At 40.4% G+C, this 72,089-nt stretch overlaps 1 long non-coding RNA gene and 6 pseudogenes across 2 annotated transcripts; 5 read left to right on the top strand and 2 right to left on the bottom strand.

The window, feature by feature from the left end:
* Window positions 1-2,329: 2,329 nt before the first annotated feature.
* LOC146492605 (Ig kappa-b4 chain C region pseudogene) lies at window positions 2,330-2,763 on the top strand (annotated as a pseudogene).
* A 28,441-nt stretch (window positions 2,764-31,204) lies between these two features.
* LOC146492604 (Ig kappa-b4 chain C region pseudogene) lies at window positions 31,205-31,638 on the top strand (annotated as a pseudogene).
* A 6,921-nt stretch (window positions 31,639-38,559) lies between these two features.
* On the top strand, window positions 38,560-40,487 carry LOC146492603 (Ig kappa-b4 chain C region pseudogene; annotated as a pseudogene). The gene is made up of 3 exons (XR_014872083.1): window positions 38,560-38,616; window positions 38,919-39,000; window positions 40,006-40,487. The product of XR_014872083.1 is annotated as an Ig kappa-b4 chain C region pseudogene (transcript).
* A 4,741-nt stretch (window positions 40,488-45,228) lies between these two features.
* On the bottom strand, window positions 45,229-46,426 carry LOC146492602 (uncharacterized). Its single transcript, XR_014872102.1, has 3 exons — window positions 45,744-46,426; window positions 45,352-45,523; window positions 45,229-45,278 (listed from the first exon to the last, which is right to left on the bottom strand). It is a non-coding gene; the product is annotated as an uncharacterized LOC146492602 (long non-coding RNA).
* A 1,782-nt stretch (window positions 46,427-48,208) lies between these two features.
* On the top strand, window positions 48,209-48,642 carry LOC146492601 (Ig kappa-b4 chain C region pseudogene; annotated as a pseudogene).
* An 8,067-nt stretch (window positions 48,643-56,709) lies between these two features.
* Window positions 56,710-57,679, bottom strand: LOC146492600 (immunoglobulin kappa variable 4-1 pseudogene; annotated as a pseudogene).
* A 7,742-nt stretch (window positions 57,680-65,421) lies between these two features.
* LOC146492599 (Ig kappa-b4 chain C region pseudogene) lies at window positions 65,422-65,855 on the top strand (annotated as a pseudogene).
* The last annotated feature ends 6,234 nt before the right edge of the window (window positions 65,856-72,089 follow it).

The following is a 72,089-nucleotide window of genomic DNA, read 5'->3' as shown; positions in this document are numbered from 1 at the left end:
CTGCATGCCAAATATCCTTGGGCAAGATACTAACCCCATGTTTGCCTACTGGTGGTGGTCAGAGGGCCCGGTGGCGCCTGTGTCCGGCAGCCTCGCCTCTGTCAGTGCGCCCCAGGGCAGCTGTGGCTACAATGTAGCTTGCCATCGCCAGTGTGTGAATGTGAGTGTGAATGGGTGAATGACTGAATGTAGTGTAAAGCGCTTTGGGGTCCTTAAGGACTAGAAAAGCGCTATACAAATGCAGGCCATTTACCATTTACCATTTAAAAGTACAAAAAACAATATAATCAGAAAATAAGCACTAATAACATGTTGTAGCGGGTCAGGGCTGTTCGGGGTTCTGTTTTTACAGTTATGGTTTGTTTATGTTACCATAGTGACGGGTGATGCCCTCTGCAACGGTGTGTCCTTCCGGGGTCAGAGGGCGCCCTGTGTGTTGTTGTTGCTGCTGCGCTGTTGCCGCGTTGAGCAGTTAGCTAGCAGCAGTGTTCTTCTGGCAGATGTAAATAAATGGCTGTGCTCCCTGGCTAAGAGGGCGGGGGAGCAAGACCGAACGGAAATTCTGTCTCCTCCTTGTCTGAGCTCGCCACAATATATTTATTCTGCAACATGTCCAAACACGTCTTGTAAGGACACAAGGATGAAACAGTGACAAAGGGAGCTGTGTGAGGCTATTAAAGGCAATGGATCCCTCAGCAGCTGGATTAAAAAGAGCACAGGTAACAATAACGCCTGTAGTTGTTGTATAGCAGAGGTGCTCAAGTATAAAAACAATAATAAACACAATGCTTTGGTTCTATAACATTTTTCTATCATTACTTTATTTTGGATTAGGTGCATGAGCTTTTAAGTATGGATAATTAAATAATAGATTAATGAAATACCAGAGTGTGCCCTGTTCTGAGATGTACAGCAAGTGGAGAGTGACAGATGAGATGAGGAGATGGAAGAGTGACTCACAGGCAGAGCCGAGTTCATTTCCCACAGTTTTGTTGTTTAATGCTTCCGAGCGCTGTCACCAATCTTTGCATTTTATTATCATCTCATAACACTTCTTTAATCAGCTACCATCTCTGCTGTGGACTTTTTACTGTCTACAGTCTCAAAGCAACACAGACCTCCATCACTATCTGCAGCAGGAGCAGCAGCAACCCCTCAACAGCAACAGTGTTGTTGTTATTCAGCCTGGTTGTGTGCCCCTTTTTAACTTTGAGCACCCGTCCCTTCCAGCATCTCTGCACGGCCCTGCTCAGAATCATTCATCTGTTTTAGGTTTACATTTTATATGTTTTGTAGAATAACAGGACAAACTGTGAGACTGGAAAGACTTGAGTTTCATGCTCTGTTTTGTGACGTAGTGTGTAATGCTCAGCAGTATTATCATTTTAACTGGTTCTGTGCGCGATCTGAAGACACTAAGTGTTTGTGAGAGAACATAAAACTGTTTTGATGCATTTGTGAGGTTTTACCTGATGACTTTCAACTTTTGTGATTGTAGCTTGAAAATTAAATTTAATGTTTAGAGTTATGAGAAAGAAGGTGGAAGCATTAAAGTGATGTATTTGAACAGTTGTAAAATGTAAATGACCAAATTGGATTATTGGAATATAGTTTAATTGTGTTTCGTTGATTTTTATGTAAAAATTATAATATTAATATGTTATGAAATTATGATTTAAAGAATTCATATTGTTGAGTTTGTTTGTTTCAGAGTCAGAGAGCCGTGTCTCTCTACAGTCAGAGGTTTTTGTACGGCGCCTCAATGAGTTTGTATCACTGTGGTGGACTTTTGGTGGATGTTGGAAGTAAGTTTATACTGTTTTTAAAGAAACTTTATCTATTTAGCTTTACTACAATTATATCATGGAGGCTGACTCCATCAGCTTTGCTCAGATTTTATGTTGATATTTCTGACATAAAGACAATGTGATGTGTAAATAATATAAACTGTCATCAGCCTGTGATTATTTTCTTGGTTTACATCACCGTTAATGTTTCTAGGATGAATTAAATGTTACTGTCCTCAAGTTAAACTGCACAGAGTGAAGATAAATATCTCTGGTGTTCTTATTGTATTATATCATTTAAAACAATGTAAGCAATAAAACAAACACATAAGGTAAGTAGTGGTATTGAGTTTCTTATCCAGAACAAGCTGTTTATTATGAAGAACTGATGATGTTGAAGCTTAACATCTTTTAAAATTGTTGACACATCTTTGTTTTGTTTTTTTATTTCCAGTGTAGTTTGAACATATTTCAGCTCAAACTGTGTGATGATTCTCTCTGTGCTGATATGCATGAGAGGTTTCTTAAAGGGAAGTGAAACAATGTGTGAGTTAATGACTGGTGGAGCAGAAAAAACACCTGACAGAAACTTCTTAACAGAGAAAATCAAATTGTGGTTCGTGTCCTCTAAGCTGATTGGTGTTTCCTAGGTGATACCCGCCCCGCCCTGACGGTTCTGCCCCCCTCCAGTGAGGAGCTGAAACAGGGGAAGGCCACGCTCATGTGTCTGGCCAACAAGGGCTTCCCCTCAGACTGGAGTCTGTCCTGGAAGGTGGATGGCAGTGGCAGCATCAGCTGGGAGGAGAGCAGGAGCCCCGTGGTGCAGGAGAACGACGGCCTCTACAGCTGGAGCAGCACCCTGAGGCTCCCTGCAGACCACTGGATGAAGGTGGGCTCTGTGACCTGTGAGGCCACCCAGGGCTCCCACACTCTGGTCTCAGAGCCACTCAGGAGAGACCAGTGTTCCCAGTCCTGACCTGAATAACTGTGACTTTCATGCTGGTCTTACTTTCAGTCTGCACTCTGTAGCTTTAAAAAAAAATCGAATTTCTTCTGTCATTTTTCATTGCTTTGTTTAAAGTTTAAAGTTTGTTTAAAGTTTTAAAGAATAAAAAAATATCTACATTAAATAAGAATCGAGTGTTTGTCTTACTTTTGTGGTGATGTCAATTTTAAACTCTAAATAATGATTTCCAGGATTCTTATTGGAAACCAGTGTGCTATCTGTAGTCAGTATGAGTCAGTAGAATTAAATCACTTTCAATACATGAAGTTAAGCAAAGTTTATGTTAAAGAGTAAGTGCGAAGGGGAATTGAGAGACACTGCCATTACTAAGCAGGATATTAAAGACATTACATATATGCAAATTCATTGCATGCTGTGTAATGAAATGTTTCAGCATATTGCAGTTTGTTGTATAAAACACTGACTGCGCAGGTGGAGTAGAAAAGCGCTGTGTAAGAATCAGTCTATTCTCGTGATCAGTGTTGGGGTAGGTATTTTAAGAAGTCATTTAATATACAGAGTTTTTTTGTTAAAAGTATTCAGTACGTTATTTTGGTGTTTTTTTCTGTAAAACCACCTGAAACACAACATGTCATAACTGTCATTTAACAATATGAACTTGTAGGCTACAGTCTCTCACACCAACATAAATCCCTGTCCTAATGACGACACACATATTTTCTTTCTCTTGGCATTTAGATATATGAATACCTGTCAAGGGTCCTTGACATACAGGTCTCCGACTCAGAGGACACAAATTAATGTCCTGTGTCTTAGGAGGGCAGGATTGCTCTGCTTTTTCATTATACGATGCTTCGCAATATTGGTTTTGCCTAACAACCTGTTTCTGACTCCTAAATTGTCATTAATGCAACCGCTCTACATAACAGTGTAACTGATTATAAATCTTTTATTCATGAACCTACACATTACGGTTTATTTACTAGTTGTATGTATTTTAACAGAGCAAGAGGTGGACCACACGTCTGAAGAGCTGCTGGTCTTTATAACTGGGGCTGACTTACTTCCCCCACTGGGGTCCTGCAACATAGACTTTTATGATCAGGAGTCGGGGATGCGGCGCATCCCATACGCATCGATGTGCAGCTTATCCCTGTATCTTCCGAGACGTGTTGCATACGAGGATCAATTTAAAGATCTTATGAACGCTGCATTAAAAGGATCCCTGGGATTTGGAAAGCTGTAGCTGCATTTACATGAACTGATGCTGGAAAGCTGTGGTTAAAACCTGTGGCCTTTTGGGATGAAGTTGTGTTATTCTAAGTGTTATTAAATGGGATTGAACCTGGGCTTCTTCAAAATTGTACATTTTAAAAGTGTTTAGTATAAAATGTTTTTGTTTTTACAAATGTGAGGGTATATAGTTGTATTTATAGTCCCGTTAAGACAGTTGGGGTATGCATGCAACAAGCCATGCACCAAAAAGTGATGTTCAGAAAATGTTTCAAGTATTGGAAGGAAAATAACAAATCATCTAGAAATGTTCTTTTGAAAGGTTGTTGTGCATTCATGTTTAAGTATTCGGTTATAATATACTGCATAGTTTCTTGTTGCTGCGTTGTGTTTGTGTTGTTGTTGTTTTATTATTTTTTGTTTTAAATGTGCAATAGCTGCCTAACAAACTTTGAACTGAAAGACGCTGACTTTTGTAAAATCAAAGTATTGTAAGGTCAGTTCTCATGGTGTCTTGTCTCTTTACAAATTAAAGTTGAGGCTCACCTGTTACGATCAAATACTGGTGTTGGGATCCACTGACGAGGGCTGTTCAGTACACAGGTATGTGCTTAAGTCGAGGTAAATGGTTCAATAAATTTACCTTCATCTGGTCTCAAACTGAGAGCTCAAGATTCCATCTCAACTCAGTTTGTTCAACTGCTTTCAGGAACAAAGCAGTTTGAACTCCGAAGTTTAAAGTCAGAGTTGGTTAACTCTGAGATTGGCAGCTGACCTTTGACTATAACCTGTTTAAATATTAATAACTCAATTTGAGGAATGTGAACATGTGTCAGTGCTATTATTAGAACACATACTAATATACACAGAGGGTAATGAGGGAATACACCACAGAAGGCAGACACAGCTGAACCTAATCAGACATGACGAATACACTCACACAGAACGCAGAATCCAAATAAAACAGGAAACCAGAGAATAGCTCTGAGACACGGGTTGACAGAACATAAGGAACAGAGGGACGAAGAGATGCGACTGGAAAACAGAAAATAGATGAAACGAATCATATTAATAATGAAAAAACATAAATAGGAAGTCAACAGGTCTTTGGACCATGGCAGTGTTGAACAGCAAAAAAGAGAAAATCTAAAAACCTGAGAAAGAAAAGATGAAATTTGATTATTTGACTGATTTGGACTTGAAGTTTCTATTTGAAGTATTTGCTAAATTGTGCAGATAATTATGACTCACTGACTTTTGGTGAGTTCATTTAGTGTTAGATTGTTTTTCTTAAAGAAATATGATTTTTAATAATGATCGATATTTCGAAATTGAGATTTATTTGAGCTGGTATGAAGTCAAAGGTCATAAATGATTTGTTAAAAAAAATGATATATTTCAAAAAAAAAATTTCCTTTAGCAACAATGACATTTTCACCGTGTGTGTGTGTGTGTGTGTGTGTGTGTGTGTGTGTCCTCAGTGAACTGTATCAGTCTCTGCAGTATCTTCCAGCTGCAGCAGTCACTTCAGTTTCTGTTCAGTCTGACTGAGGGAGGTTTTTGTACGACTGTTTTTCACTGTGTGAACACAAGCTGACTGTTAGGGTAGTGACCACTCTGACAGTAATAAACTGCTGCATCTTCAGCCTGGACTCCACTGATGGTCAGAGTGAAGTCAGAGTTTGATCCACTGCCTGTAAAACGAGCTGGAATCCCTGAATATCGACTGCTAGCATAGTAAATGAGCAGTTTAGGAACTCCTCCATCTTTCTGTTGGTACCAGGCTAACCAATTACTATAAACATCCTGACTGGTCCTACACTTGATGTTCACAGTTGCTCCCACAGCAGAGCTCACTGCTCCAGGCTGAGTCACTGTATATTGTCCTCTGGACTCTGAGGACACAGAGACAAAAACATAAAGCAGCTTCATGGTTTTGTGGGCTTCATTTCAGAGGGACAGATGTTGATAGAGGAGAGGAGTTTGATTCTCTGGACTTTACCTGTGAAGCAGCAGCAGAGGAGAGTCCAGATGAGGACGCAGATCAAAGTCATGTTTTTGATGAGGAGGATTTCTGTGGCTTCTGTTGTGATGAAGGACAGCTGTCAGTCATCCAGTGTTCAACTCTCAGGACTATAAACTCTCCCAGAGCACTGGAGCATGGTGCTGCTGATGCAATTTGCCTCTATATGGAAATCATCTGACTGACAGAAACAGGTAAGTTAGCATAGAATAGAAAGCCTTTTTTTGTCACTATAAAGTTGTACAAACAGAGAAAATGAGACAAAGACACAAAGTTGCAGGGGGAGGGGAAGTGCCAGAAACACATTATATTAGATTAATATTTCAAACATGACAAAATGCTAATCTTACAGCAGCAAAATGATTGTATCTCTACAGTTTAAACATTTCTTATGCACAGAGTGGATAGTCAAAAAAAATTGAATCATCACAAATACATTATTTTATATGCATAAAATTTTTATATGCATGGTGTTATGAAGGAAGGACCCAAGATTCAGGCACAGGCTGTGATGCGAGTGAGCTTTTATTCCAACAGGTGAAAACACACAAAAAAAGTGAGGATGACAAGGACAGAACTAAGGCTGCGTTCACACTGCAGGCAAAAGCGCATCAAACTTTGACTTCTTTGACCCTATGCGACCCATATCCCATCATGGTGTGACAGTGTGAACGGCACAAATCCGATATTTTCAAATCCGATCTGGGTCACTTTCATATGTGGTTCTGAATCCAATACATATCTGATGTTTTAGAAAGCGACTGCTGTTTGACGGTCATGTTGCATTAAATCCGTCTTTTACGTCACTGACACAAGACAGACACCAATTATCAGCGCCGGAGAAGACATCGCGAACGCTTCCTGGCCATCCAGTGTAGATGTCAGTGAAACTGTTGGGAAGACAACGTTGGAGAAACGTGAAGATTCTATTTGTACTGTATAATCTGCAGATTCTGACAGAAATCTGCAACCATCCTTTGAAGCACCGCTCCTCTAAAACAGCAATAAGGATCCTTATTAGGTTATTTACATTATTATGTAAATAACAAAATAGCTTAAAGCAAAAATTTGGAAACGTGAAGTCCAAAGTCTTTATATTAACAATACCGCCTGTACCAGTTGTTGTATAGCAGAAATGCTCAAGTATAAAAAAAATAATGGTAAAATGGTAAATGGACTGGTTCTTATATAACGCTTTTCTACTCATGTGAGCACTCAAAGCACAACTTTACACAACTTGTGCATTCACCCATTCACACCCATTCGCACAAGCACATTTTTCTAAGTGTTTCATATGTAACACCCGTCCCACGTTCTATTGAGAGGGGCCCTGGGTTCCTGTTGCTACTTTCCTATTGATACTCCGTTTTTAATGCTTATGGTATAAAATATGCAACAAAACTACACTATATGGAAACAAACCCCACACAAGCAGGTCAATTATAAAGTTAACTCCACTTTAGTGAATGCTTAATTAACAACACAAAAGAAAATAAGTAAAATCAATAAAGTTTGTTAAACAATGGAAAGGTATCTACCTCAACAGAAACAAAATAATCAAATAATATTCCGGGCCCACACGCACTCTCACCAAACACACACACACGTCAAGTGCTACATACTTTCTGCTAGCAAACCCCTCGTTGCAGGCCTGAGTCGCGGCTCGGGTGCGTTGGGACCTAAAACAATATGGTCGCTTCACTTGTTGCCAAGCAGTAAAAAGAAAAAGCACATGCAAACAACAGCACTCACACCTCCAGGCAGTTCAAGGGGATAGCGGGGAAACTGGGTCACGGCTACCAGCAGGCCGCGGCAGCAGCACTCACAGTCGTCCTTTCCACGTGCTCCCACGTGAACACATAACTTCAGCACACCAGCAGAAGGGACCTCTCTGACACGCCAGCAAGACGTCCGTCTCCTCCTACTGAATCACACAACCCCGCTAAATGCCAGTTCACATGCGATAACATTCAATCTTAGCATTAATAAATAAAACAGAGCAGAACAAGAGCTTAGCGAATATGCTAGGCTACGCTAGCGGCTATGTTAGCAGTTATGCTAGCGGCTAATCGCGGTTAGCAGTTAGCCCGTTTTACACAATAACATTGGGTACAAGTGTCAGACAAAATTCACATTTACCTCACAGTAGGGTACAACAGTTCTCGACTCAGTTAACTATCCGTCAACCCGAAAATACGTCTGTCACCTTCTAGGAACTCTGCGTTCACTCGACACTGTTCAGCTCTCGTCTCTCTCGCTTCCTGCAGAGTGCACACGGCTCCCCACTTACTCCCACCCATCTACCTGAGACTACTTCAGGGTTCACTGGAGCTGTAGTACATATCAATACCATATCAAAAATAATGACATAAACCTCAAAATACAAATAAAATGTTGTGCATTTAACTGACACACATCACATACTTTGCAGGCATTTGTATACATTCTTGAACACATTAAACATTTGCAATTAACTATCAATATTAATGAACAAATTTAAATAATGAGCTACTTATATAGCCAGGGCTACACATAGCTAACATTCACACACATTCATACTTCAATGGATGCATTGGAGAGCAATTTGGGGTTAATATCTTGCCCAAGGATATTTGGCATGTAGACTAGTGGAAGCCAGGAATCGAACCACCAACTTTTCGATCAGTGGATGACCTGCTCTACCATAATAAACACAATGCTTTGGTTCTATAAAAGTTATGTTACTGCTTAGTTAATTTCATGTTTTAAATGTTAGTACAATTTTAACCTTTAAATCGATATTTTGTGACAGTAGAAGAAGAGTTAAACAGGAAGTGGATGTTTTCTTGCTATGCTGTTTCAAGATGGCCGCCCCACATTCATGTCCTTCTTTTGGGTGTTTGTTAAGCATTGTCTGTAAGTATTTAATGGTAAAAAGCAATGAGACACTTCAAGTGTTGTCTTTATGTGTGATGGACCACAGTTAACAAGTTTTCAATATGCTATTCATATGTAAATGAGATCGCCAGTTCATATGCTAATTAGCAGTGCTAATCGTCATGCTAGCTCCTCAAATGCATTGTTAGTTAATTGGTTTAAGGCACATGTTGTTGTTAACAGTACAGATGAGTAATGTACACTTCCACATATGCTTTATTGTTACAGTTTCACAAAATGAAAGAACCAGTAAACTTCATAAGCTCTCATCTATTGTCTGGAGTTCCTGGGTTCATGTTTAGCTGTTTGGATAGCTTGTCAGACTTCTAGCGAGGCCATTTACAGTGAAAAGACAGCACCACGGCAAGCATCATAGCTACAGAAGCCACCGCGTGGAGCTACGACCATCCTATAAAGCTAAGTAAAGTGTACGCACGGACGCAATCAGCAATACAACAAATCCAAAATGTCTGAAAGTAAATCCTTCAAAGCCGAGACAGAGTCAGTCCGTTCCCACAAACCACCATCAAGAGCAGGCTCGTCAGCTAGCATTGAATTGCTCAGAGCAAAAGCAAAGGCTGAAGCTGCTCAAGCAAGAGCCTCATATGCAAAGAGAGAAATAGAAATTAAAGTCGAGCAAGCACGCTTACAAGCTACTCTTGACGCACTGAGAGCAGTACAAGAGAAGGAAGCTGCCATAGCAGAAGCTAATTCTTTAGAAGCTGGTCTACTTGAATTAGGCTTCGAAACACGCAGTGTAGCTTATGGACCATCCCTATCTAAGAACAAAGAAAAACGCACTGCGCAGTATGTTTTGGAACAAACAGCTATCAATGCAGCAGAATCAACAGCCCCAGTAAAAACTGAATACAAAGACCCTCCACTCGCCTTTCAAGAAATTGCTGTAAAAGAAGGAAACAAAACAAACTGTGCTGCTACTCATAACGAACTGTACAAGCCCCTATCCACCAGCTACAAAGAGTTTACACCTCTTGTTCAGACACCATATAAATCCAGTTGTGCTCACAATGAACATGCCCCAAGCCAACCGACTTACGACCTTGCCAAATATCTAGCCCGCAGCCAGCTCATTACTACAGGCCTTACCAGCTTTGATGACCAACCCATGAGTTACTGGGCATGGAAATCATCTTTCAAAACCGCAATTGCAGGGTTAGACCTTTCACCAGGAGAAGAGCTGAATTTGCTGGTGCGCTACCTTGGTAAAGATTCAGCTAAACAAGCCAAACAAATGAGAGCTGTCAATATCAGATGCAGCTAAGCTGGATGGCTACTTACCTGGCTTGTCCTACTTGGACACATCAAGAGGGATCCAAGCGATAGTCGAAAAATTGCCGTACAATCTACAAGAAAGGTGGATGAATATTGGTTCAAGGTACAAGCACGATTATGGCGTCAGCTTTCCCCCCTTTACTGTGTTTGTCAACTTCATTCGCACTGAAGCCAGAACACGAACTGACCCTAGCTTCAGCGTTCACAGCCCTAACCAACCCATAACACCAGAACGAAAACACATGCACGAAAGGTTCCCCAAAGGGCCCATATCTGTTCACAAAACTCAAGTACAGGACAAGGCAGATGCAGAAAAATCCAAATGTGCTGTGAATCCAAATAAACAGTGCCCAATTCACAACAAGCCTCATCCTCTGAAAAGGTGCAGAGGGTTCAGAGAGAAACCCTTGGAAGAGCGCAAACAGATTCTCAAAAAATTAAACATCTGCTTTCGCTGCTGCTCATCTACTGACCATTTAGCCAAGAACTGTGAATCAGAAATCACGTGCACTGAGTGTGACAGCAAAAATCACATTTCTGCCCTCCACCCAGGTCCAGCACCACGGGAGTCTAAATCGCCCCCTTCCCCACAGCAAGGCGGGGAGAGTGACAAAGCAGACACCCAAGAAGTCACGTCTCGGTGTACTGAGGTGTGTGGTGAAGGAGTGAGTGCCAGAGAATGTTCAAAAATCACACTAGTGAATGTATATCCTGCTGGACACAGAGAGCAAACAAAGAAAATGTATGCAATCTTGGACGATCGGAGCAATCGATCGCTGGCACGTTCCCAGTTCTTTCATGTTTTTCGGATCCAAGGAGAGAGTCGCCCGTACATGTTAAAGACGTGTGCCGGACTCACAGGAGTATCAGGAAGAAGTGCTTCTGGCTTTATAGTAGAGTCAGTGAATGGTAAGGCAAGTCTTCCTCTGCCAACACTCCTCGAATGTAACGACATTCCAGATAACCGCTCTGAGATACCAACTCCAGAAGCTGCCAACCACCACGCCCATCTACGACAGATTGCTAACTTGATCCCGCCATTAGACCCAAATGCCGACATACTACTACTGGTGGGACGAGACATGCTTCGAGTCCACAAAGTCCGGGAGCAAATAAACGGCCCAGACGACGCCCCATTTGCTCAGAGACTCGACATGGGTTGGGTCGTGGTAGGTGACGTCTGTCTTGATGGAGTGCACAGACCCCCACACGTGAACAGCTATAAGACTTTCATACTGGAGAATGGCCGTGCAAGCCATTTTCAGCCATGCAACAGTCAAATAACTGTTAAAGAGACATTCACCAAAGCTCTTGAGCGCAGTCACAGCCCCTCAGGCCTTCATGTGTCAGGATGTAATGTGGACAGCATTGGTCAGCAGGTTTTCACACGGACAGCGGATGATCACAGACTTGCACCATCAGTTGAGGATCTGCAGTTTCTCCAAATAATGGATTCAGAGTTCTATCAGGGCAGTGACAATAGCTGGGTTGGTCCTCTGCCTTTTCGATCGCCACGGCAACGGCTCCCGAACAACAGACAACTGGCCTACGATCGCCTTATGTCACTCCGGCGCACTCTTGAAAAATGACCTGAAATGTAAACACACTTTCTGGAGTTTATGGAGAACATGCTTACCAGAGGACATGCTGAAGTGGCACCAGCTCTCAGTCAGAACCAGGAATGCTGGTACCTCCCTTTGTTTGGAGTTTACCATCCAAAGAAACCTGCCAAAATTAGGGTCGTGTTCGACTCAAGCGCCCCATATGAAGGAGTCTCTCTCAACGACGTGTTGCTAACAGGCCCTGACCTCAACAACAGTCTTGTTGGGGTGCTCATAAGATTCAGAAAGGAGCAGGTGGCCATAACGGCGGACATTGAACATATGTTCCACTGTTTTGTTGTCAAAGAGAGCCACAGAGACTTTCTCCACTTCTTGTGGTACAAAGATAACGACATGTCATCTGAAGTCATAGAGTATTGCATGCGAGTGCACATTTTTGGGAACAGTCCCTCCCCCTCTGTCGCCATATATGGGTTGAAGAAAGCAGCAGAGATTGGTGAGCTAGATTTTGGGAGTGAGGTGCGGACATTCATTGAGCGAGATTTCTACGTCGATGACGCTCTCAAGTCATTTTCTGCTGAAGAAAGGGCTATACAAGTTCTCCAACAAGCTCAACAGGCTCTTGCTTCCTCAAATCTCAGACTACACAAAGTAATCTCGAACCGACCCACAGTCCTAGAGGCTTTCCCACCAGAAGACAGGGCAAAAAATATTGGAAACTTGGACCTGTGCGCTCAAGACTCGCCAGTGCAACGCAGTTTAGGGCTGCTGTGTAATGTTAACACGGACACTTTCACATTCAAAGTTGATAAAGAGCAAAAGGCCTTCACACGTAGAGGTGTCCTCTCTACTGTCAATAGTCTCTACGACCCCCTAGGGTTTCTCGCTCCAATCACAATTCAAGGCAGACTGATTCTCAGAGAACTTGCCAGCTTGACAGATGACTGGGATGCAGCACTCCCAGACAACATGAAAGCAGAGTGGAGTAATTGGAAGGACTCACTTCAAGATTTAGAAGATCTCCAAATACCACGCCCCTACACTTCTCTCTCTACATCTGGCGCCCAAACCAAAACACTTTGTGTATTCGCTGATGCATCCGTGAAAGCCATTGCAGCTGTCGCTTACATCAAACTGTCTACTTCAAACAAAACAGAAATTGGCTTTGTGTTTGGGAAAACAAAGCTAGCTCCTCAAGCCAGCCTCACAATTCCAAGGCTAGAGTTATGTGCTGCAGTGCTTGCAGTTGAAGTTGCGGAGCTGATAGTAGCAGAAATAGACATCACGTTTGACGACATTGAGTACTACACTGACAGTAAAGTCTACATCCACAATCAGTCACGAAGATTTTATGTGTACGTGCATAACAGGGTCCAACGCATCCTCCAATCAACATGCTCCAACCAGTGGAAGCACGTTCCATCCGAACTCAACCCAGCAGATTATGGGTCCCGCTCTGTTGCAGCAGCGCAACTGAGCAGCACAACATGGTTTAAAGGGCCAGCCTTTCTCCTCAAACCGCCTGCACAGTCGCAATCTCCAGTCACGTTTGACCTTGTGGATCCCACCCTTAATACGGAAATACGTCCGCTGGTGACAACAAATCTGACACAAGCCACAAACTCAACAGTAAGTTCATCTCATCTTGAGAAGTTTTCCAACTACAGTCCTCTCCTCAGAGCAGTTGCCCGCTTGACCCACATTGCTCGTTCCTTTGGTCAATCCAACCAAGCATCCAGCTGTCGTGGTTGGCATCTCTGTCAACCCACAGTGGAAGAATTGGAAAATGCAATGATTTGCATCATAAAGAGTGTTCAGAGTGAGTGCTACAAAAAGGAAATAAAGTGTATTCAGGAAGGAATCACGATTCCCCCCTCAAGCAGTCTCTGGAAACTGCATCCTATTCTAGACAGTAATGGACTCTTAAGAGTTGGAGGCCGAATCATACAATCTGAACTGGGTATCGACACCACTCACCCTCTCATCATCCCTGCCCGACACCACTTGGGAACGCTCTTAATACGGCACTATCACGAGACTGTGAAAAACCAAGGAAGACATTTCACAGAAGGTGCCATTAGAGCTGCAGGGTTCTGGATGGTAGGGGCCAAAAGGGCTATCAGCACAGTGCTTTTTAAGTGTGTCACATGCAAGAAATTGAGAGGAAAAGTGGAATGTCAGCAAATGGGAAACTTACCATCTGAACGAATGCAAGTTGCACCCCCCTTCACATATGTGGGTGTAGACGTGTTCGGGCCATGGGACACTGTAACCCGGCGCACGAGAGGAGGACAAGCCTGCTCTAAAAGGTGGGCCGTGATGTTCTCATGTCTATCGACAAGAGCAGTCCATATCGAGTTGATCGAATCAATGAGCACAGACAGCTTCATAAATGCTTTAAGGCGGCTTTTTGCAATCAGAGGCCCGGCAAGACAACTAAGATCGGATTGTGGCACAAACTTTATCGGCGCCTCTCGTGAACTGAAAATGGACGGATCAAACATGTCGGTCAAGGATGTCAAAGGCTACTTAAGCAAACAAAACTGTTCATGGATCTTCAACCCACCACACGCATCCCATATGGGCGGTGCCTGGGAGCGAATGATTGGGATTGCCAGGCGTATCCTTGACTCTGTGTTACAGGACTGCAAAAGAGCACTACTAACACATGAACTGTTGTCAACATTCATGGCAGAAGTCTGTGCCATCATGAATGCTCGCCCCCTGATTCCTGTGTCCACTGATCCTGAGTCACCTCTCATCCTCACGTCGTCAATGCTGCTCACGATGAAACCAGACTCAGCAACGCCACCCCCTGGTGACTTTGGAAAAGGGATACTTCTGAAAGAACAATGGAAAAGAGTACAAGGTCTCGCTGACATGTTCTGGTCCAAATGGAGACGGGAATACCTTCATACTCTTCAGTTGCGACATAAATGGCAGGACAAGAAACAAAGTCTCAAGGAAGGGGACATCGTTCTGCTCAAAGACATTCAGGTGAAGAGGAGCGATTGGCCCATGTGTATCATAACCAAGACTTTCCCGGGGAAAGATGGACTTGTAAGGAAAGTCGAAGTAACTACTTCGCACTCAGGCAATAAGAAGACTTTCTCTCATCCTGTAACAGAAGTGGTCACATTCATGTCCTTCTTTTGGGTGTTTGTTAAGCATTGTCTGTAAGTATTTAATGGTAAAAAGCAATGAGACACTTCAAGTGTTGTCTTTATGTTTGATGGACCACAGTTAACAAGTTTTCAATATGCTATTCATATGTAAATGAGATCGCCAGTTCATATGCTAATTAGCAGTGCTAATTGTCATGCTAGCTTCTCAAATGCATTGTTAGGTAATTGGTTTAAGGCACATGTTGTTGTTAACAGTACAGATGAGTAATGTACATTTCCACATATGCTTTATTGTTACAGTTTCACAAAATGAAAGAACCAGTAAACTTCATAAGCTCTCATCTATTGTCTGGAGTTCCTGGGTTCATGTTTAGCTGTTTGAATAGCTAGTCAGACTTCTAGCGAGGCCATTTACAATAACATTTTTCTATCATTACTTTATTTTGGATTAGGTGCATGAGCTTTTAAGTATGGATAATTAAATAATAGATTAATGAAATACCAGAGTGTGCCCTGTTCTGAGATGTACAGCAAGTGGAGAGTGACAGATGAGATGAGGAGATGGAAGAGTGACTCACAGGCAGAGCCGAGTTCATTTCCCACAGTTTTGTTGTTTAATGCTTCCGAGCGCTGTCACCAATCTTTGCATTTTATTATCATCTCATAACACTTCTTTAATCAGCTACCATCTCTGCTGTGGACTTTTTACTGTCTACAGTCTCAAAGCAACACAGACCTCCATCACTATCTGCAGCAGGAGCAGCAGCAACCCCTCAACAGCAACAGTGTTGTTGTTATTCAGCCTGGTTCTGTGTGCCCCTTTTTAACTTTGAGCACCCGTCCCTTCCAGCATCTCTGCACGGCCCTGCTCGGAATCATTCGTCTGTTTTAGGTTGACATTTTATATGTTTTGTAGAATAACAGGACAAACTGTGAGACTGGAAAGACTTGAGTTTCATGCTCTGTTTTGTGACGTAGTGTGTAATGCTCAGCAGTATTATCATTTTAACTGGTTCTGTGCGCGATCTGAAGACACTAAGTGTTTGTGAGAGAACATAAAACTGTTTTGATGCATTTGTGAGGTTTTACCTGATGACTTTCAAGTTTTGTGATTGTAGCTTGAAAATTATTAAATTTAATGTTTAGAGTTATGAGAAATAAGGTGGAAGCATTAAAGTGACGTATCTGAACAGTTGTAAAATGTAAATGACCAAATTGGATTATTGGAATATAATTTTATTGTGTTTCGTTGATTTTTATGTAAAAATTATAATATTAATATGTTATGAAATTATGATTTAAAGAATTCATATTGTTGAGTTTGTTTGTTTCAGAGTCAGAGAGCCGTGTCTCTCTACAGTCAGAGGTTTTTGTACGGCGCCTCAATGAGTTTGTATCACTGTGGTACACGTTCGGTGGAGGAACCAGACTGGAATTTGGAAGTAAGTCAAACTTAGAGCTTTTTTTTTTTTTAAATGTAATTTTCTTTTCTTTAATTTCATTTAATATGAAAGGCTAGGAAACTTTTTGTGTAACTGATTAATTATTTTATTCATAAATTTTGTCCTAAGAAACAAAGTCAGCTTTGGAAATGAATATTCAGACATTCAGGACTATTTCCAATGAAAATCTGGGATGTTTCATAGTTTTAATTATTATTTCTAGTTCTGATGATAAAGTTGTATTTTGAGGGCTTGTAGGTTTAGTTCAGTCTGACAGAGTCAGAGAGCCGTGTCTCTCTACAGTCAGAGGTTTTTGTACGGCGCCTCAATGAGTTTGTATCACTGTGGTGGACTTTTGGTGGAGGAACCAGACTGGATGTTGGAAGTAAGTTTATACTGTTTTTAAAGAAACATTGTCTAAGTGTAAATGTTAGCTTTATAACATTCCTGTAGAGGTTATATTATATCACCATTATACATAGAGGGTAACTTAATCAGCTTTGCTCAGATTTGATGTCGACATTTCTGACATAAAGACAATGTGATGTGTAAATAAAATGAAATAGAATCATCCTGTGATTTTTTTTTTTTCTATTTGTAAATTACATTTTTTGTTAGGATAAATTAAATGTTACTGTCCTTAAGGAAAACTGGACAGAGTGAAGATAAAGATCACTGGTGTTTTTACTGTGTCAGAAAAAATGTAGATTTTACGTATGATGATAAAATCATAGAACCACTACAATAAATGATTGAAGCCCACATGAGGTACGTAGACAACTAGTGTATTTTACAGAACTGAGGATTTTGTAGCTTAACATCTGTTACAATTGTTGCCACTTCTGCTTATTCTATTTACAAAAGTTAAGGATGAGCATTTGACAATGTGCAACATGTCTGGTGTTTCTATTGTATCAGATATAATTTCAAATGTCATTTAAACTCATATAAGCAGTAAAAAAAAATTCCACATGAAGCAAGCAGTGCTGTTTGGTTTCTTATCTCTAACACGTTACACAGAGCTGATGATTTTGAGGCTAAACTTGTTTTGTAAATGTTTCCACATCTGCTTCTTTTATTTCCAGTGTAGTTTGAACATATTTCAGCTCAAACTGTGTGATGATTCTCTCTGTGCTGATATGCATGAGAGGTTTCTTAAAGGGAAGTGAAACAATGTGTGAGTTAATGACTGGTGGAGCAGAAAAAACACCTGACAGAAACTTCTTAACAGAGAAAATCAAATTGTGGTTCCTGTCCTCTAAGCTGATTGGTGTTTCCTAGGTGATACCCGCCCCGCCCTGAAGGTGCTGGGTCCCTCCAGTGAGGAGCTGAAACAGGGGAAGGCCACGCTCATGTGTCTGGCCAACAAGGGCTTCCCCTCAGACTGGAGTCTGTCCTGGAAGGTGGATGGCAGTGGCAGCATCAGCTGGGAGGAGAGCAGGAGCCCCGTGGTGCAGGAGAACGACGGCCTCTACAGCTGGAGCAGCACCCTGAGGCTCCCTGCAGACCACTGGATGAAGGTGGGCTCTGTGACCTGTGAGGCCACCCAGGGCTCCCACACTCTGGTCTCAGAGCCACTGAGGAGAGACCAGTGTTCCCAGTCCTGACCTGACTAACTGTGACTTTCATGCTGGTCTTACTTTCAGTCTGCACTCTGTAGCTTTAAAAAAAAAATCGAATTTCTTCTGTCATTTTTCATTGCTTTGTTTAAAGTTGGTTTTAAAAGTTTTAAAGAATAAAAAAAAACTACATTAAATAAGAATCGAGTGTTTGTCTTACTTTTGTGGTGATGTCAATTTTAAACTCTAAATAATGATTTCCATGGTTCTAATTGGAAACCAGTGTGCTATCTGTAGTCAATATGAGTCAGTAGAATTAAGCCACTTTCAATACATGAAGTTCAGCAAAGTTTATGTTAAAGAGTAAGTGCGAAGGGGAATTGAGAGACACTGCCATTACTAAGCAGGATATTAAAGACATTACATATATGCAAATTCATTGCATGCTGTGTAATGAAATGTTTCAGCATATTGCAGTTTGTTGTATAAAACACTGACTGCGCAGGTGGAGTAGAAAAGCGCTGTATAAGAATCAGTCTATTCTCCTGATCAGTGTTGGGGTAGGTATTTTAAGAAGTCATTTAATATACAGAGTTTTTTTGTTAAAAGTATTCAGTACATTATTTTGGTGTTTTTTTTCTGTAAAATCACCTGAAACACAACATGTCATAACTGTCATTTAACAATATGAACTTGTAGGCTACAGTCTCTCACACCAACATAAATCCCTGTCCTAATGACAACACACATATTTTCTTTCTCTTGGCATTTAGGTATATGAATACCTGTCAAGGATGCTTCGCAATATTGGTTTTGCCTAACAACCTGTTTTTGACTCCTAAATTGTCATTAATACAACCGCTCTACATAACAGTGTAACTGATTATAAATCTTGTATTCATGAACCTACACATTACGGTTTATTTACTAGTTGTATGTATTTTAACAGAGCAAGAGGTGGACCACACGTTTGAAGAGCTGCTGGTCTTTATAACTGGGGCTGACTTACTTCCCCCACTGGGGTCCTGCAACATAGACTTTTATGATCAGGAGTCGGGGATGCGGCGCATCCCATACGCATCGATGTGCAGCTTATCCCTGTATCTTCCGAGACGATTTCAATTTAAAGATCTTATGAACACTGCATTAAAAGGATCCCTGGGATTTGGAAAGCTGTAGCTGCATTTACATGAACTGATGCTGGAAAGCTGTGGTTAAAACCTGTGGCCTTTTGGGATGAAGTTGTGTTATTCTAAGTGTTATTAAATGGGATTGAACCTGGGCTTCTTCAAAATTGTACATTTTAAGTGTTTAGTATAAAAGTTTTTGGTTTTTACAAATGTGAGTGTATATAGTTGTATTTATAGTCCTGTTAAGACAGGTGGGGTATGCATGCAACAAACCATGCACCAAAAAGTGATGTTCAGAAAATGTTTCAAGTATTGGAAGGAAAATAACAAATCATCTAGAAATGTTCTTTTGAAAGGTTGTTGTGCATTCATGTATTCGGTTATAATATACTGCATAGTTTCTTGTTGCTGCGTTGTTTGTGTTGTTTTTTTCTTTTTTCTTTTTTCTTTTTTATTTTAAATGTACAATAGCTGCCTAACAGACTTTGAACTGAAAGACGCTGACTTTTGTAAAATAAAAGTATTGTAATGTCAGTTCTCATGGTGTCTTGTCTCTTTACAAATTAAAGTTGAGGCTCACCTGTTACGGTCAAATACTGGTGTTGGGATCCACTGACGAGGGCTGTTCAGTACACAGGTATGTGCTTAAGTCGAGGTAAATGGTTCAATAAATTTACCTTCATCTGTTCTCAAACTGAGAGCTCAAGATTCCATCTCAACTCAATTTGTTCAACTGCTTTCAGGAACAAAGCAGTTTTAACTCCGAAGTTTAAAGTCAGAGTTGGTTAACTCTGAGATTGGCAGCTGACCTTTGACTATAACCTGTTTAAATATTAATAACTCAATTTGAGGAATGTGAACATGTGTCAGTGCTATTATTAGAACACATACTAATATACACAGAGGGTAACGAGGGAATACACCACAGAAGGCAGACACAGCTGAACCTAATCAGACATGACGAATACTCTCACACAGAACGCAGAATCCAAATAAAACAGGAAACCAGAGAATAGCTCTGAGACACGGGTTGACAGAACATAAGGAACAGAGGGACGAAGAGATGCGACTGGAAAACACAAAATAGATGAAACGAATCATATTAATAATCAAAAACATGAATAGGAAGTCAACAGGTCTTTGGACCATGGCAGTGTTGAACAGCAAAAAAGAGAAAATCTAAAAACCTGAGAAAGAAAAGATGAAATTTGATCATTTGACTGATTTGGACTTAAAGTTTCTACTTAAAGTATTTGCTAAATTGTGCAGATCAATATGACTCACTGACTTTTGGTGAGTTCATTTAGTGTTAGATTTTTTTTCTTAAAGAAATGTGATTTTTAATAATGATCGATATTTAGAAATTGAGATTTATTTGAGCTCGTATGAAGCAGAGGTCAAAGGTCATAAATGATTTGTTAAAAAAAAGATATATTTCCAACTGTTTTTTCCTTTAGCAACAATGACATTTTCACTGTGTGTGTGTGTGTGTGTGTGTGTGTGTGTGTGTGTGTGTGTGTGTGTGTGTCTTCAGTGAACTGTATCAGTCTCTGCAGTATCTTCCAGCTGCAGCAGTCACTTCAGTTTCTGTTCAGTCTGACTGAGGGAGGTTTTTGTACGACTGTTTTTCACTGTGTGAACACATATTGACTGTTGATAACATGAAAACTCTGACAATAATAAACTGCTGCATCTTCAGCCTGGACTCCACTGATGGTCAGAGTGAAGTCAGAGTTTGATCCACTGCCTGTAAAACGATCTGAAGTCCCTGAATATCGATTGCTAGCAATATAAATGAGCAGTTTAGGAACCCCTCCATCTTTCTGTTGGTACCAGTGTAAGTAGCTGTTGCCATGAACATTCTGACTGGTCGTACACTTGATGTTCACAGTTGCTCCCACAGCAGAGCTCACTGCTCCAGGCTGAGTCACTGTGATCTGTCCTCTGGACTCTGAGGACACAGAGACAAAAACATAAAGCAGCTTCATGGTTTTGTGGGCTTCATTTCAGAGGGACAGATGTTGATAGAGGAGAGGAGTTTGATTCTCTGGACTTTACCTGTGAAGCAGCAGCAGAGGAGAGTCCAGATGAGGACGCAGATCAAAGTCATGTTTTTGATGAGGAGGATTTCTGTGGCTTCTGTTGTGATGAAGGACAGCTGTCAGTCATCCAGTGTTCAACTCTCAGGACTATAAACTCTCCCAGAGCACTGGAGCATGGTGCTGCTGATGCAAAGTGCCTCTCTATGGAAATCATCTGAATCAAGGACATGTAATTATTTGTTCTTTGCACAGTTTTGCTTTCATCAGCTTCTGAAATGAAAAAGTTTAGTTTTTCAGTACAAATAAACAGAATAGAGCCCTTTCATCACTGTGAAAACAGGTCCTTGAATATTTAATCATAAATCGTTAAATAATTCTTTGTCAGTGATGCATTTTTCAGGTACAAAGAAAATTTTATTATCATTTTTAATGAGATGTGCAAAGGGCCCTTGAATTCTGTGCATTTAATTCAATTCAATTCAATTCAATTTTATTTATATAGCGCCAAATCACAACAAATGTCGTCTCAAGGCGCTTCATAGATACAGAGAAAAGCCCAACAATCATATGACCCCCTATGAGCAAGCACTTTGGCGACAGTGGGAAGGAAAAACTCCCTTTTAACAGGAAGAAACCTCCAGCAGAACCAGGCTCAGGGAGGGTCGGAGCCATCTGCTGCGACCGGTTGGGGTGAGAGAAGGAAGACAGGATAAAGACATGCTGTGGAAGAGGGACAGAGATTAATAACAGATACGATTCAATACAGAGAGGTCTGTTAATACATAGTGAGTGAGAAAGGTGACTGGAAAGGAAAAACTCAATGCATCATGGGAATCCCCCGGCAGCCTACATCTATTGCAGCATAACTAAGGGAGGATTCAGGGTCACCTGGTCCAGCCCTAACTATATGCTTTAGCAAAAAGGAAGGTTTTAAGCCTAATCTTAAAAGTAGAGATAGTGTCTGTCTCCTGAATCCAAACTGGAAGCTGGTTCCACAGAAGAGGGGCCTGAAAACTGAAGGCTCTCCCTCCCATTCTACTTTTAAATACTCTAGGAACAACAAGTAGGCCTGCACAGCGAGAGCGAAGTGCTCTAATAGGGTGATATGGTACTACAAGGTCATTAAGATAAGATGGGGCCTGATTATTTAAGACCTTGTATGTGAGGAGCAGGATTTTGAATTCAATTCTGGATTTAACAGGAAGCCAATGAAGGGAAGCCAAAACAGGAGAAATATGCTCTCTCCTTCTAGTCCCTGTCAGGACTCTTGCTGCAGCATTTTGGATTAACTGAAGGCTTTTCAGTGAGTTTTTTGGACATCCTGATAATAATGAATTGCAGTAGTCCAGCCTGGAAGTAATAAATGCATGAACTAGTTTTTCAGCGTCACTCTGAGACAGGATATTTCTAATTTTAGAGATGTTGCGCAAATGGAAGAACGCAGTCTTACATATTTGTTTAATATGTGCATTGAAGGACATATCCTGGTCAAGAATGACTCCAAGGTTCCTCACAGTGTTACTGGAGGCCAAGGTAATGCCATCCAGAGTAAGAATCTGGTTAGATACCGTATTTCTAAGCTTTTCAGCGCCGAGTACAATGACCTCAGTTTTATCTGAGTTAAGAAGCAGAAAGTTAGTGGCCATCCAAGTCTTTATGTCTTTAAGACATTCCTGCAGTTTAACTAATTGGTGTGTGTTATCTGGCTTCATGGACAGATAGAGCTGGGTGTCATCTGCATAGCAGTGAAAATGTATGCTATGTCTTCTAATGATGCTGCCTAGGGGAAGCATGTATAATGTAAACAGAATTGGTCCTAGCACTGAACCCTGTGGAACTCCATAATTAACCTCAGTGTGTGAAGAGGACTCTCCATTTACATGCACAAACTGGAGTCTATTAGATAGATATGATACAAACCACTGCAGTGCAATACCTGTAATACCTACAGCATGTTCTAATCGCTCTAATAGGATATTATGGTCAACAGTATCGAACACTGCACTAAGGTCAAGAAGGACAAGCACAGAGATGAGTCCACTGTCAGAGGCCATAAGAAGATCATTTGTAACCTTCACTAAAGCTGTTTCTGTGCTGTGATGAGCTCTGAAACCTGACTGAAACTCTTCAAATAAACCATTCCTCTGCAGATGATCTGTTAGCTGTTTGACAACTACTCTTTCAAGGATTTTTGATATGAAAGGAAGGTTGGAGATTGGCCTATAATTAGCTAAGACTGCTGGGTCTAGAGATGGCTTTTTGAGTAAAGGTTTAACTGCAGCCACCTTGAAGGCCTGTGGTACATAGCCGATTATTAGAGATAGGTTGATCATATATAAGATCGAAGAATTAATCAATGGCAGGACTTCTTTGAGCAGTTTTGTAGGAATGGGGTCTAAAAGACACGTTGATGGTTTGGAGGAAGTAATTATTGAAGTTAACTCAGAAAGATCGATTGGAGAAAAAGAGTCTAACTTAACATCAATGGTACTAAGAGTAGCTGTAGATAATATTACATCTGTGGGATGATTATTGGTATTTTTTTCTCTAATGATAAAAATTTTATTTGTGAAGAAGTTCATGAAGTCATCACTAGTTAACGTTAAAGGGATGGTTGGCTCAAAAGAGCTCTGACTTTTTGTCAGCCTGGCTACAGTGCTGAAGAGAAACCTGGGGTTGTTCTTATTTTCTTCAATCAGTGATGAGTAGTAACCTGTTCTGGCTTTGCGGAGGGCTTTCTTATAAAGCAACAAACTATTTCTCCAGGCTAAATGATGATCCTCTAAATTTGTGACACGCCATTTCCTCTCCAGATTACGAGTCATCTGCTTTAGGGTACGTGTTTGAGAATTATACCACGGGGTCAGGTACTTCTGATTAGAGACCTTAGTTTTCACTGGAGCTATAGTATCCAGAGTGAGGAGGTGAAATTATTAACAAGATAATCGACCTCTGTTGGGGTAGCGTTCAGATAGCTGCTCTGCTCTGTGTTGGTACAGGGCATTGACGATGATAACAGTGGCTGGATTATATTCTTAAACTTAGTTACAGCGCTTTCAGAAAGACATCTACTTTGATAAAGTCCACTCTCCACTGCTGCATAATCAATTATTGTAAATGTAAATGTTATCAAGAAATGATCAGACAGGAGAGGGTTTTCAGGAAACACTGTTAAATGTTCAGTTTCTATGCCATATGTTAAAACAAGATCTAGAGTGTGATTAAAGTGGTGGGTGGGTTCTTTTACATTTTGAGAGAAACCAATTGAGTCTAACAACAGATTAAATGCCATGTTGAGGCTGTCATTTTTAGCATCTACATGGATGTTAAAATCACCCACAATAATTATTTTATCTGAGCTCAGAACTAAATCAGATATAAAGTCTGAGAAATCAGACAGAAACTCTGTGTAAGGCCCAGGTGGACGATAGATGATAACAAGTAAGACTGGTTTCTGAGTTTCACAGCTGGGGTGGACAATGTTAAGCATCAGGCTTTCAAATGAATTAAAAGTCTGTCTTGGTCCTTCATTAATTAATAGACTGGTGTGAAAAATTGCTGCCACACCTCCCCCTCGACCTGTGCTTCGAGATTTCTGGTAGTTAGAATGACTCGGGGGTGTTGATTCATTTAAACTAACATAATCATCCTGCTGCAACCAGGTTTCTGTAAGGCAGAATAAATCAATTTGTTGATAAATTATTAAGTCATGTACTAACAGAGACTTGGAGGAGAGAGACGTAATATTTAATAATCCACATTTCACTGTTTTACTCTTTGGTTCAGATGTGGATACTGTATTGTTCTTTCTTTGTAAATGTTTAAGTTGTTTGTTGCTGGTTTTTAGTTTGTTTTTTGTCTTTTTGGAAGCTGACACAGTCTCTATGGAGATGGGTTTTTGGGGGGGTAGCAGGAGGAGAGAAGCTGCAGAGAGGCGTGTAAGACTGCAACTCTGCTTCCTGGTCCCAATTCTGGATAGTCATGTTTTGAGGGGTTTAATAAATTTGTCGATATTTCTAGAAATGAGAGCTGCTCCATCCAAAGTGGGATGGATGCCATCTCTCCTAACAAGACCAGGTTTCCTCCAGAAGGTTTGCCAATTATCTATGAAGCCCACATCGTTTCTGGGACACCACTCAGACAGCCAGCAATTTAAGGAGAACATGCGGCTAAACATGTCACTCCTGGTCTGATTGGGGAGGGGACCAGAGAAAACTACAGAGTCCGACATTGTTTTGGCAAAGTTGCACACCGATTCAATATTGATTTTAGTGACCTCCGATTGGCGTAACCGGGTGTCATTACTGCCGCCGTGAATTATGATTTTATTGAATTTACGTATACCCTTAGCCAGCAGTTTTAAATTTCCTTCAATGTCACCTGCTCTGGCCCCTGGAAGACAATTGACTATGGTTGCCGGTGTCTCTAGCTTCACATGTCTGAGAACAGAATCACCAATTACCAGAGTTTGACCCCCAGCGGGTGTGTCGCCGAGTGGGGAAAAACGGTTAGACACATGAACGGGTTGGTGGTGTACCTGGGGCTTCTGTTTAGGACTACGCTTCCTCCTCACCGTTACCCAGCCGTCTTTCCCCACCTGCTTGGGATCTGCCCACTGAAACCTATTATCTAAGTAACTGCTTAACAAGTTCATTACAATTCTTCTCACACCATAAGTATTTAACTTGGAAATGAAGATGGAGTGTTGCATCTTTAAAATGTACATTAATCAAATTTTATAGGTTTTGTCTTTTATATACTGCATGTTCATGTTGGTATAGTAGGGTTAGTTGGTCACTCATGTTTTGTCTTGCTGTCTTTGGACTTTCCATTAGAAAGACTGTCTTTCATTTTGTGGAGATTCATTCATTCATGGATATTGTAACAGAGTTTAAAATATTGAAATCATTTCATGGTTGCTTTAAAGAACATGGAGAATATGGTAAAGTGTGTGTGTGTGTGTGTGTGTGTGTGTGTGTGTGTGTGTGTGTGTGTGTGTGTGTGTCCTCAGTGAACTGTATCAGTCTCTGCAGTATCTTCCAGCTGCAGCAGTCACTTCAGTTTCTGTTCAGTCTGACTGAGGGAGGTTTTTGTACGACTGTTTTTCACTGTGTGACAACCCACTGACTGTTAGGATAGTGCCAGCTTTTACAGTAATAAACTGCTGCATCTTCAGCCTGGACTCCACTGATGGTCAGAGTGAAGTCAGAGTTTGATCCACTGCCTGTAAAACGAGCTGGAATCCCTGATAATAGCTGATTGACATATTTTATTAAAGGTTTAGGAACTCCTCCATCCTTCTGTTGGTACCAAAACATATGGTTGTTGCCATAAACATCCTGACTTGTCCTACAGTTGATGCTCACAGTTGCTCCCACAGCAGAGCTCACTGCTCCAGGCTGAGTCACTGTATATTGTCCTCTGGACTCTGAGGACACAGAGACAAAAACATAAAGCAGCTTCATGGTTTTGTGGGCTTCATTTCAGAGGGACAGATGTTGATAGAGGAGAGGAGTTTGATTCTCTGGACTTTACCTGTGAAGCAGCAGCAGAGGAGAGTCCAGATGAGGACGCAGATCAAAGTCATGTTTTTGATGAGGAGGATTTCTGTGGCTTCTGTTGTGATGAAGGACAGCTGTCAGTCATCCAGTGTTCAACTCTCAGGACTATAAACTCTCCCAGAGCACTGGAGCATGGTGCTGCTGATGCAAAGTGCCTCTCTATGGAAATCATCTGACTGACTCTGGACTACTGGAGTTCGTTATTATCAGGATATCCTAAAAACTGCCTGAAAAGTTGATTCAAAATTACAGATGCGAACTGATAAGAATTTAGTGATTCAAATTCCATTATTGACAATAACTGTCTGATCGTTCCTCCTTAGATATTTCCTTCTATTGAGAAAAATATGTAAAAGTGAGTTATTATTATTGTACAGCACTTTAGATTGTCACAACTTTGTAAGTTCAGATTGTGTTACACTCTTACATGTTTATCTAATAGTGTGTGTGTGTGTGTGTGTGTGTGTGTGTCCTCAGTGAACTGCATCAGTTTCTGCAGCTCAGACTCTTTTCCTACAATTCTCAAATTAATTTGAAGAAAACAACAGATTTCGTCTTGTTTTAAGCTTATTTGTTTTGTAAGGAACTCAACTCCGTTTGCAGCTGTACAGCTCAACTCTCCTTTCTCCTTAATTCAACAGTCTCCTGTTTCCCTTTCCAAAAACTCTTACAGATTTATCCATATCCAAGTTATTTGTTATTGATTCCTCGTGGGCCAAGATTAGCAAATTCCTCTTTCTATTATGTAACAAAAGTAAATAATCTTCTCTAAAATCGCTCTGATTACATCAATGTATGAAACGAGGAAACTGTTGAGTGCAGAGATGAAAACTGGGCGGGGCTTTGTGTTGGGTGTTACTGACACAGGTCCTCGAGTCGGCTCTGTGCAGCAGACAGGCTCACAGTGGTGTTTGTGGGATTGAGAAAGAGACACGTCTCTACCAGACTGAAGCTGTAAGAAGAACAATGGCCTCGTCCCCCACTCACTGTACAAATATAGATGGATTTTTCAGTTGTTAATAATCTCACGAGCAGAGATGGGCAGTAATGTGTTACTTGTAACTGTCATGGTCTGCGGTGGGTGGCTGCAATTTCCATAAGGCTCCTGAACCTACCTGGGATCCGCCCCTGGGCACGGGCCACCTCCTGCAGCTCCTGCACACCTGGAGCCAATTGCAGGCAATCAAGCCAGAGGGATTTAAGCCACACGTTGATGTTCATTCACTGCCAGTTCGTTATCAACCCATGTTGGTAACCGGTTCTTATGCTTCAAGTTTTCTCTGTGATTTATCTTGTTAACAAGACTTTCTTGTGCTGCAGTTGCTGGATTCATCTTGGCTCACGCTCCACTACCGGACTCAGGATACCAAGCAATCATTTTGAAAATCACTCTGTGCTTCACCTGCCTGCCCTCCTGCCATCACACTCCATCTGAAAACCCCGGATCTCAGGTCAGCCTCGTCACGCCACTCAGCTCCCCTGGATTCTCGTCACTCCCCTCTCAACACTCTGTGTCCCCTACTGCAATGTGACTGCACAGCTCCACTCTGCATCTCAGGCCCCGTTCCCTCGCCACGTCAAACTCTACGTCTTATTGTTTCTTTTTTGTCCTTGCTACATTTGGAGCGCTTAGGCCTAATAAAATATTGTTAAACCATCTGCTGTCTCTGCTCTGGGTTTCTGCGCAGAGTTCAGTTCAGTACAGACCACTCGGTCCCGTGACAGTAACAGCATTGTTTATACTTCTTACTTCAAAGTAAAAAGCTTACAGTTGCTATTAACATTAATGTATTACCCTGTAATCAATAATATTTTTATACATTTTACACATTAACCCTCTGGGCTCTATCCTGGCCATTTGTGGCCACTTCACTTTTCTTTTGACTGCTACACTGCAGTGGACCAAAAGAGTGACGCAGGTTTGATCTTAAGGGTCTAATAGTTGTGTGTGTTTGTTTGTGCATGATAAACTGGAATAAATTATGATGCATCAAATATTACACACAAAAAAAGGAAGATTTATGAAACCATTAGGACTTCATCACCGTTTTAGCTGAAAAGTTACTGGTAATATATAGCCTAACTGGCATTTAAAGAGTAAAAAATAAGACTGTAGGTAAAAATTTCCTTTTTGATGAAAAGGACTGGTGATAATTTAAAGAGTCAAGTCAATAAAACTATAATAATAATAAACGTGAATTCAGCTGTGTAATTGTGTAACTTTAATAGCAGAGTCCTTCTGAAATGCGGCAACAACACTGAGAGTAACATCCTCCTCTGCTTCTTGATGCTCTCTAGTCGCTATGGTAACGCGTAAATAGTTCTTTCAAAATAAGACACACGACTACAACACGCGTAAAGACCCAGGGAAACTGACTTAACGATAAAAACCCTGAAAACCATACATTTCACACCTGAGCCTCAACTCTCGCAGCCTGGTACCAAACGACTCACGGACCGGTACCGGTCAGTGACCCGGGTGTTGGGGACCGCTGCTGTACAGGAGACACGGCACTAGATTGATTGACAATGTTCTACAGCAATCAGAACGCACAACACAAAGTGCTGTAAAAAAAAAATCAGCGAAACAGCGAGTCCGCGAAAGGTGAACCGCGTTATAGCGAGGGACCCCTGTACAATAATTTCCAGTAGCTGCTGATATATGAAATGGTGGGTTTTGAGGTTGTCTTCAAACAAGTGCATTATACTAGAAAAAGGTGTTTAAAGGATTAAAAATGTAAAAAGTAATGACTATTTTATATTTATGAAAATACCTTTATGCAGAAAAAGTAGCAAAGAAACAAAACCATAACACATGGACACTTTTGGCCACGGACAAGCTGAAGGGATGGTGATGAAGTGTTAAAAACACTTAGAACCAAATTCATTTATCAGCAGCATCAATAGTAAGAAAAACACGTTTTAGTTTTACTGGTTACTGTGGAGGTCACAATATAGCGCCCCCCAGTGGCTGCAGCTAGGGGCTCTTGCATGCACAGGGCAATACGCATTAACTCGCTAACAGAGATTTGCAGCGTTAATGTGGTTATGGCGTTAACGTCATTTTAACAAGATTAACGCTGACAGCACTATTTTAGATTTTTTCAAACTCTAAAATACACAATATATCACAGCCATAACCTTTTGGTTACTGAGGACCAAAACTGTGTCAGAAAGTCAGGAACAGAGTTTTGCAAATTGTTTTATTGTGTTTCATTCATTTTTATTTCATAATTATAATAATAATATGTCATGAAATTATGATTTAAAGAATTCATATTGGTGAGTTTGTTTGTTTCAGAGTCAGAGAGCCGTGTCTCTCTACAGTCAGAGGTTTTTGTACGGCGCCTCAATGAGTTTGTATCACTGTGGTACACGTTCGGTGGAGGAACCAGACTGGATGTTGGAAGTAAGTCAAACTTAAATCTCTTTTACTTTAACAGGTTTCTTTCTTGTGGTTATCTTGACTTTTCTGTTCAGTGTGCCAGAAAAAAACTCAGTAAAATTATTTTTACATAAATTTTCATGAAGAAACAAAGTTAGCTTCAGAATAAATGTTAAAATGAATATTAACAAATGATATAAAACATTAGAGTGAACTTGAGGATATTTTACATTTACATACATCTGGTTAAGTCTTGAGAGCTTTTAGTTTTAATCCAGTCTGTTAGAGTCAGAGAGCCGTGTCTCTCTACAGTCAGAGGTTTTTGTACGGCGCCTCAATGAGTTTGTATCACTGTGGTGGACTTTTGGTGGAGGAACCAGACTGGATGTTGGAAGTAAGTTTATACTGTTTTTAAAGAAACATTGTCTAAGTGTGAATGTTAGCTTTATAACATTCCTGTAGAGGTTATATTATATTACCATTATACATAGAGGGTAACTTAATCAGCTTTGCTCAGATTTGATGTCCACATTTCTGACATAAAGACAATGTGATGTGTAAATAAAATGAAATAGAATCATCCTGTGATTTTTTTTTTTCTATTTGTAAATTACATTTTTTGTTAGGATAAATTAAATGTTACTGTCCTTAAGGAAAACTGCACAGAGTGAAGATAAAGATCACTGGTGTTTTTACTGTGTCAGAAAAAATGTAGATTTTACGTATCATCATAAAATCATAGAACCACTACAATAAATGATTGAAGCCCACATGAGGTAAGTAGACAACTAGTGTATTTTACAGAACTGAGGATTTTGTAGCTTAACATCTGTTACAATTGTTGCCACTTCTGCTTATTCTATTTACAAAAGTTAAGGATGAGCATTTGACAATGTGCAACATGTCTGGTGTTTCTATTGTATCAGATATAATTTCAAATGTCATTTAAAATCATATAAGTAGTAAAAAAAATCCACATGAAGCAAGCAGTGCAGTTTGGTTTCTTATCTCTAACACGTTACACAGAACTGATGATTTTGAGGCTAAACTTGTTTTGTAAATGTTTCCACATGTGCTTCTTTTATTTCCAGTGTAGTTTGAACATATTTCAGCTCAAACTGTGTGATGATTCTCTCTGTGCTGATATGCATGAGAGGTTTCTTAAAGGGAAGTGAAACAATGTGTGAGTTAATGACTGGTGGAGCAGAAAAAACACCTGACAGAAACTTCTTAATGGAGAAATTCAAATTGTGGTTCCTGTCCTCTAAGCTGATTGGTGTTTCCTAGGTGATACCCGCCCCACCCTGACGGTTCTGCCCCCCTCCAGTGAGGAGCTGAAACAGGGGAAGGCTACAGTCATGTGTGTGGCCAACAAGGGCTTCCCCTCAGACTGGAGGCTGTCCTGGAAGGTGGATGGCAGTGGCAGCATCAGCTGTGAGGAGAGCAGGAGCCCCGTGGTGCAGGAGAACGACGGCCTCTACAGCTGGAGCAGCACCCTGAGGCTCCCTGCAGACCACTGGATGAAGGTGGGCTCTGTGACCTGTGAGGCCACCCAGGGCTCCCACACTCTGGTCTCAGAGCCACTCAGGAGAGACCAGTGTTCCCAGTCCTGACCTGACTAACTGTGACTTTCATGCTGGTCTTACTTTCAGTCTGCACTCTGTAGCTTTAAAAAAAAATATCGAATTTCTTCTGTCATTTTTCATTGCTTTGTTTAAGTTTTAAAGAATAAAAAAACATCTACATTAAATAAGAATCGAGTGTTTGTCTTACTTTTGTGGTGATGTGAATATTAAACTCTAAATAATGATTTCCAGGGTTCTTATTGGAAACCAGTGTGCTATCTGTAGTCAATATGAGTCAGTAGAATTAAACCACTTTCAATACATGAAGTTAAGCAAAGTTTATGTTAAAGAGTAAGTGTGAAGGGGAATTGAGAGACACTGCCATTACTAAGCAGGATATTAAAGACATTACATATATGCAAATTCATTGCATGCTGTGTAATGAAATGTTTCAGCATGTTGCAGTTTGTTGTATAAAACACTGACTGCGCAGGTGGAGTAGAAAAGCGCTGTATAAGAATCAGTCTATTCTCCTGATCAGTGTTGGGGTAGGTATTTTAAGAAGTCATTTAATATACAGAGTTTTTTTGTTAAAAGTATTCAGTACGTTATTTTGGTGTTTTTTTCTGTAAAATCACCTGAAACACAACATGTCATAAGTGTCATTTAACAATATGAACTTGTAGGCTACAGTCTCTCACACCAACATAAATCCCTATCCTAACGACGACACACATATTTTCTTTCTCTTGGCATTTAGGTATATGAATACCTGTCAAGGGTCCTTGACATACAGGTCTCCGACTCAGAGGACACAAATTAATGTCCTGTGTCTTAGGAGGGCAGGATTGCTCTGCTTTTTCATTATACGATGCTTCGCAATATTGGTTTTGTCTAACAACCTGTTTCTGACTCCTAAATTGTCATTAATGCAACCGCTCTACATAACAGTGTAACTGATTATAAATCTTTTATTCATGAACCTACACATTACGGTTTATTTACTAGTTGTATGTATTTTAACAGAGCAAGAGGTGGACCACACGTCTGAAGAGCTGCTGGTCTTTATAACTGGGGCTGACTTACTTCCCCCACTGGGGTCCTGCAACATAGACTTTTATGATCAGGATGCGGTGCATCCCATACGCATCGATGTGCAGCTTATCCCTGTATCTTCCGAGACGTGTTGCATACGAGGATCAATTTAAAGATCTTATGAACGCTGCATTAAAAGGATCCCTGGGATTTGGAAAGCTGTAGCTGCATTTACATGAACTGATGCTGGAAAGCTGTGGTTAAAACCTGTGGCCTTTTGGGATGAAGTTGTGTTATTCTAAGTGTTCTTAAATGGGATTGAACCTGGGCTTCTTCAAAATTGTACATTTTAAAAGTGTTTAGTATAAAAGGTTTTTGTTTTTACAAATGTGACTGTATATAGTTGTATTTATAGTCCTGTTAAGACAGGTGGGGTATGCATGCAACAAGCCATGCACCAAAAAGTGATGTTCAGAAAATGTTTCAAGTATTGGAAGGAAAATAACAAATCATCTAGAAATGTTCTTTTGAAAGGTCGTTGTGCATTCATGTTTAAGTATTCAGTTATAAGATACTGCATAGTTTCTTGTTGCTGCGTTGTTTGTGTTGTTTTTTTATTTTTTATTTTTTGTTTTAAATGTACAATAGCTGCCTAACAACTTTGAACTGAAAGACGCTGACTTTTGTAAAATAAAAGTATTGTAATGTCAGTTCTCATGGTGTCTTGTCTCTTTACAAATTAAAGTTGAGGCTCACCTGTTACGGTCAAATACTGGTGTTGGGATCCACTGACGAGGGCTGTTCAGTACACAGGTATGTGCTTAAGTCGAGGTAAATGGTTCAATAAATTTACCTTCATCTGTTCTCAAACTGAGAGCTCAAGATTCCATCTCAACTCAATTTGTTCAACTGCTTTCAGGAACAAAGCAGTTTTAACTCCGAAGTTTAAAGTCAGAGTTGGTTAACTCTGAGATTGGCAGCTGACCTTTGACTATAACCTGTTTAAATATTAATAACTCAATTTGAGGAATGTGAACATGTGTCAGTGCTATTATTAGAACACATACTAATATACACAGAGGGTAACGAGGGAATACACCACAGAAGGCAGACACAGCTGAACCTAATCAGACATGACGAATACTCTCACACAGAACGCAGAATCCAAATAAAACAGGAAACCAGAGAATAGCTCTGAGACACGGGTTGACAGAACATAAGGAACAGAGGGATGAAGAGATGCGACTGGAAAACACAAAATAGATGAAACGAATCATATTAATAATCAAAAACATGAATAGGAAGTCAACAGGTCTTTGGACCATGGCAGTGTTGAACAGCAAAAAAAATCTAAAAACCTGAGAAAGAAAAGATGAAATTTGATCATTTGACTGATTTGGACTTAAAGTTTCTATTTGAAGTATTTGCTAAATTGTGCAGATAATTATGACTCACTGACTTTTGGTGAATTTAGTGTTAGATTTTTTTTCTTAAAGAAATATGATTTTTGATAATAATCGATATTTAGAAATTGAGATTTATTTGAGCTCGTATGAAGCAGAGGTCAAAGGTCATAAATGATTTGTTTAAAAAAAAAGATATATTTCCAACTTTTTCCTTTAGCAACAAAGACATTTTCACTGTGTGTGTGTGTGTGTGTGTCCTCAGTGAACTGTATCAGTCTCTGCAGTATCTTCCAGCTGCAGCAGTCACTTCAGTTTCTGTTCAGTCTGACTGAGGGAGGTTTTTGTACGACTGTTTTTCACTGTGTGCACACCCACTGACTGTTAGGATAGTGACCACTCTGACAGTAATAAACTGCTGCATCTTCAGCCTGGACTCCACTGATGGTCAGAGTGAAGTCAGAGTTTGATCCACTGCCTGTAAAACGAGCTGGAATCCCTGAATATCGACTGCTAGCAAGGTAAATGAGCGGTTTAGGAATTCCTCCATCTTTCTGTTGGTACCAGGCTAAATAGTGATATGGTCTGCTGTAGTGAACATCCTGACTGGTCCTACACGTGATGCTCACAGTTGCTCCCACAGCAGAGCTCACTGCTCCAGGCTGAGTCACTGTGATCTGTCCTCTGGACTCTGAGGACACAGAGACAAAAACATAAAGCAGCTTCATGGTTTTGTGGGCTTCATTTCAGAGGGACAGATGTTGATAGAGGAGAGGAGTTTGATTCTCTGGACTTTACCTGTGAAGCAGCAGCAGAGGAGAGTCCAGATGAGGACGCAGATCAAAGTCATGTTTTTGATGAGGAGGATTTCTGTGGCTTCTGTTGTGATGAAGGACAGCTGTCAGTCATCCAGTGTTCAACTCTCAGGACTATAAACTCTCCCAGAGCACTGGAGCATGGTGCTGCTGATGCAAAGTGCCTCTCTATGGAAATCATCTGACTGACAGACACAGGTAAGTTAGAATAGAATAGAATAGAATAGAAAGCCTTTTTTTGTCACTATAAAGTTGTACAAACAGAGAAAATGAGACAAAGACACAAAGTTGCAGGGGGAGGGGAAGTGCCAGAAACACATTATATTAGATTAATATTTCAAACATGACAAAATGCTAATCTTACAGCAGAAAAATGATTGTATCTCTACAGTTTAAACATTTCTTATGCACAGAGTGGATAGTCAAAAAAATTGAATCATCACAAATACATTATTTTATATTTATTACTTTAATTTTTTAGTCTCATTTTATTCTTATTGTCACGGTTTCTGAGGCAAGCTGCATGGTGTTATGAAGGAAGGACCCAAGATTCAGGCACAGGCTGTGATGCGAGTGAGCTTTTATTCCAAAAGGTGAAAACACACAAAAAAGTGAGGATGGCAAGGACAGAACTAAGGCTACGTTCACACTGCAGGCGAAAGCGCATCAAATCCGACTTCTTTGACCCTATGCGACCCATATCCCATCATGGTGTGACAGTGTGAACGGCACAAATCCGATCTGGGTCACTTTCGTATGTGGTTCTGAATCCAATACATATCTGATGTTTTAGAAAGCGACTGCTGTTTGACGGTCATGTCGCATTAAATCCGTCTTTTACGTCACCGACACAAGACAGACACCAATTATCAGCGCCGGAGAAGACATCGCGAACGCTTCCTGGCCATCCAGTGTAGATGTCAGTGAAACTGTTGGGAAGACAACGTTGGAGACACGTGAACATTTTATTTGTACTGTATAATCTGCAGATTCTGACAGAAATCTGCAACCATCCTTTGAAGCACCGCTCCTCTAAAACAGCAATAAGGATCCTTATTAGGTTATTTACATTATTATGTAAATAACAAAATAGCTTAAAGCAAAAATTTGGAAACGTGAAGTCCAAAGTCTTTATATTAACAATACCGCCTGTACCAGTTGTTGTATAGCAGAAGTGCTCAAGTATAAAAACAATAATGGTAAATTGGTAAATGGACTGGTTCTTATATAGCGCTTTTCTACTCATGTGAGCACTCAAAGCGCTTTACACAACTTGTGCATTCACCCATTCACACAAGCACATTTTTCTAAGTGTTTCATATGTAACACCCGTCCCACGTTCTATTGAGAGGGGCCCTGGGTTCCTGTTGTTACTTTCCTATTGATACTCCCTTTTTAATGCTTATGGTATAAAATATGCAACAAAACTACACTATATGGAAACAAACCACACACAAGCAGGTCAATTATAAAGTTAACTCCACTTTAGTGAATGCTTAATTAACAACAAAAAAGAAAATAAGTAAAATCAATAAAGTTTGTTAAACAATGGTAAGGTATCTACCTCAACAGAAACAAAATAATCAAATAATATTGTGGGCCCACACGCACTCTCACCAAACACACACACACCTCAAGTGCTACATACTTTCTGCTAGCAAACCCCTCGTTGCAGGCCTGAGTCGTGGCTCGGGTGCGTTGGGACCTAAAACAATATGGTCACTTCACTTGTTGCCAAGCAGTAAAAATAAAAAGCACGTGCAAACAACAGTACTCACACCTCCAGGCAGTTCAAGGGGATAGCGGGGAAACTGGGTCACGGCTACCAGTAGGCCGCAGCAGCAGCACTCAGTCGTGCTTTCCACGTGCTCCCACGTGAACACATAACTTCAGCACACCAGCAGAAGGGACCTCTCTGACACGCCAGCAAGACGTCCGTCTCCTCCTACTGAATCACACAACCCCGCTAAATGCCAGTTCACATGCGATAACATTCAATCTTAGCATTAGCTTTAAAAATAAAACAGAGCAGAACAACAGCTTAGCGAATATGCTAGGCTACGCTAGCGGCTATGTTAGCAGTTATGTTAGCAGTTATGCTAGCGGCTAATCGCGGTTAGCAGTTAGCCCGTTTTACACAATAACATTGGGTACAAGTGTCAGACAAAATTCACATTTACCTCACAGTAGGGTACAACAGTTCTCGACTCAGTTAACTATCCGTCAACCCGAAAATACGTCTGTCGCCTTCTATGAACTCTGCATTCACTCGACACTGTTCAGCTTTCGTCTCTCTCGCTTCCTGCAGAGTGCACACGGCTCCCCACTTACTCCCACCCATCTACCTGAGACTACTTCAGGGTTCACTGGAGCTGTAGTACATATCAACACCATATCAAAAATAATGACATAAACCTCAAAATACAAATAAAAAGGTTGTGCATTTAACTGACACACATCACATACTTTGCAGGCATTTGTATACATTCTTGAACACATTAAACATTTGCAATTAACTATCAATATTAATGAACAAATTTAAATAATGAGCTACTTATATAGCCAGGGCTACACATAGCTAACATTCACACACATTCATACTCCGATGGATGCATCGGAGAGCAATTTGGGGTTAATATCTTGCCCAAGGATATTTGGCATGTAGACTAGGGGAAGCCAGGAATCGAACCACCAAGTTTCCGATCAGTGGATGACCTGCTCTACCATAATAAACACAATGCTTTGGTTCTATAACATTTTTCTATCATTCCTTTATTTTGGATTAGGTGCATGAGCTTTTAAGTATGGATAATTAAATAATAGATTAATGAAATACCAGAGTGTGCCCTGTTCTGAGATGTACAGCAAGTGGAGAGTGACAGATGAGATGAGGAGATGGAAGAGTGACTCACAGGCAGAGCCGAGTTCATTTCCCACAGTTTTGTTGTTTAATGCTTCCGAGCACTGTCATCAATCTTTGCATTTTATCATCATCTCATAACACTTCTTTAATCAGCTACCATCTCTGCTGTGGACTTTTTACTGTCTACAGTCTCAAAGCAACACAGACCTCCATCACTATCTGCAGCAGGAGCAGCAGCAACCCCTCAACAGCAACAGTGTTGTTGTTATTCAGCCTGGTTCTGTGTGCCCCTTTTTAACTTTGAGCACCCATCCCTTCCAGCATCTCTGCACAGCCCTGCTCAGAATCATTCATCTGTTTTAGGTTGACATTTTATATGTTTTGTAGAATAACAGGACAAACTGTGAGACTGGAAAGACTTGAGTTTCATGCTCTGTTTTGTGACGTAGTGTGTAATGCTCAGCAGTATTATCATTTTAACTGGTTCTGTGCACGATCTGAAGACACTAAGTGTTTGTGAGAGAACATAAAACTGTTTTGATGCATTTGTGAGGTTTTACCTGATGAGTTTCAAGTTTTGTGATTGTAGCTTGAAAATTAAATTTAATGTTTAGAGTTATGAGAAAGAAGGTGGAAGCATTAAAGTGATGTATCTGAACAGTTGTAAAATGTAAATGACCAAATTGGATTATTGGAATATAGTTTTATTGTGTTTCGTTGATTTTTATGTAAAAATTATAATATTAATATGTTATGAAATTATGATTTAAAGAATTCATATTGTTGAGTTTGTTTGTTTCAGAGTCAGAGAGCCGTGTCTCTCTACAGTCAGAGGTTTTTGTACGGCGCCTCAATGAGTTTGTATCACTGTGGTACACGTTCGGTGGAGGAACCAGACTGGATGTTGGAAGTAAGTCAGCCTTAGAGCTTTTTTTTAATGCAATTTTCTTTTCTTTTCTTTAATTTCATTTAATATGAAAGGCTAGGAAACTTTTTGTGTAACTGATTAATTATTTTATTCATAAATTTTGTCCTAAGAAACAAAGTCAGCTTTGGAAATGAATATTCAGACATTCAGGACTATTTCCAATGAAAATCTGGGATGTTTCATAGTATTAATTATTATTTCTAGTTCTGATGATAAAGTTTTATTTTGAGGGCTTGTAGGTTTAGTTCAGTCTAACAGAGTCAGAGAGCCGTGTCTCTCTATAGTCAGAGGTTTTTGTACGGCGGCTCAATGAGTTTGTATCACTGTGGTACACGTTCGGTGGAGGAACCAGACTGGAATTTGGAAGTAAGTCAAATTTAAACCTCTTTTACTTTATCAGATTTCTTTCTTGTGGTTATCTTGACTTTTCTGTTCAATGTGCCAAAAAAAAACCTCAGGAAAATAATTTTTAGATAAATTTTCATGAAGAAACAAAGTTAGCTTCAGAATAAATGTTAAAATGAATATTAACAAATAATATAAAACATCAGAGTGGACTTGAGGATATTTTACATTTACATACATCTGGTTAAGTCTTGAGAGCTTTTAGTTTTAATTCAGTCTGTTAGAGTCAGAGTGCCGTGTCTCTCTGCAGTCAGAGGTTTTTGTACGGCGCCTCAATGAGTTTGTATCACTGTGGTGGACTTTTGGTGGAGGAACCAGACTGGATGTTGGAAGTAAGTTTATTCTGTTTTTAAAGAAGCTTTATCTATTTAGCTTTACTACAATTATATCATGGAGGCTGACTCCATCAGCTTTGCTCAGATTTTATGTTGATATTTCTGACATAAAGACAACGTGATGTGTAAATAATATAAACTGTAATAATCCTGTGATTATTTTCTTGGTTTACATCACCGTTAATGTTTCTAGGATGAATTAAATGTTACTGTCCTCAAGTTAAACTGCACAGAGTGAAGATAAAGATCTCTAGTGTTCTTATTGTATCATATCATTTAGAACAATGTAAGCAATAAAAACAAACACATGAGGTAAGTAGTGGTATTGAGTTTCTTATCCAGAACAAGCTGTTTATTATGAAGAACAGATGATGTTGAAGCTTAACATCTTTTAAAATTGTTGACACATCTTTGTTTTGTTTTTTTTATTTCCAGTGTAGTTTGAACATATTTCAGGTCAAACTGTGTGATGATTCTCTCTGTGCTGATATGCATGAGAGGTTTCTTAAAGGGAAGTGAAACAATGTGTGAGTTAATGACTGGTGGAGCAGAAAAAACACCTGACAGAAACTTCTTAACGGAGAAATTCAAATTGTGGTTCGTGTCCTCTAAGCTGATTGGTGTTTCCTAGGTGATACCCGCCCCGCCCTGAAGGTGCTGGGTCCCTCCAGTGAGGAGCTGAAACAGGGGAAGGCCACGCTCATGTGTGTGGCCAACAAGGGCTTCCCCTCAGACTGGAGTCTGTCCTGGAAGGTGGATGGCAGTGGCAGCATCAGCTGGGAGGAGAGCAGGAGCCCCGTGGTGCAGGAGAACGACGGCCTCTACAGCTGGAGCAGCACCCTGAGGCTCCCTGCAGACCACTGGATGAAGGTGGGCTCTGTGACCTGTGAGGCCACCCAGGGCTCCCACACTCTGGTCTCAGAGCCACTCAGGAGAGACCAGTGTTCCCAGTCCTGACTTGACTAACTGTGACTTTCATGCTGGTCTTACTTTCAGTCTGCGCTCTGTAGCTTTAAAAAAAAAATCGAATTTCTTCTGTCATTTTTCATTGCTTTGTTTAAAGTTGGTTTTAAAAGTTTTAAAGAATAAAAAAACATCTACATTAAATAAGAATCGAGTGTTTGTCTTACTTTTGTGGTGATGTCAATTTTAAACTCTAAATAATGATTTCCAAGTTTCTTATTGGAAACCAGTGTGCTATCTGTAGTCAGTATGAGTCAGTAGAATTAAGTCACTTTCAATACATGAAGTTAATCAAAGTTTATGTTAAAGAGTAAGTGTGAAGGGGAATTGAGAGACACTGCCATTACTAAGCAGGATATTAAAGACATTACATATATGCAAATTCATTGCATGCTGTGTAATGAAATGTTTCAGCATGTTGCAGTTTGTTGTATAAAACACTGACTGCGCAGGTGGAGTAGAAAAGCGCTGTATAAGAATCAGTCTATTCTCCTGATCAGTGTTGGGGTAGGTATTTTAAGAAGTCATTTAATATACAGAGTTTTTTTGTTAAAAGTATTCAGTACGTTATTTTGGTGTTTTTTGTTCTGTAAAATCACCTGAAACACAACATGTCATAACTGTCATTTAACAATATGAACTTGTAGGCTACAGTCTCTCACACCAACATAAATCCCTGTCCTAATGACAACACACATATTTTCTTTCTCTTGGCATTTAGATATATGAATACCTGTCAAGGGTCCTTGACATACAGGTCTCCGACTCGGAGGACACAAATTAATGTCCTGTGTCTTAGGAGGGCAGGATTGCTCTGCTTTTTCATTATACGATGCTTCGCAATATTGGTTTTGTCTAACAACCTGTTTCTGACTCCTAAATTGTCATTAATGCAACCGCTCTACATAACAGTGTAACTGATTATAAATCTTTTATTCATGAACCTACACATTACGGTTTATTTACTAGTTGTATGTATTTTAACAGAGCAAGAGGTGGACCACACGTCTGAAGAGCTGCTGGTCTTTATAACTGGGGCTGACTTACTTCCCCCACTGGCGTCCTGCAACATAGACTTTTATGATCAGGAGTCGGGGATGCGGCGCATCCCATACGCATCGATGTGCAGCTTATCCCTGTATCTTCTGAGAAGTGTTGCATACGAGGATCAATTTAAAGATCTTATGAACACTGCATTAAAAGGATCCCTGGGATTTGGAAAGCTGTAGCTGCATTTACATGAACTGATGCTGGAAAGCTGTGGTTAAAACCTGTGGCCTTTTGGGATGAAGTTGTGTTATTCTAAGTGTTCTTAAATGGGCTGAACCTGGGCTTCTTCAAAATTGTACATTTTAAAAGTTTTTAGTATGAAAGGTTTTTGTTTTTACAAATGTGAGTGTATATAGTTGTATTTATAGTCCCGTTAAGACAGGTGGGGTATGCATGCAACAAGCCATGCACCAAAAAGTGATGTTCAGAAAATGTTTCAAGTATTGGAAGGAAAATAACAAATCATCTAGAAATGTTCTTTTGAAAGGTTGTTGTGCATTCATGTTTAAGTATTCGGTTATAATATACTGCATAGTTTCTTGTTGCTGCGTTGTGTTTGTGTTGTTGTTTTTTTATTTTTTATTTTAAATGTACAATAGCTGCCTAACAAACTTTGAACTGAAAGACGCTGACTTTTGTAAAATAAAAGTATTGTAATGTCAGTTCTCATGGTGTCTTGTCTCTTTACAAATTAAAGTTGAGGCTCACCTGTTACGGTCAAATACTGGTGTTGGGATCCACTGACGAGGGCTGTTCAGTACACAGGTATGTGCTTAAGTCGAGGTAAATGGTTCAATAAATTTACCTTCATCTGTTCTCAAACTGAGAGCTCAAGATTCCATCTCAACTCAATTTGTTCAACTGCTTTCAGGAACAAAGCAGTTTGAACTCCGAAGTTTAAAGTCAGAGTTGGTTAACTCTGAGATTGGCAGCTGACCTTTGACTATAACCTGTTTAAATATTAATAACTCAATTTGAGGAATGTGAACATGTGTCAGTGCTATTATTAGAACACATACTAATATACACAGAGGGTAACGAGCGAATACACCACAGAAGGCAGACACAGCTGAACCTAATCAGACATGACGAATACTCTCACACAGAACGCAGAATCCAAATAAAACAGGAAACCCGAGAATAGCTCTGAGACACGGGTTGACAGAACATAAGGAACAGAGGGACGAAGAGATGCGACTGGAAAACACAAAATAGATGAAACGAATCATATTAATAATCAAAAACATGAATAGGAAGTCAACAGGTCTTTGGACCATGGCAGTGTTGAACAGCAAAAAAGAGAAAATCTAAAAACCTGAGAAAGAAAAGATGAAATTTGATCATTTGACTGATTTGGACTTAAAGTTTCTATTTGAAGTATTTGCTAAATTGTGCAGATAATTATGACTCACTGACTTTTGGTGAATTTAGTGTTAGATTTTTTTTCTTAAAGAAATATGATTTTTGATAATAATCGATATTTAGAAATTGAGATTTATTTGAGCTCGTATGAAGCAGAGGTCAAAGGTCATAAATGATTTGTTTAAAAAAAATGATATATTTCCAACTTTTTCCTTTAGCAACAAAGACATTTTCACTGTGTGTGTGTGTGTGTGTGTGTGTGTGTGTGTCCTCAGTGAACTGTATCAGTCTCTGCAGTATCTTCCAGCTGCAGCAGTCACTTCAGTTTCTGTTCAGTCTGACTGAGGGAGGTTTTTGTACGACTGTTTTTCACTGTGTGCACACCCACTGACTGTTAGGATAGTGACCACTCTGACAGTAATAAACTGCTGCATCTTCAGCCTGGACTCCACTGATGGTCAGAGTGAAGTCAGAGTTTGATCCACTGCCTGTAAAACGAGCTGGAATCCCTGAATATCGACTGCTAGCAAGGTAAATGAGCAGTTTAGGAATTCCTCCATCTTTCTGTTGGTACCAGGCTAAATAGTGATATGGTCTGCTGTAGTGAACATCCTGACTGGTCCTACACGTGATGCTCACAGTTCCTCCCACAGCAGAGCTCACTGCTCCAGGCTGAGTCACTGTGATCTGTCCTCTGGACTCTGAGGACACAGAGACAAAAACATAAAGCAGCTTCATGGTTTTGTGGGCTTCATTTCAGAGGGACAGATGTTGATAGAGGAGAGGAGTTTGATTCTCTGGACTTTACCTGTGAAGCAGCAGCAGAGGAGAGTCCAGATGAGGACGCAGATCAAAGTCATGTTTTTGATGAGGAGGATTTCTGTGGCTTCTGTTGTGATGAAGGACAGCTGTCAGTCATCCAGTGTTCAACTCTCAGGACTATAAACTCTCCCAGAGCACTGGAGCATGGTGCTGCTGATGCAAAGTGCCTCTCTATGGAAATCATCTGACTGACAGACACAGGTAAGTTAGAATAGAATAGAATAGAATAGAAAGCCTTTTTTTGTCACTATAAAGTTGTACAAACAGAGAAAATGAGACAAAGACACAAAGTTGCAGGGGGAGGGGAAGTGCCAGAAACACATTATATTAGATTAATATTTCAAACATGACAAAATGCTAATCTTACAGCAGCAAAATGATTGTATCTCTACAGTTTAAACATTTCTTATGCACAGAGTGGATAGTCAAAAAAATTGAATCGTCACAAATACATTATTTTATATTTATTACTTTAATTTTTTAGTCTCATTTTATTCTTATTGTCACGGTTTCTGAGGCAAGCTGCATGGTGTTATGAAGGAAGGACCCAAGATTCAGGCACAGGCTGTGATGCGAGTGAGCTTTTATTCCAAAAGGTGAAAACACACAAAAAAGTGAGGATGGCAAGGACAGAACTAAGGCTACGTTCACACTGCAGGCGAAAGCGCATCAAATCCGACTTCTTTGACCCTATGCGACCCATATCCCATCATGGTATGATAGTGTGAACGGCACAAATCCGATCTGGGTCACTTTCGTATGTGGTTCTGAATCCAATACATATCTGATGTTTTAGAAAGCGACTGCTGTTTGACGGTCATGTCGCATTAAATCCGTCTTTTACGTCACCGACACAAGACAGACACCAATTATCAGCGCCGGAGAAGACATCGCGAACGCTTCCTGGCCATCCAGTGTAGATGTCAGTGAAACTGTTGGGAAGACAACGTTGGAGACACGTGAACATTTTATTTGTACTGTATAATCTGCAGATTCTGACAGAAATCTGCAACTATCCTTTGAAGCACCGCTCCTCTAAAACAGCAATAAGGATCCTTATTAGGTTATTTACATTATTATGTAAATAACAAAATAACTTAAACAAAAATTTGGAAACGTGAAGTCCAAAGTCTTTATATTAACAATACCGCCTGTACCAGTTGTTGTATAGCAGAAGTGCTCAAGTATAAAAACAATAATGGTAAAATGGTAAATGGACTGGTTCTTATATAGCGCTTTTCTACTCATGTGAGCACTCAAAGCGCTTTACACAACTTGTGCATTCACCCATTCGCACAAGCACATTTTTCTAAGTGTTTCATATGTAACACCCGTCCCACGTTCTATTGAGAGGGGCCCTGGGTTCCTGTTGTTACTTTCCTATTGATACTCCCTTTTTAATGCTTATGGTATAAAATATGCAACAAAACTACACTATATGGAAACAAACCACACACAAGCAGGTCAATTATAAAGTTAACTCCACTTTAGTGAATGCTTAATTAACAACACAAAAGAAAATAAGTAAAATCAATAAAGTCTGTTAAACAATGGTAAGGTATCTACCTCAACAGAAACAAAATAATCAAATAATATTGTGGGCCCACACGCACTCTCACCAAACACACACACACCTCAAGTGCTACAGTCTTTCTGCTAGCAAACCCCTCGTTGCAGGCCTGAGTCGTGGCTCGGGTGCGTTGGGACCTAAAACAATATGGTCGCTTCACTTGTTGCCAAGCAGTAAAAATAAAAAGCACATGCAAACAACAGCACTCACACCTCCAGGCAGTTCAAGGGGATAGCGGGGAAACTGGGTCACGGCTACCAGCAGGCCGCAGCAGCAGCACTCACAGTCGTCCTTTCCACGTGCTCCCACGTGAACACGTAACTTCAGCACACCAGCAGAAGGGACCTCTCTGACACGCCAGCAAGACGTCCGTCTCCTCCTACTGAATCACACAACCCCGCTAAATGCCAGTTCACATGCGATAACATTCAATCTTAGCATTAGCTTTAAAAATAAAACAGAGCAGAACAAGAGCTTAGCGAATATGCTAGGCTAGGCTAGCGGCTATGTTAGCAGTTATGCTAGCGGCTAATCGCGGTTAGCAGTTAGCCCATTTTACACAATAACATTGGGTACAAGTGTCAGACAAAATTCACATTTACCTCACAGTAGGGTACAACAGTTCTCGACTCAGTTAACTATCCGTCAACCCGAAAATACGTCTGTCGCCTTCTATGAACTCTGCGTTCACTCGACACTGTTCAGCTCTCGTCTCTCTCGCTTCCTGCAGAGTGCACACAGCTCCCCACTTACTCCCACCCATCTACCTGAGACTACATATCAATACCATATCAAAAATAATGACATAAACCTCAAAATACAAATAAAAAGGTTGTGCATTTAACTGACACACATCACATACTTTGCAGGCATTTGTATACATTCTTGAACACATTAAACATTTGCAATTAACTATTAATATTAATGAACAAATTTAAATAATGAGCTACTTATATAGCCAGGGCTACACATAGCTAACATTCACACACATTCATACTCCAATGGATGCATCGGAGAGCAATTTGGGGTTAGTATCTTGCGCAAGGATATTTGGCATGTAGACTAGGGGAAGCCAGGAATCGAACCACCAACTTTCCGATCAGTGGATGACCTGCTCTACCATAATAAACACAATGCTTTGGTTCTATAACATTTTTCTATCATTACCTTATTTTGGATTAGGTGCATGAGCTTTTAAGTATGGATAATTAAATAATAGATTAATGAAATACCAGAGTGTGCCCTGTTCTGAGATGTACAGCAAGTGGAGAGTGACAGATGAGATGAGGAGATTGAAGAGTGACTCACAGGCAGAGCCGAGTTCATTTCCCACAGTTTTGTTGTTTAATGCTTCCGAGCGCTGTCACCAATCTTTGCATTTTATTATCATCTCATAACACTTCTTTAATCAGCTACCATCTCTGCTGTGGACTTTTTACTGTCTACAGTCTCAAAGCAACACAGACCTCCATCACTTGCTGCAGCAGGAGCAGCAGCAACCCCTCAACAGCAACAGTGTTGTTGTTATTCAGACTGGTTCTACGTGCCCCTTTTTAACTTTGAGCACCCGTCCCTTCCAGCATCTCTGCACGGCCCTGCTCAGAATCATTCATCTGTTTTAGGTTGACATTTTATATGTTTTGTAGAATAACAGGACAAACTGTGAGACTGGAAAGACTTGAGTTTCATGCTCTGTTTTGTGACATAGTGTGTAATGCTCAGCAGTATTATCATTTTAACTGGTTCTGTGCGCGATCTGAAGACACTAAGTGTTTGTGAGAGAACATAAAACTGTTTTGATGCATTTGTGAGGTTTTACCTGATGACTTTTAAGTTTTGTGATTGTAGCTTGAAAATTAAATTTAATGTTTAGAGTTATGAGAAAGAAGGTGGAAGCATTAAAGTGATGTATCTGAACAGTTGTAAAATGTAAATGACCAAATTGGATTATTGGAATATAGTTTTATTGTGTTTCGTTGATTTTTATGTAAAAATTATAATATTAATATGTTGTGAAATTATGATTTAAAGAATTCATATTGTTGAGTTTGTTTGTTTCAGAGTCAGAGAGCCGTGTCTCTCTACAGTCAGAGGTTTTTGTACGGCGCCTCAATGAGTTTGTATCACTGTGGTACACGTTCGGTGGAGGAACCAGACTGCAAGTTGGAAGTAAGTCAAACTTAAACCTCATTTACTTTAGCAAATTTCTTTCTTGTGGTTATCTTGACTTTTCTGTTCAGTGTGCCAGAAAAAACCTCAGGAAAATAGTTTTTAGATCAATTTTCATGAAGAAACAAAGTTAGCCTCAGAATAAATGTTAAAATGAATATTAACAAATGATATAAAACATCAGAGTGGACTTGAGGATATTTTACATATACATACATCTGGTTAAGTCTTGAGAGCTTTTAGTTTTAATCCAGTCTGTTAGAGTCAGAGAGCCGTGTCTCTCTACAGTCAGAGGTTTTTGTACGGCGCCTCAATGAGTTTGTATCACTGTGGTGGACTTTTGGTGGAGGAACCAGACTGGATGTTGGAAGTAAGTTTATACTGTTTTTAAAGAAACTTTATCTATTTAGCTTTACTACAATTATATCATGGAGGCTGACTCCATCAGCTTTGCTCAGATTTTATGTTGATATTTCTGACATAAAGACAATGTGATGTTTAAATAATATAAACTGTCATCATCCTGTGATTATTTTCTTGGTTTACATCACCGTTAATGTTTCTAGGATGAATTAAATGTTACTGTCCTCAAGTTAAACTGCACAGAGTGAAGATAAATATCTCTGGTGTTCTTATTGTATCATATCATTTAAAACAATGTAAGCAATAAAAAACAAACACATGAGGTAAGTAGTGGTATTGAGTTTCTTATCCAGAACAAGCTGTTTATTGAGAACTGATGATGTTGAAGCTTAACATCTTTTAAAATTGTTGACACCTCTTTGTTTTGTTTTGTTTTTTTATTTCCAGTGTAGTTTGAACATATTTCAGGTCAAACTGTGTGATGATTCTCTCTGTGCTGATATGCATGAGAGGTTTCTTAAAGGGAAGTGAAACAATGTGTGAGTTAATGACTGGTGGAGCAGAAAAAACACCTGACAGAAACTTCTTAACAGAGAAATTCAAATTGTGGTTCGTGTCCTCTAAGCTGATTTGTGTTTCCTAGGTGATACCCGTCCCGCCCTGAAGGTGCTGGGTCCCTCCAGTGAGGAGCTGCAGCAGGGGAAGGCCACGCTCATGTGTCTGGCCAACAAGGGCTTCCCCTCAGACTGGAGGCTGTCCTGGAAGGTGGATGGCAGTGGCAGCATCAGCTGGGAGGAGAGCAGGAGCCCCGTGGTGCAGGAGAACGACGGCCTCTACAGCTGGAGCAGCACCCTGAGGCTCCCTGCAGACCACTGGATGAAGGTGGGCTCTGTGACCTGTGAGGCCACCCAGGGCTCCCACACTCTGGTCTCAGAGCCACTCAGGAGAGACCAGTGTTCCCAGTCCTGACCTGACTAACTGTGACTTTCATGCTGGTCTTACTTTCAGTCTGCGCTCTGTAGCTTTAAAAAAAAATCGAATTTCTTCTCTCATTTTTCATTGCTTTGTTTAAAGTTGGTTTTAAAAGTTTTAAAGAATAAAAAAACATCTACATTAAATAAGAATCGAGTGTTTGTCTTACTTTTGTGGTGATGTCAATTTTAAACTCTAAATAATTATTTCCAGGGTTCTAATTGGAAACCAGTGTGCTATCTGTAGTCAGTATGAGTCAGTAGAATTAAGCCACTTTCAATACATGAAGTTAAGCAAAGTTTATGTTAAAGAGTAAGTGCGAAGGGGAATTGAGAGACACTGCCATTACTAAGCAGGATATTAAAGACATTACATATATGCAAATTCATTGCTTGCTGTGTAATGAAATGTTTCAGCATGTTGCAGTTTGTTGTATAAAACACTGACTGCGCAGGTGGAGTAGAAAAGCGCTGTATAAGAATCAGTCTATTGTCGTGATCAGTGTTGGGGTAGGTATTTTAAGAAGTCATTTAATATACAGAGTTTTTTTCTTAAAACTATTCAGTACGTTATTTTGGTGTTTTTTTCTGTAAAATTACCTGAAACACAACATGTCATAAGTGTCATTTAACAATATAAACTTGTAGGCTACAGTCTCTCACACCAACATAAGTCCCTGTCCTAATGACGACACACATATTTTCTTTCTCTTGGCATTTAGGTATATGAATACCTGTCAAGGGTTCTTGACATACAGGTCTCCGCCTCGGAGGACACAAATTAATGTCCTGTGTCTTAGGAGGGCAGGATTGCTCTGCTTTTTCATTATACGATTTAAAGTTTAAAGTCAGAGTTGGTTAACTCTGAGATTGGCAGCTGACCTTTGACTATAACCTGTTTAAATATTAATAACTCAATTTGAGGAATGTGAACATGTGTCAGTGCTATTATTAGAACACATACTAATATAAACATACACCACAGAAGGCAGACACAGCTGAACCTAATCAGACATGACGAATACTCTCACACAGAACGCAGAATCCAAATAAAACAGGAAACCTGTCACGGTTCTGGGTCAGTTTCGACCCAGTATTTTGAGTTTTGGATTGTTAGTTTATTTTTGCATAATTGTCGTGGTTTTGGGCACTATGAGGTTTATTATTATTAGAATTCTATGTTTCTGTTTATTCATGTTAAGGATTTGTTCTCGGTTGTATCTCACATTTAGTTTAGTTCAGGTTCCATGTGTCATTCTGTCTGTCTGTCTCTCAGGTCTGCGTCTTGGTGTAGTGTTCTCGTTTCCTGTTTTATTGTGAAGGTTTGCGTCTCATGTGAGTGTGTTCAGTTTTCCCTCTGTCTCGTCTTGTTGATTATTCCCAGCTGTGTCCACCACCTGTGTGTAATTCCCATGTTTCTCTGTGTGTATTTAAGTCGTGTCCTCTGTCATCGTAGTTGCTGGTCCGTCTGTGTTTCCACCATGTTTCGTCTGTGTGTTCCCTGCCGTCACCATCTTGTACCGTCGTCCGCCTTGCTTCATGTTTGAGTTCCGGTTCGTATTCAGTAGTTTAGTTGTCTCCAGTATAGTTTAGTGTGATCTCCGTTTCTGTTTTTCCACTGGCGCATTGTGTTAAATAAACCACCTTCACTCCTCCACTACTGCCTGCGATTGGATCCTCATTTATTATTTTTATATGGCTCATCTCACTCGCCGTGACAAAACCAGAGAATAGCTCTGAGACACGGGTTGACAAAACATAAGGAAGAGAGGGACGGAGAGATGCGACTGGAAAACAGAAAATAGATGAAACGAATCATATTAATAATCAAAAAACATAAATAGGAAGTCAACAAGTCTTTGGACCATGGCAGTGTTGAACAGCAAAAAAGAGAAAATCTAAAAACCTGAGAAAGAAAAGATGAAATTTGACTGATTTGGTCTTAAAGTTTCTATTTGAAGTATTTGCTAAATTGTGCAGATAATTATGACTCACTGACTTTTGGTGAATTTAGTGTTAGATTTTTTTTCTTAAAGAAATGTGATTTTTAATAATGATTGATATTTAGAAATTGAGATTTATTTGAGCTTGTATGAAGCAGAGGTCAAAGGTCATAAATGATTTGTTAAAAAAAAGATATATTTGTAACTTTTTTTTCCTTTAGCAACAATGACGTGTGTGTGTGTGTGTGTGTGTGTGTCCTCAGTGAACTGTATCAGTCTCTGCAGTATCTTCTAGCTGCAGCAGTCACTTCAGTTTCTGTTCAGACTGACTGAGGGAGGTTTTTGTACGACTGTTTTTCACTGTGTGAACACCCACTGACTGTTAGGATAGTGAACACTCTGACAGTAATAAACTGCTGCATCTTCAGCCTGGACTCCACTGATGGTCAGAGTGAAGTCAGAGTTTGATCCACTGCCTGTAAAACGAGCTGGAATCCCTGATTGTCGATTGCTAGCATAGTAAATGAGGAGTTTAGGAACTCCTCCATCTTTCTGTTGGTACCAGTGTAAGTAGCTGTTGCCATAAACATCCTGACTGGTCGTACACTTGATGCTCACAGTTTCTCCCACAGCAGAGCTCACTGCTCCAGGCTGAGTCACTGTGATCTGTCCTCTGGACTCTGAGGACACAGAGACAAAAACATAAAGCAGCTTCATGGTTTTGTGGGCTTCATTTCAGAGGGACAGATGTTGATAGAGGAGAGGAGTTTGATTCTCTGGACTTTACCTGTGAAGCAGCAGCAGAGGAGAGTCCAGATGAGGACGCAGATCAAAGTCATGTTTTTGATGAGGAGGATTTCTGTGGCTTCTGTTGTGATGAAGGACAGCTGTCAGTCATCCAGTGTTCAACTCTCAGGACTATAAACTCTCCCAGAGCACTGGAGCATGGTGCTGCTGATGCAAAGTGCCTCTCTATGGAAATCATCTGAATCAAGGACATGTAATTATTTGTTCTTTGCACAGTTTTGCTTTCATCAGCTTCTGAAATGAAAAAGTTTAGTTTTTCAGTACAAATAAACAGAATAGAGCCCTTTCATCACTGTGAAAACAGGTCCTTGAATATTTAATCATAAATTGTTAAATAATTCTTTGTCAGTGATGCATTTTTCAGGTACAAAGAAAATTTTATTATCATTTTTAATGAGATGTGCAAAGGGCCCTTGAATTCTGTGCATTTAAAAGTGGAGTAGAACCAACCACAAAATCACCTTTAATTCTTCATCAGGTGATGGTTTAACGTTTACTAACATGAAGAATTACAACACAATTTGGCCCTTGAAGTTCCTTTTTTTGTTAGGAAGGGTTTGTGTGCTGTTGAGTGCAATGTTACAATAAGTTCTTTAAAACAACCAGAAAGACAGCACCAATGTGTTTACTTTGTAGTTCAATGAAAGGCTTCAGTTCGTTAAGAGTGTGAAGTGCTGCGTTCACGTTTGCAGTTTTGTCTTGTTAAACAATATTTGACATAAAAAAATAAAAAAATAAAAAAACACTACATTTTCAGAAATATTTGTGGTGTTTTCTTGTTTGGTTGGTGTTTTTTGACTACTTGAACACTAAATTGTCCCTTCAACGAGATCACAGTGTCAGCAGTGGCTCACAGCTCAAGTTTGAGACCCCTGATTTAAAGGAACAGGAATACTGGTTATATTTTTTGGACCACCTTCTTGTGATGAGAAAAGATGATCAATGTTGAGTTTTTCATGTTCCCAGAGTTGCACTTTTAATCCTGCTTTGATTTCATCACTGTGCTAGTGCTTATGAACTTTGTTTGAGTCTTGTGTTTGCTTTTAGATTCCTGTTTTGACTTTACAGTTATCCTCGTGATATGTTTCAGGTCTTGTTCACGTTGGACCTTGTGGTGATTTTGTTATTTTTATTATTTTTATTATTAGTAGTATTGGTATTATAGCCTCCCCAGTGTTTCCATGTCTCTTATCTGCTCTGTTATGTAGTTTATTCCTCTCACTTTTCTAATTAAAGTTTTGGTTTGGTTCCTGTTTAACATCTGAAGAAAGTTGAAGGGGAAGATCAGAGGTGTCAAACTCCAGGCCTCGAGGGCCGGTGTCCTACTGGTTTTAGATGTGTCCTTGATCCAACACAGCTGATTTAAATGGCTAAATGACCTCCTCAACATGTCTTGAAGTTCTCCAGATTCTTGGCAATGAACTGATCATTTGATTCAGGTGTGTTGACCCAGGGTGAGATCTAAAACCTGCAGGACACCGGCCCTCGAGGCCTGGAGTTGGAGACCCCTGCCATAGACTTGCACTTGGTGAAATCTGGAAGTAGTAACTGCTGTTCTTTATGATGCTGCTACCTTGTGGTGGAGGTTGGTAACATCAGGAAAATGTGCCTTACCTTAATTAAGAACATTCAACAAAACACAGATTCAAAAGGAAGAGACAAGAGAACATGTTTACGGGCAGCCTAACATCCTGAGAGAAAACTTACTTAGTCCGTTTGTACGACTCCATAATTGAATTAAGTTTATGATTAAGTGGACATTTTATCATGTTCACAAGTGACGTGATGGGATGTTCAGTTGATTGATTCTGATTCTGTCTCCAGTCCAGGTCGGCCGTAATCAACACTAGGTTTTTTTTAAAGTCAAAACACAATTATAGTATCACTGAAACAAGACTAGAAAAGTGAAGATTTAATTAATTTACTGGTTTGAACACAATATTTTAGTTGGAAGCTGAGACAGCTACTGTCATAGGGATCACTGAGAATGCTGTGTGTGTGTGTGTGTGTGTCCTCAGTGAACTGTATCAGTCTCTGCAGTATCTTCCAGCTGCAGCAGTCACTTCAGTTTCTGTTCAGTCTGACTGAGGGAGGTTTTTGTACGACTGTTTTTCACTGTGTGAACACATACTGACTGTTAGGATAGTGAAGACTCTGACAGTAATAAACTGCTGCATCTTCAGCCTGGACTCCACTGATGGTCAGAGTGAAGTCAGAGTCTGATCCACTGCCTGTAAAACGAGCTGGAATCCCTGATTCTCGATTGCTAGCATAGTAAATGAGACGTTTAGGAACTCCTCCATCTTTCTGTTGGTACCAGGCTAAATGGTTGTTGTTATGAACATTCTCACTGGTTCTACACTTGATGCTCACAGTTGCTCCCACAGCAGAGCTCACTGCTCCAGGCTGAGTCACTGTGATCTGTCCTCTGGACTCTGAGGACACAGAGACAAAAACATAAAGCAGCTTCATGGTTTTGTGGGCTTCATTTCAGAGGGACAGATGTTGATAGAGGCGAGGAGTTTGATTCTCTGGACTTTACCTGTGAAGCAGCAGCAGAGGAGAGTCCAGATGAGGACGCAGATCAAAGTCATGTTTTTGATGAGGAGGATTTCTGTGGCTTCTGTTGTGATGAAGGACAGCTGTCAGTTATCCAGTGTTCAACTCTCAGGACTATAAACTCTCCCAGAGCACTGGAGCATGGTGCTGCTGATGCAAAGTGCCTCTCTATGGAAATCATCTGACTGTAAGACAGATTCAGTTGATCTGAACAATCATTTATAAGTGGATCTATCAGTTTATCACAGTTATTTTTAGGAATATTTCAAGCTTTTTTCTTTCCTTTCTTTTTTGTTTTGGTTTAATTTTTTTGGTGGGGGGGTATCTTAACCGAAGTAATCACCTTTCTACTACAGGAAAGAAGTTTGAAGAAGCTGCTGCAATTAAAATGTAATTAAATTAAAATTAAAATATGCTTTTATATTCTTTGGAAGACTACAGGGAGACTTCACTTCCGTGTCATAAATACTGTGTTTTTCCAGTTTGTGTTTTATTGAGTATTATGCTAACCCGCAGTGAGGTCGTTTATTTTATTTAAGACATGACAGCAAAGCTTAGGAAAAATCATTGTGTGATTCTCATTATAGCTTTAACACTTATTGCTTTAACAGCAGGATGGTCCTGGGTTCATCCAGGCTGGGGACTTTCTTTGTGGAGGTTGCAGGTTCCTCCAGTGTTTCTGTGGGCTCTCTCCGGTTTCCTTCCACATCCAAAGACAGGCAGATACTGTGGTTAGGTTAACTGGTAATAATAATAATAATAATACATTTTATTTAAAAAATAGCGCCTTTCAAAGCACCCAAGGACACTGTACAACACATAAAAACACAAAAACTTGAAATATACACAATAGTAAGAATAACAGATAAAAGTTAAGAGCATACAGAGGTTTAAACATTAGCAATTTTAAACAGATGAGTTTTGAGGGTGGACTTAAAAAGAGGGAATGAACTCATATTTCTGAGGTCAGGGGGTCAGAGCAACTAAAGCCCCGCCCCCCCATTGTAATCAGACGAGCAGAAGGAACAGAGAGAGAAAGAGAAGATGAAGATCTGAGGCACCGGGATGGGAAGTTCATCTGTACTAAATTGGAGAGGTATGGTGGAGAGAGAGAATGAATAGCCTTAAATGTATAAAGGATTATTTTAAAATGGATGCGAAATTTAACCGGGAGCCAGTGAAGCTGCTTCAGGATTGGGGAGATGTGGTGGGTAGAGGAAGGCCTAGTAACAATACGGGCAGCAGAATTCTGGACACATTGGAGCTTGTTGATGGATTTTTGTGTAAGGCCAAATAATAGTGAGTTACAGTAATCAATTCGAGAAATAACAAGATTATGGACGAGAATGGCAGTGGCATGAGGAGTGAGGAAAGGGCGGAGGCGATTGATATTACGGAGTTGAAAATATGCTGCACGTGTGACATTATTGATATGTGAATTAAAAGATAATGTGCTATAAAGAATGACACCCAAGCTTTTCACAGAGGGAGAGATAGGGACCAGCGAATTATTGATGGTGAGAGAGAAATTGTTAATTCTGGATAGCAACCGTTTAGTGCCAACCAGGAGAAGATCTGATTTATTGCTGTTGAGTTTAAGAAAGTTGGATGAGAACCAGGAATTGAGTTCAGCTAAGCAGAGGGTAAGGGAGGGTGGAGGAAGAGTAGAATCGGGTTTGGTAGAGAGGTAAAGCTGGGTGTCATCGGCATAGCAGTGGAACTGAATATTATATTTACGAAAAATATGTCCGAGAGGAAGAAGGTAAATGATGAAAAGAAGGGGCCCGAGGACAGATCCCTGGGGCACCCCAGTAGATAGAAGAGAAGGCTGAGAAGTGAAGGATTTTAATTGAATGAACTGAGTGCGGTCAGAAAGGTATGACTGGTGACTCTAAATTGATCAAACGTGAAAATGTGAGTATGAATGGTTGTCCATCTCTTGATCTATCCTGGGTGTATCCTGTCTCTTTTCCCAATAGCATCTGAGAGAGGCTCCAGCATCCTCTTCACTTAGTCCTGAATCTGCATGGACCCACACGCTCCTGGTCCTAAATAATTCTGATATTTTAATAGAACAGAGCAGAACTTAACTAAACTTCATGCAAGAGGGAAAATGTCAGGATAAAACACATTACTTGACTCATGAAATCAACTTTTGCATGAAATGAAACTTGAGAAAACTGATAATTAAAAGTCAAAGGCATTTTGAAGCAGCTCAAACTATAAACATTAATGTGATTCAGGCACTGTTGGAAATCTCTAAATCATAATTGTGTCATAATCCATCAGTATTTCAAAGTGTATGCTCTCCTGCTCCCTTTAAGTCACTGTAATCCACTTTTTCAACAAACTCATTAGTTCCTGGGTGTTTTCAAAATAAAAGCTTTCTACCATCTTACTGGTCAGAAACACTTTATTTCTACAGGTTTTCTTCGTGAAACAGTTGTGGGAACTAAAAAATATTCAGTTCAGTCCAATTCAGTTTTATTTATGTAACATCAACTCACAACAGTCACTATTGTAACATAAAAAAAAGACTTACAAGAATACAGAACAATCCCAACAATCAGAGAGCCCCCTATGAGCAAATATTTTTCAGGATGATTTTTGATGACGATACTAATAGCATGAGACGTCACATCATTTAAAATTCTAAATGTTTCATGCATTTCCAACAATGTCAGCTGTAAAAGTAATTCTGTGAATATGATCGTCCTTATCAATCATAACTATTCAAACACAATAAAGTCCTCAATTTTGAATCACTACATTATTTTTTAAAAGCAATGGTGTTTACAGAGTTCACACTAAATATTTGAGCATATTATTCTCAATGAAGAATAAAAGCCTCAATGTGCTCATTCTACTGACATTTTTTATGACTTGTTATTTATTCACTTCCTGAATGTGACACTGCAGATAGTAAAGGTATGAATGGATGTTTTCATGCTAATTTATTCTGAAAGCAGAAATATTTCAGCAATATAAAATGTGTGTGTGTGTGTGTGTGTGTGTGTGTGTGTGTGTGTGTGTGTGTGTGTGTGTGTGTGTGTGTGTCCTCAGTGAACTGTATCAGTCTGTGCAGTATCTTCCAGCTGCAGCAGTCACTTCAGTTTCTGTTCAGTCTGACTGAGGGAGGTTTTTGTATGACTGTTTTTCACTGTGTGAACACAGCTTGACTGTTGATAGCATGATAACTCTGACAGTAATAAACTGCTGCATCTTCAGCCTGGACTCCACTGATGGTCAGAGTGAAGTCAGAGTTTGATCCACTGCCTGTAAAACGAGCTGGAATCCCTGATTGTCGACTGCTAGCATAGGTAATGAGGAGTTTAAAGGTTTCTCCATCTTTCTGTTGGTACCAGGCTAAATAGTGCGTACTTCCAGAAGCATAAACATCCTGACTGGTCCGACACTTGATGCTCACAGTTCGTCCCACAGCAGAGCTCACTGCTCCAGGCTGAGTCACTGTGATCTGTCCTCTGGACTCTGAGGACACAGACACAAAAACATAAAGCAGCTTCATGGTTTTGTGGGCTTCATTTCAGAGGGACAGATGTTGATAGAGGAGAGGAGTTTGATTCTCTGGACTTTACCTGTGAAGCAGCAGCAGAGGAGAGTCCAGATGAGGACGCAGATCAAAGTCATGTTTTTGATGAGGAGGATTTCTGTGGCTTCTGTTGTGATGAAGGACAGCTGTCAGTCATCCAGTGTTCAACTCTCAGGACTATAAACTCTCCCAGAGCACTGGAGCATGGTGCTGCTGATGCAAAGTGCCTCTCTATGGAAATCATCTAATTGAATACAACAGCTACTCGGCTCAAATAGTTGATGCTGTTTATCAGTTAATCAGTTTTTCACAATGTCCACTTTAGTTTACTTCAAAAGAACGATTTTTTGGAAAGGAGAGTTCCTCACCCCAATCCAAGTGTTGGCCAATCAGGACTGTGCAGGGTGCCAGTTTAGCTCAGTGGCTCATGGGAGGGGGCAGCAGCCTGGATTTGAGTCTAACCTGTGGCCCTTTAATGTGTGTCTTTCCCACTTTCCTGTCTGTCTTCACTGTTTTACTATCCAATGATGGGAAAAATGCTGAAAATGCCAAAAAAACATGCTAACTATAAGACAGTGTTGCCTGAAGATAAAAGCACACACATTTGTCCTTGTAAGACACAATCTGACTTTGTTCACATAAAAAAAAGAAAAGAAATACTGTACTTATCTACTCACAAACACATGAACAGAGTTTCTGAGAATCTTCACCCTGAAAGAAGTTAGAAAATGACCTGTCAACAAATTAAAGTGCTCTTCACATGTAAAAAAAATAGTCCAGAATAAATAGAAAAGTCAATGTTTTTCAAACTACACCTGTGCATGTAAACATGGCCTCAAACGTGAAAGACATTTAAAAAAAATTGAAAGAAAAGGAACAATTTGTAAAAGTTATTTTATTTATTTTCAGCAGTATTATCATTTTAACTGGTTCTGTGCATGATCTAAAGCAGTCTTTCTCAAACGGTGGTACACATACCACAAGTGGTACTTGGGCTCTCTCTGGTGGTACGCGGGAACCTGCAACCTGATAGCAGAAACCCAGTGTCCAGACAGAGACACTGGGTGTCTCTGTGCATCTCTCCTGTTTGTAAAGCGTGACAGCCAGGCAAGTACTAAGACAGGGAGAAAACACTGAGTAGAAATGCAGATGTTAAGGAAACTCTCAAGAGCTTGGCGGCCTAGCACTAACGTGGGTTAGCTGAAGATCTGGCAGAGGTCTGTTGTGAGTGCTGGTCTTAAATGCTGGTGACTTGATTGCAGTCAGGTTTGAAGGCTGATGGGAGTCTCCGCCTGAAGGTGGAGCCCAGCAGAGTGGAAAAACGAAAAACCCGGCACTCACCCGGACCATGACAGTTAAGTTAGCCAACCCAGGTGGCCTTGCATGGAATGGGAAGGAACAGACTAAACACAGTCGTTATCAGGGTGTTGTTGTTCAGCTCCAGCCTTGAGACCGCAGTTGGCGCCGAAGGGGTAGCCGCATGAAGTGATGATGGATTTTACTTTAGTGCGAACAGCTCATATGAATTTCAAAGCTATTCTAACAGTCCAACACTGGTCTCTCAATCTCCCGTTGGAGAGCCGCGAGCTTTTCCATGATGTTATCAACCTTACGCTCCGTGATGTTGTCATTCTTGTGCTCAAAGAGCAGATTCTGAGAACTCACGGCTGCAGTGAGCTTCTCCAAGATGTGATCCAGTTTGTGCTCAGAACTTATTCTGAATGTTCACAGCAGCAGTAAGCTTCTCCAAGATCTTATCCGTGCTGCACTCAATGAGCCCATTTTGAGAAACTCACGCCTCGTCCCATCATTTCAATCCCAGCGGGCAGCCTTGTGGGGGTTTGAACAGCTGGTTCCGCTTTCTTAATTCTTCGATAAGTCAGGGCCAAGCCAGCTCCGATCAGCAAGGACCCTGTTATCATGGTTCTGAATAGGTAGATATCTTCAGCACTCAGGCTCACCCGAGCCCAAACTTCTCGTTGAGAAAAGGGTGTCAATTGCATTTAGGGACCAGTTGATCAAATCCATAATTCCTCTTTTAGGTTTTAGAGAACAGACATGTTAAAAACACAACAGCCTTAAAAAATGCAGAATAGTTTGGATCCAGAAGCAGGGTTCATACGTCATCACTTAAAGATTGGATATCCCACCTGCTGTGAATGTTTTAATGCAGTACAGTTGTTATTATTATCATTTGTCACATCCTGTTTGTGACAGTTAACATAAATAACATTCGTATAAGAAATAAAATTGTCTCGTGTAAACTGTGTGGTGTTACAGTGGCTTTTCCACATTTTGTCACATTATAGCCACAAACATGAATCAATTTTATTGGAATTCCACGTGAAAGACCAACACAAAGTGGTGCACACGTGAGAAGTGGAACGAAAATCATACATGATTCCAAACATTTTTTACAAATAAATAACTGCAAAGTGGGGTGTACGTAATTATTCAGCCCCCTTTGGTCTGAGTGCAGTCAGTTGCCCATAGACGTTGCCTGATGAGTGCTAATGATTAAATAGAGAGCACCTGTGTGTAATCTAATGTCAGTACAAATACAGCCGCTCTGTGACGGCCTCAGAGGTTGTCTGAGAGAATATTGGGAGCAACAACACCATGAACTCCAAAGAACACAGCAGACAGGTCAGGGATTAAGTTATTGAGAAATCTAAAGCAGGCTTAGGCTACAAAAAGCCTTGAACATCCCACGGAGCACTGTTCAAGCCATCATTCAGAAATGAAAGGAGTATGGCACAACTGTAAACCTACCAAGACAAGGCCGTCCACCTAAACTCACAGGCCGAACAAGGAGAGCGCTGATCAGAAATGCAACATGGGGACTCTGGACGAGCTGCAGAGATCTACAGCTTAGGTGGGGGAATCTGTCCATAGGACAACTATTTGTTGTGCACTGCACAAAGTTGGCCTTCATGGAAGAGTGGCAAGAAGAAAGCCATTGTTAACAGAAAACCATAAGAAGTCCCATTTGCCACAAGCCATGTGGGGACACAGCAAACATGTGGAAGAAGCTGCTCTGGTCAGATGAGACCAAAACGGAACTTATTGGCCAAAATGCAAAACGCTATGTGTGGAAAACTAACACTGCACATCACTCTGAACACACCATCCCCACTGTCAGATATGGTGGTGGCAGCATCATGCTCTGGGGGTGCTTCTCTTCAGCAGGGACAGGGAAGCTGGTCAGAGTTGATGGGAAGATGGATGGAGCCAAATACAGGACAATCTTGGAAGAAAACCTCTTGGGGTCTGCAAAAGACTTGAGGCTGGGGCGGAGGTTCACCTTCCAGCAACGACCCTAAACATAAAGCCAGGGCAACAATGGGATGGTTTAAAACAAAACCTATGTGTTAGAATGGCCCAGTCAAAGTCCAGATCTAAATCCAATCGAGAATCTGTGGCAAGATCTGAAAACTGCTGTTCACAAACGCTGTCCATCTAATCTGACTGAGCTGGAGCTGTTTTGCAAAGAAGAATGGGCAAAGATTTCAGTCTGTAGATGTGCAAAGCTGGTAGAGACAGACCCTAAAAGACTGGCAGCTGTAACTGCAGCAAAAGGTGGTTCAACAAAGTATTGACTCAGGGGGCTGAATAATTACGCACACCCCACTTTGCAGTTATTTATTTGTAAAAAATGTTTGGAATCATGTATGATTTTCGTTCCACTTCTCACGTGTTCACCACTTTGTGTTGGTCTTTCACGTGGAATACCAATAAAATTGATTCATGTTTGTGGCTGTAATGTGACAAAATGTGGAAAAGTCCAAGGGGGCCGAATACTTTTGCAAGCCACTGTAAACAGGCCTATACTACTGTACTTTAATGTCGGTCATAAGGGTGGTACTTCAAGAGACATATTTTATGAGGTGGTCCTCACTGTGAAAAGTTTGAGAACCACTGTTCTAAAGACACCGAGTGTTTGTGAGAACACGTAAAACTGTTTTGATGTACAGTGGGGCAAAAAAGTATTTAGTCAGCCACCGATTGTGCAAGTTCCCCCACTTAAAATGATGACAGAGGTCAGTAATTTGCACCAGAGGTACACTTCAACTGTGAGAGACAGAATGTGAAAAAAACAATCCATGAATTCACATGGTAGGATTTGTAAAGAATTTATTCGTAAATCAGGGTGGAAAATAAGTATTTGGTCAATAACAAAAATACAACTCAATACTTTGTAACATAACCTTTGTTGGCAATAACAGAGGTCAAACGTTTACTATAGGTCTTTACCAGGTTTGCACACACAGTAGCTGGTATTTTGGCCCATTCCTCCATGCAGATCTTCTCAAGAGCAGTGATGTTTTGGGGCTGTCGCCGAGCAACACGGACTTTCAACTCCCGCCACAGATTTTCTATGGGGTTGAGGTCGGGAGACTGGCTAGGCCACTCCAGGACTTTCAAATGCTTCTTACGGAGCCACTCCTTTGTTGCCCGGGCGGTGTGTTTTGGATCATTGTCATGGTGGAAGACCCAGCCTCGTTTCATCTTCAAAGTTCTCACTGATGGAAGGAGGTTTTGGCTCAAAATCTCACGATACTTGGCCCCATTCATTCTGTCCTTAACACGGATCAGTCGTCCTGTCCCCTTGGCAGAAAAACAGCCCCATAGCATGATGTTTCCACCCCCATGCTTCACAGTAGGTATGGTGTTCTTGGGATGCAACTCAGTATTCTTCTTCCTCTAAACACGACGAGTTGAGTTTATACCAAAAAGTTCTACTTTGGTTTCATCTGACCACATGACATTCTCCCAATCCTCTGCTGTATCATCCATGTGCTCTCTGGCAAACTTCAGACGGGCCTGGACATGCACTGGCTTCAGCAGCGGAACACGTCTGGCACTGCGGGATTTGATTCCCTGCCGTTGTAGTGTGTTACTGATGGTGACCTTTGTTACTTTGGTCCCAGCTCTCTGCAGGTCATTCACCAGGTCCCCCCGTGTGGTTCTGGGATCTTTGCTCACCGTTCTCATGATCATTTTGACCCCACGGGATGAGATCTTGCGTGGAGCCCCAGATCGAGGGAGATTATCAGTGGTCTTGTATGTCTTCCATTTTCTGATGATTGCTCCCACAGTTGATTTTTTCACACCAAGCTGCTTGCCTATTGTAGATTCACTCTTCCCAGTCTGGTGCAGGTCTACAATTCTTTTCCTGGTGTCCTTAGAAAGCTCTTTGGTCTTGGCCATGGCGGAGTTTGGAGTCTGACTGGTTGAGGCTGTGGACAGGTGTCTTTTATACAGATGATGAGGTCAAACAGGTGCCATTCATACAGGTAACGAGTGGGGGACAGAAAAGCTTCTTACAGAAGACGTTACAGGTCTGTGAGAGCCAGGGATTTTCCTTGTTTGAGGTGACCAAATACTTATTTTCCACCCTGATTTACGAATAAATTCTTTACAAATCCTACCATGTGAATTCATGGATTTTTTTTTCACATTCTGTCTCTCACAGTTGAAGTGTACCTCTGGTGCAAATTACTGACCTCTGTCATCATTTTAAGTGGGGGAACTTGCACAATCGGTGGCTGACTAAATACTTTTTTGCCCCACTGTATTTGTGCAGTTTGAGGTTTTGTGAGTGTAGATTGAAAATTCAATTTAATGTTTAGAGTTTTGAGAAAGAAGGTGGAAGTGTCGTGGTCCGGAGTCTGTGGACGCCATGTTTATGTTTTAGGTTAATTAATGTTCTGTGGTTTTGTTTATTTTGGGTTATTTGAGATTGTTCAGAGTTTAATGTTCTCTGTTCCTCCCATTGCTTAGTATTTTTGGTTCTATGGTAATGTTTTCAGGTTACATCCTCCCAGTCTCGTCTAATTAGAATCAACTGTCTTCCTCCTGTCTGCCATTTCCTTGTTTCCTTGTGTGTGTATATTAGTGTGTGTTTGCTCTTTGTTGGAGCATCTGCGTCTCACTGGTGTTTCATCCGCATCTCGTTTCCTGCTGGCCATCCCCTGTGTTGTCTCAGTCTCCTCACGTTTCAGGTTTGGTTTGTAGTTTTGTTCACGCCATACCCGTTCCTGTTATGTGCTTCACTTAGATGGTAAATGGTAAATGGCCTGTATTTGTACAGCGCTTTTACTAGTCCCACCTAGGGACCCCAAAGCGCTTTTACACGTCCAGTCATCCACCCATTCACTCTCACATTCACACACTGGTGGAGGCAAGCTACAGTTGTAGCCACAGCTGCCCTGGGGCAGACTGACAGAAGCGAGGCTGCCATATCGCGCCATCGGCCCTTCTGGCCAACACCAGTAGGCGGTAGGTGAAGTGTCTTGCCCAAGGACACAACGACCGAGACTGTCCGAGCCGGGGCTCGAACCGGCAAACTTCCGATTACAAGGCGAACTCCCAACTCTTGAGCCACGATCGCCCTTGAGCCACGATCGCCTTAGGTTAAATAAAACTCACTCCCTGAATCTGAGTCCGCGTTTGGGTCCTTCCAATAAAACCCACAGCTGTGACAGGGAGCTTTTGTAGTGATGTTTCTTAACAACTATAAAATGTAAATTCTCAAATTATATTTTTGGAACTTTATTTTATTGTGTTTATTTTATTTTAATTTTAAAATTATACTATTAATATGTTGTAAAGCTATGATAAAAACAATTCATATTGATGAGTTTGTTAGTCTCAGAGTCAGAGAGCCGTGTCTCTCTACAGTCAGAGGTTTTTGTACGGCGCCTCAATGAGTTTGTATCACTGTGGTTGACTTTTGGTGGAGGAACCAGACTGGATGTTGGAAGTAAGTCGAACTTAAACCTCTTTTATTTTATCAGATTTCTTTCTTGTGATTATCTTGACTTTTCTGTTCAGTGGGCCAAAAAAAAAAAACCTCATTAAAATAGTTTTTAGATCAATTTTCATGAAGACACAAAGTTAGCTTCAGAATAAATGTTAAAATCAATATTAACAAATAATATAAAACATCAGAGTGGACTTGAGGATTATTGAGATATATGTCTGGTTAACTCTTGAGAGCTTTTGGTTTTAATTCAGTCTGTTAGAGTCAGAGAGCCGTGTCTCTCTACAGTCAGAGGTTTTTGTACGGCGCCTCAATGAGTTTGTATCACTGTGTTGGACTTTTGGTGGAGGAACCAGACTGCAAGCTGGAAGTAAGATTATAATGTTTTTAAAGAAACTACATCAAGGTTTAAATGTTAGCTTTATAACAATGAAGTATTCATGTAGAGGTAATATTATAACCATTATACACTGGAGGCTGACTCCATCAGCTTTAATTTGATTTTATGTCGACATTTCTGACATAAAGACAGTGCATTGTGTAAATAATATAAACTGTCATCAGCCTGTGATTATTTTCTAGTTTGAAATCACAGTCACTGTTTCTAAGATGAATTAAATGTAACTGTCCTCAAGATAAACAGAGTGAAGATAAAGATTTCTGGTCTTTTACTTAGTCAGTAAAAATGTAGAATTTACTTAGAAATCATAAAAGCACTACAATAAATGACTGAAATTCACATGAGGTAAGTAGAAACTTGTGTATTATACAGAACGGAGGTTTTTGAAGCTTAACATCTTGTATAATTGTTGCCATATCTGCTTATTTTATTTCCAGAAGTTAAAGATGGGCATTTGACAGTGTGCAGCACGTCTGGTGTTTCTGTTGTAGCAGATATCATTTCAAATGTCATTAAAATCATGTAAGCAGTAAAAACAATTAATCCAAGTCAAGTAGTGCTATTAAGTTTCTTATCTCTAACAAGTGATGTGTTATAGATGACTGATGATTTTGAAGCTAAACTTGTTTTGTAAATGTTTCCACATCTGCTTCTTTATTTCCAGTGTAGTTTGAACATATTTCAGCTCAAACTGTGTGATGATTCTCTCTGTGCTGATATGCATGAGAGGTTTCTTAAAGGGAAGTGAAACAATGTGTGAGTTAATGACTGGTGGAGCAGAAAAAACACCTGACAGAAACTTCTTAACGGAGAAAATCAAATTGTGGTTCTTGTCCTCTAAGCTGATTGGTGTTTCCTAGGTGATACCCGCCCCACCCTGAAGGTGCTGGGTCCCTCCAGTGAGGAGCTGAAACAGGGGAAGGCCACGCTCATGTGTCTGGCCAACAAGGGCTTCCCCTCAGACTGGAGGCTGTCCTGGAAGGTGGATGGCAGTGGCAGCATCAGCTGGGAGGAGAGCAGGAGCCCCGTGGTGCAGGAGAACGACGGCCTCTACAGCTGGAGCAGCACCCTGAGGCTCCCTGCAGACCACTGGATGAAGGTGGGCTCTGTGACCTGTGAGGCCACCCAGGGCTCCCACACTCTGGTCTCAGAGCCACTCAGGAGAGACCAGTGTTCCCAGTCCTGAACTATATGTGACTTTTATGCTGGTCTTACTTTCACACTGCATTCTGTAGCTTTTTTTTTCCAATTTCTTCTCTCATTTTTCATTGCTTTGTTTAAAATTTAAAGTTTTAAAGAATAAAAAAAAATCTACATTAAATAAGAATCGAGTGTTTGTCTTACTTTTGTGGTGATGTCAATATTAAACTCTAAATAATGATTTCCAGGATTCTTATTGGAAACCAATGTGCTATCTGTAGAAAAGTCAATATGAGTCAGTAGAATTAAGTCACTTTGAATACATGAAGTTAAGCGAAGTTTATGTTAAAGAATAAGTGCGAAGGGGAATTGATAAGAACTTAGAGATTATGATTTTATTACTGAGAATATTGAGCGACACCGCCGTTATTCCTGCAAAGTCATTGCATGCTGTTTAATGAATGTTTCAGCATGTTGTAGCTTGTTATATAAAGCAGTTTGAGTTCTCAGGTGGAGTAGAAAAGCGCAATATAAGAATGAGTCAAATGCCGTGATCAGTGTTGAGGTAGGTATCTTAAAGTATTCTATTATGCAGAGTACTTTTTTAAAGTAATGCAGTACATTATTTTGGTGTTTTTCTGTAAAATCACCTGAAACACACCATCTCATAACTATCATTTAACAATAAGAACTTATAGGCTACAGTCCCTCACGCCAATATAAATCCCTATCCTAATGAGGACACACATACAGTGGCTTGCAAAAGTATTCGGCCCCCTTGAACTTTCCCACATTTTGTCACATTACAGCCACAAACATGAATCAATTTTATTGGAATTGCAAGACAAAGTTATCAGACTAGTATTGAACAGCAAAAAAGAAAAAAATCTACAAACCTGAGAAAATTGGACTTAAAGTTTCTATTTGAAGTATTTTTATAAGTTATGCAGACAATTGTGACTCACTGATTTTGGTGATTTACTTGTGTTTTTTTCTCTTTCTTTAAGAAATGTTTTCATAATGAGCAATATTCAGGAATTGGTTCACATGTATTTGAGCTGCTATGAAGCAGAGGTCACAGGTCAAAATTTGATTGACTGAGATACAGATTTCCAAATAATTTTTTGTTTAGCAACAATAACATTTTCACTCTATCACTCTGTGTGTGTGTGTGTGTGTGTGTGTGTGTGTGTGTGTCCTCAGTGAACTGTATCAGTCTCTGCAGTATCTTCCAGCTGCAACAGTCACTTCAGTTTCTGTTCAGTGTGACTGAGGGAGGTTTTTGTACGACTGTTTTTCACTGTGTGAACAGATGCTGACTGTTGATATAATGCTGACCTACACAGTAATAAACTGCTGCATCTTCAGCCTGGACTCCACTGATGGTCAGAGTGAAGTCAGAGTTTGATCCACTGCCTGTAAAACGAGCTGGAATCCCTGAATATCGACTGCTAGTGTAGTAAATGAGCAGTTTAGGAACTCCTCCATCTTTCTGTTGGTACCAGGATAAATGATTGCTATAAATATTCTGACTGGTCGTACACTTGATGCTGACAGTTCGTCCCACAGCAGAGCTCACTGCTCCAGGCTGAGTCACTGTGATCTGTCCTCTGGACTCTGAGGACACAGAGACAAAAACATAAAGCAGCTTCATGGTTTTGTGGGCTTCATTTCAGAGGGACAGATGTTGATAGAGGAGAGGAGTTTGATTCTCTGGACTTTACCTGTGAAGCAGCAGCAGAGGAGAGTCCAGATGAGGACGCAGATCAAAGTCATGTTTTTGATGAGGAGGATTTCTGTGGCTTCTGTTGTGATGAAGGACAGCTGTCAGTCATCCAGTGTTCAACTCTCAGGACTATAAACTCTCCCAGAGCACTGGAGCATGGTGCTGCTGATGCAAAGTGCCTCTCTATGGAAATCATCTGACTGTAAGACAGATTCAGTTGATCTGAAGAATCATTTATAAGTGGATCTATCAGTTTATCACAGTTATTTTTGGGAATATTTCAAGCTTTTTTCTTTCCTTTCTTATTTGTTTTGGTTTAATTTTTTTGGTGGGGGGTATCTTAACCCAAGTAATCACCTTTCCACCACAGGAAAGAAGTTTGAAGAAGCTGCTGCAATTAAAATGTAATTAAATTAAAATTAAAATATGCTTTTATATTCTTTGGAAGACTACAGGGAGACTTCACTTCCATGTCATAAATACTGTGTTTTTCCAGTTTGTGTTTTATCGAGTATTATGCTAACCTGCAGTGAGGTAGTTTATTTTATTTAAGACATGACAGCAAAGCTTAGGAAAAATCATTGTGTGATTCTCATTATAGCTTTAACACTTATTGCTTTAACAGCAGGATGTTCCTGGGTTCATCCAGGCTGGGGACTTTCTTTGTGGAGGTTGCAGGTTCCTCCAGTGTTTCTGTGGGCTCTCTCCGGTTTCCTTCCACATCCAAAGACATGCAGATACTGTGGTTAGGTTAACTGGTAATAATAATAATAATAATACATTTTATTTAAAAATAGCGCCTTTCAAAGCACCCAAGGACACTGTACAACAGATAAAAACACAAAAACTTGAAATATACACAATAATAAGAATAACAGATAAAAGTTAAGAGCATACAGAGGTTTAAACATAAGCAATTTTAAACAGATGAGCTTTGAGGGTGGACTTAAAAAGAGGGAATGAAGTAATGTTTCTGAGGTCAGAGCAACTAAAAGCCCTGCCCCCCATTGTAATCAGAAGAGCAGAAGGAACAGAGAGAGAAAGAGAAGATGAAGATCTGAGACACCGGGATGGGAAGTTCATCTGTACTAAATTGGAGAGGTATGGTGGAGAGAGAGAATGAATAACCTTAAATGTATAAAGGATTATTTTAAAATGGATGCGAAATTTAACCGGGAGCCAGTGAAGCTGCTTCAGGATTGGGGAGATGTAGTGGGTAGAGGAAGTCCTAGTAATAATACGGGCAGCAGAGTTCTGGACACGTTGGAGCTTGTTAATGGATTTTTGTGTAAGGCCAGATAATAGTGAGTTACAGTAATCAATTCGAGAGATAACAAGATTATGGACGAGAATGGCAGTGGCATGAGGAGTGAGGAAAGGGCGGAGGCGATTGATGTTACGGAGTTGAAAATATGCTGCACGTGTGACATTATTGATATGTGAATTAAAAGATAATGTGCTATCAAGAATGACACCCAAGCTTTTCACAGAGGGAGAGATAGGGACCAGCGAATTATTGATGGTGAGAGAGAAATTGTTAATTCTGGATAGCAACCGTTTAGTGCCAACCAGGAGAAGTTCTGATTTATTGCTGTTGAGTTTAAGAAAGTTGGATGAGAACCAGGAATTGAGTTCAGCTAAGCAGAGGGTAAGGGAGGGTGGAGGAAGAGTAGAATCGGGTTTGGTAGAGAGGTAAAGCTGGGTGTCATCGGCATAGCAGTGGAACTGAATATTATATTTACGAAAAATATGTCCGAGAGGAAGAAGGTAAATGACGAAAAGAAGGGACCCGAGGACAGATCCCTGGGGCACCCCAGTAGATAGAGGAGAAGGCTGAGAAGTGAAGGATTTTAATTGAATGAACTGAGTGCGGTCAGACAGGTATGACTGGTGACTCTAAATTGATCAAACGTGAAAATGTGAGTATGAATGGTTGTCCATCTCTTTATCTATCCTGGGTGTATCCTGTCTCTTTTCCCAATACCATCTGAGAGAGGCTCCAGCATCCTCTTCACTTAGTTCTGAATCTGCATGAACCCACATGCTCCTGGTCCTAAATAATTCTGATATTTTAATAGAACAGAGCAGAACTTAACTAAACTTCATGCAAGAGGGAAAATGTCAGGATAAGACACATTACTTGACTCATGAAGTCAACTTTTGCATGAAATGAAACTTGAGAAAGTCATGTTTTTGATGAGGAGGATTTCTGTGGCTTCTGTTGTGATGAAGGACAGCTGTCAGTCATCCAGTGTTCAACTCTCAGGACTATAAACTCTCCCAGAGCACTGGAGCATGGTGCTGCTGATGCAAAGTGCCTCTCTATGGAAATCATCTAATTGAATACAACAGCTACTCGGCTCAAATAGTTGATGCTGTTTATCAGTTAATCAGTTTTTCACAATGTCCACTTTAGTTTACTTCAAAAGAACGATTTTTTGGAAAGGAGAGTTCCTCACCCCAATCCAAGTGTTGGCCAATCAGGACTGTGCAGGGTGCCAGTTTAGCTCAGTGGCTCATGGGAGGGGGCAGCAGCCTGGATTTGAGTCTAACCTGTGGCCCTTCAATGTGTGTCTTTCCCACTTTCCTGTCTGTCTTCACTGTTTTACTATCCAATGATGGGAAAAATGCTGAAAATGCCAAAAAAAACATGCTAACTATAAGACAGTGTTGCCTGAAGATAAAAGCACACACATTTGTCCTTGTAAGACACAATCTGACTTTGTTCACATAAAAAAAAGAAAAGAAATACTGTACTTATCTACTCACAAACACATGAACAGAGTTTCTGAGAATCTTCACCCTGAAAGAAGTTAGAAAATGACCTGTCAACAAATTAAAGTGCTCTTCACATGTAAAAAAAATAGTCCAGAATAAATAGAAAAGTCAATATTTTTCAAACTACACCTGTGCATGTAAACATGGCCTCAAACGTGAAAGACATTTAAAAAAAATTGAAAGAAAAGGAACAATTTGTAAAAGTTATTTTATTTATTTTCAGCAGTATTATCATTTTAACTGGTTCTGTGCATGATCTAAAGCAGTCTTTCTCAAACGGTGGTACACATACCACAAGTGGTACTTGGGCTCTCTCTGGTGGTACGCGGGAACCTGCAACCTGATAGCAGAAACCCAGTGTCCAGACAGAGATGCATCTCTCCTGTTTGTAAAGCGTGACAGCCAGGCAAGTACTAAGACAGGGAGAAAACACTGAGTAGAAATGCAGATGTTAAGGAAACTCTCAAGAGCTTGGCGGCCTAGCACTAACGTGGGTTAGCTGAAGATCTGGCAGAGGTCTGTTGTGAGTGCTGGTCTTAAATGCTGGTGACTTGATTGCAGTCAGGTTTGAAGGCTGATGGGAGTCTCCGCCTGAAGGTGGAGCCCAGCAGAGTGGAAAAACGAAAAACCCGGCACTCACCCGGACCATGACAGTTAAGTTAGCCAACCCAGGTGGCCTTGCATGGAATGGGAAGGAACAGACTAAACACAGCCGTTATCAGGGTGTTGTTGTTCAGCTCCAGCCTTGAGACCGCAGTTGGCGCCGAAGGGGTAGCCGCATGAAGTGATGATGGATTTTACTTTAGTGCGAACAGCTCATATGAATTTCAAAGCTATTCTAACAGTCCAACACTGGTCTCTCAATCTCCCGTTGGAGAGCCGCGAGCTTTTCCATGATGTTATCAACCTTACGCTCCGTGATGTTGTCATTCTTGTGCTCAAAGAGCAGATTCTGAAAACTCACGGCTGCAGTGAGCTTCTCCAAGATGTGATCCAGTTTGTGCTCAGAACTTATTCTGAGTGTTCACGGCAGCTGTAAGCTTCTCCAAGATCTTATCCATGCTGCACTCAATGAGCCCATTTTGAGAAACTCACGCCTCGTCCCATCATTTCAATCCCAGCGGGCAGCCTTGTGGGGGTTTGAACAGCAGGTTCCGCTTTCTTAATTCTTCGATAAGTCAGGGCCAAGCCAGCTCCGATCAGCAAGAACCCTGTTATCATGGTTCTGAATAGGTAGATATCTTCAGCACTCAAGCTCACCCGAGCCCAAACTTCTCTTTGAGAAAAGGGTGTCAATTGCATTTAGGGACCAGTTGATCAAATCCATAATTCCTCTTTTAGGTTTTAGAGAACAGACATGTTAAAAACACAACAGCCTTAAAAAATGCAGAATAGTTTGGATCCAGAAGCAGGGTTCATACGTCATCACTTAAAGATTGGATATCCCATCTGCTGTGAATGTTTTAATGCAGTACAGTTGTTATTATTATCATTTGTCACATCCTGTTTGTGACAGTTAACATAAATAACATTCATATAAGAAATAAAATTGTCTCGTGTAAACTGTGTGGTGTTACAGTGGCTTTTCCACATTTTGTCACATTATAGCCACAAACATGAATCAATTTTATTGGAATTCCACGTGAAAGACCAACACAAAGTGGTGAACACGTGAGAAGTGGAACGAAAATCATACATGATTCCAAACATTTTTTACAAATAAATAACTGCAAAGTGGGGTGTACGTAATTATTCAGCCCCCTTTGGTCTGAGTGC

This window comes from Neolamprologus multifasciatus, chromosome 22, assembly GCF_963576455.1.
Source record: "Neolamprologus multifasciatus chromosome 22, fNeoMul1.2, whole genome shotgun sequence".
NCBI classification, from domain to species: Eukaryota; Metazoa; Chordata; class Actinopteri; order Cichliformes; family Cichlidae; genus Neolamprologus; species Neolamprologus multifasciatus.
The sequence above is the reverse complement of the archived record's forward strand: the minus strand, read 5'-3'. Positions and strand labels throughout refer to the sequence as shown.